This window comes from Nomascus leucogenys, chromosome 14 (assembly GCF_006542625.1).
Source record: "Nomascus leucogenys isolate Asia chromosome 14, Asia_NLE_v1, whole genome shotgun sequence".
NCBI classification, from domain to species: domain Eukaryota; kingdom Metazoa; phylum Chordata; class Mammalia; order Primates; family Hylobatidae; genus Nomascus; species Nomascus leucogenys.
The window spans coordinates 21,521,406-21,593,494 of record NC_044394.1 but is presented as its reverse complement, the minus strand read 5'-3'; the positions used below and the strand labels follow the sequence as shown (position 1 = coordinate 21,593,494).

The following is a 72,089-nucleotide window of genomic DNA, read 5'->3' as shown; positions in this document are numbered from 1 at the left end:
CCAACATAAATATTTTTTTCCTCTGCTTTTCTCAAAACATACTGGCTTTTCATGGGTAAATCCAGATATAAGTGATGCAAGAAGACTTAGATGTTTGGGTCAGGCACTGTACTGATGCATGTCAAGTTAAAGCTACAGAACCAATGCTGACGAGGAGAAAACTCTACTGACTGAATGTGGGAGGGCAGAAATTGTAACCAGTGCACCTGTGGCAACATTAGATAGCAGAAGTTATCCAAGCCAAATTTTAAATACATCTCAGGCTGTGTCTAAAATCATGAAGCAGAAAACTAGATATAAGCTGATAATGCAGGTAGTACAGGAAATGGAGGGGCAGCAAGAGTGTAGATCCACAAAAACCCAGGCAAAATTCTAACTTATGTGGTACCTGAAATGGCATTAATGTTAGCGTCTAGAAGATTATAAACAGTAAATTCAAGGTTCAGAGACCGAACTGATCAGCTTAATTCTTAGTCCTTGAAACCTTCTCTGTTTCACAGTCAGTGACTATAATGTTAACCCATTATTCATAATTAGACACAACTACTACTGGGTGAGAAAAAGGGAGTGTGGCACAGTTAAACTACCTTCAATTCCTAAATAAATAATTCAAAACAGTTTCTTTATTATGCTTAGGTCTAGAAAAAATTAAATGATATATTATTATGCAACCTCAAAATGAAAGAGAAATTATAATTTGCATTTTTACTTTTGTAATTTGTATAATTATTTTTTTCCAAATTGACAACTCCAATACAGATGTAAAGTTGAAGAAATATATATCCATAAGCATAATATTATACAGTTGACCCCTGAACAACACAGGAATTAATGGCACCAACCCCCAGTGCAGTAAAATAGCTACAAATAACTTTTGATTTCCCCAAAACTTAATTATTAATAGTCTATTGGTGACCAGAAGCCTTACCCACAACATAGTCAACACAATTTTGTATATTATATATATATATATGTACATATATATAAAACACTTCATTCTTACATTAAAGCAAGCTAGAGAAAAGAAAATTTTACTAAGAAAATTATAAGGAAGATAAAATATATTTACTATCCATTTCATGGAAATAGATCATTACAATGGTCTTATTCTTCATTGTCTTAACATTGAGGAGAAGGAAGAGGAGGGGTTGAATTTGTCATCTCAGGGATGGCAGAGGCAGAAGAATATCTGTGTATAAGTGGACCTGTGCAGTTCAAACCTATGTTGTTCAAGGGCCAATTGTATCATATACATAAAATTATAATATGTATAACATTGATGAGTTATTATGCTGACATTGCTGCTGGATTACATAGTCTGAGTGACCTTAGTAAATTGACTTTTAAATTATCTTAAGGACAAAACCCTGAAAATATATGTTAGTGAGAATTTTGCATTTCTTCTAGGTTTGGTATAAATTTTTTGCATTCAAAGTTATTTTAATAGAAACTTTATTTATCTACCTGATATACTGACAGTGGCTATATAGGGACTTGTTAATCATAAAAATAAATGCTATGGGGAGACACTACATATTCTCATTTTTTATCAACTGTGTTTAACTTTTGGTTTCTTGCTTATTTATTTAATAACAATTTTTGATATTTCTCCCTCAAACAATAAAATCATGTCTCCAATCAACGACCTGAAAAAATATATTTTATAAAAGAAATTAATTTCCTAGTTATAGAAATGCAAAAAAGGCATGCTGCATTCCCATATTCACTTTTATTATGTCCTGTCACTTAGAAATAGCTGAACAAATTCAAACTAAATTTGAATTAAAAATAAAGCACTCCCAAGCCGAATCCCTATGTGTTAGGTTTCTGCTTCAGAGTATGTTTTATAGCTGACTTATAAACTCTGAAGGAAATTTATAATGGAACCTGGGACAACCTCATTTTGTAATTGGGAGTTGTGGTCACCAGCAATGAGAGAATATATTGTGCTTAGATGTCAGCCTCTTTACTTTTCTAAAATGGTGGGTTTGAAGTTCAAAAATCAATATCCATATTTTTTGTTTCACACACCACTTAGTCATAACACAGTATCTTTCACTGTGGGAAAGATTCTAGTTTAGTAATAAAAAATATGTGGGCAGAAATTGTTAGGCAATTTATAGCTGTTCCTAAAAATAAATTGAATGCTATTACTTATAAAGTCCATAGAAAAGAGTAAGAGAAAGTAAAAAACCAATAGATTTGAGAATTATACAAATTCAAACACTTAAGAAATAAAAACTCCAAGGTTCTATATCTTTAAATAGTGCCAAATTATTAGGTAGAAGCATTTTGGTCAAATTCTGAAATCATATATAACAAATTATATTAGTACTTGTATTTATAAGAAATTATTTTTTCTTGAAAAACACAAAACTGTTATTCTATTGGCTTGGCAGGATTAATGTAGCTTTAACATTCGAAGATACAAATATTATAACATCTGTAATGTTCATTTCATTCATAAAAGTATTATTGACTACTTGCCAAAAGACAGACATCATTTTAAGTATTGGTTTACGAACGAATCTAGGCTGCATATTTTAATCTAAGTGATTTCTCTTATATTATAATATGACAAAATAATCACCTTATTTCTGATATAATGCTCAACTTCTTCTTAAAGGCCATTTTATATCTTCCTAGGATTCAGTTTGCTATTGGCATAGCTGTTACCTTGGCCTTTCTTATTTTCTATAATTCGGTAGACTGCAACACCTTTCTCCCCTTCCTAATGCTAATAATGGGAAATAAATAAAAAACTCTTCCCAGTATTTCACAAAACAGTATTTCATAAAAATGAATTTCTAAATCCCCAAGCAATCAAAACTAATGATGTTTGACATTCGTGATTGAAATTATGTCTAACAGGATAATAGCTGTTACATGTTCTCATTAGAGTTGCCATCTAATGTAATCAGATTTAAAATATGTCTTTAACTCGACCAGGCCATTGATTTTGCACTGGATAATGACTTTTTTTTGACATTAAATGTCATGGAAATAGATCATTACAATGGCTGTGTCTTACTTCATAAGTCACTTGAGCATTTGGTTGTGTACTGAAATAAGCTTCGATAGTATAGTGAAATGAATCCTTAACACAGAAGAGGAAAGCAGAAAAAAAGTACTATTTGTTTAAATCCCTTTTGGCTTCTGCTATCATAAAACTGAAATAGTCCACATGAATTAGCTTTTCAAATGCCCTACATATATTTATCTAATTTTTCCTCATTGGAGGGAGAGAATAGTGCTCAAAACTGTATTTCATGAAAACAGCCTTTTTTAAAAAAATAATGATTCACAGAGTGGATTATCTAAAGTTCATATTATGTGTCTCTCTAATACAGATTTACACATCTTTTATAAAAATATTTTCCTTAGCAAAATTTTAATATAATGGTAAGCCCTGACTGGAGTCCTCTATCAATGCACCTTAAATGACATAAATATTTCAGTCACTTCAGTCTTTGATGAAACCTGTGAAACAAAGACATGGATACCACTAACATTTTGAAAACAGTTGGATGTGGTAGAAACATTTTATTCCTATAACATATTTTATCTTCAAAAGTGAAAACCATTAATATAACTTTATAGATGAAGGCTAACATTAGGGTGCTTCATTATTTGGACAATTCTGATAATTTCCATTTTATTGTTTCATATTATAATTAGCATTTTTAAAATGTTAAATAATAGGGCACTTTTTAAAATATTTAACTGCCTATAATAAATTTTGTTTGAGTGCAGATATTACATTTTTGCATTTTATAAGTATGCTTAAAAATTTATAGTATCCAGCTATTTTTTGTTCTTTTGTTTAAATTAATTGAACTATTTAAGAAATACTTCGTGATCACTGGTTTGTACAAGGCACCATGAACATAATATACATGGCTTGTGCCTCATGAAATTTGCATTCTAATGGTAGGGAGGGACATCAATTAGAAGACACATATATAAACGTAGCAGTGAATAATTTGTTGTAGAAGAGTGCTCTGACACATACAATATGGAAACATGGTGTCATACATGGAAATGACTTAAACTTGAGAACTGAATGATGCACTAACTAGATGAAAGTAGAGGAAGATATCATAGGTAAAGTGTAATGGCATTTGCAAGGGTGTGGAAGCTAAAGGAAGCATAAAACTGTTTAGAAACTTTAAAATGTCACGGGCATCGTAAGATTTTTCTTGTCTTAAGAGCAATTTAAAGTCATTAGATATGATACAGTCATGGAGAAAAGATTAATGCTGAGTTGCTTGGCATTTTTTATATCAGGTAAATAAACCCCTTAAATGAATTCCCAGACTATTAACTAATTAATAGAAATCTCTGGGCATAAAATTGAGGAAGGAATTCTGAATAATTACTCATAATAAAGATGAGACTCAAAAAGCTGGGAATATCCAATAAAATCTTCTTGAACTTCAGCTACAGTAAATCAACCTCACGTACAGAGAATATGTTGTGCCTTTTCTACGGAGAATCTTGTCCCATTGGGAGTATCCTCCCTGGTCTTTGCTGACACCACAGGAATTAGCTTATGTCAAAGCTATCTCTTCTTTGATTTGCAGATAACTCTAAGTCTGCTATGAGAATAGATCTTACTTTCCTTATCCTCCCTAAGATGTACTGGTTCCTGCTAAAAGAGGGAGATTGTGAGGCCAACCCTAATATAATAGCAAAGTCCTCCCCACTTATTACCAACTCCCCTTTACGAGCCAAAAGATAAAGTGAAGGAGACTTAAAGGTAAGCCTGCTATTCTGAACTTGTACATGCATGGTTTTTATTTTAGGCACTAAGCAACAGTAAAAGAACCTAAGAATGGTCAAGAAACATATCTCAAACTTGAGTGACGGTATCTGAGCTAATAGCACGAGGTAGTTGGTAAACTATAAGAGACATATCATGATTATCAGATTAATGATAGCCATAGGGGTCAGTCAAACATCTATCAGGGCTAGCATTATATGTCACTGAGCAATATGATGCAACCTGGCCTGGGAATTTCTGACCCTGGCCTGGGGAATTTCAAGGAGACAAGACCACTTCAACACAAATGCTAAGGTGCAATTTCTGGTACAGAGTACAACAAAGCACTTATTATATATATTTTTAAAGAACTGGCAACTGATCATGACTGAGTAGAGACATAAAAACGGGGGGAAGAGTTTGCAAAACTCTGAGAATGGTCCCTGGATGAACACCCTTCTAGGGAGTCATCTGACATTCTTTTATTGTTATTATTAATATACTTTAGGTTTTAGGGTACATGTGCAGGTACAACGTGCAGGTTTGTTACGTATGTATACATGTGCCATGTTGGTGTGCTGCACCCATTAACTCGTCATTTACATTAGCTATATCTCCTAATTCTATCCCTCGCCCCTCCCCCCACCACACGACAGGCCCCGGTGTGTGATGTTCCCCTTCCTGTGTCCATGTGTTCTCATCGTTCTATTCCCACCTATGAGTGAGAACATGCGGGGTTTGATTTTTTGTCCTTGCAGTAATTTACTGAGAATGATGGTTTCCAGCTTCATCCACATCTCTATAAAGGATATGAACTCATCCTTTTTTATGGCTGCATAGTATTCCATGGTGGATATGTGCCACATTTTCTTAATCCAGTCTATCATTGTTGGACATTTGGGTTGGTTCCAAGTCTTTGCTGTTGTGAATAGTGCCACAATAAACATACATGTGCATGTGTCTTTATAGCAGCATGATTTATAATCCTTTGGGTATATACCCAGTAATGGGAAGGCTGGGTCAAATGGTATTTCTAGCTCTAGATCCTTGAGGAATCACCACACTGTCTTCCACAATGGTTGAACTAGTTTACAGTCCCACCAACAGTGTAAAAGTGTTCCTATTTTTCCACATCCTCTCCAGCACCTGTGGTTTCCTGACTTTTTAATGATTGCCATTCTAACTGGTGTGAGATGGTATCTCATTGTGGTTTTGATTTGCATTACTCTGATAGCCAGTGATGATGAGCATTTTTTCACATGTCTGTTGGCTGCATAAATGTCTTCTTTTAAGAAGTGTCTGTTCATATCTTTCGCCCACTTGTTGATGGGGTTGTTTTTTTCTTGTAAATTTGTTTGAGTTCTTTGTAGAATCTGGATATTAGCCCTTTGTCAGGTGAGTAGACTGTGAAAATTTTCTCCTGTTCTGTAGGTTGCCTGTTCACTCTGAAGGTAGTTTATTTTGCTGTGCAGAAGCTCTTTAGTTTAATTAGATCCCATTTGTCAATTTTGGCTTTTGTTGCCATTGCTTTTAGTGGTTTAGACATGAAGTCCTTGCTCATGCCTATGTCCTGAATGGTATTGCCTAGGTTTTCTTCTAGGGTTTTTATGGTTTTAAGTCTAACATTTAAGTCTCTAATCCATCTTGAATTAATTTTTGTATAAGGTGTAAGGAAGGGATCCAGTTTCAGCTTTCTACATATGGCTAGCCAGTTTCCCCCCCACCATTTATTAAATAGGGAATCCTTTCCCCATTTCTTGTTTTTGTCAGGTTTGTCAAAGATCAGATTGTTGTAGATGTGTGGTATTATTTCTGAGGGCTCTGTTCTGTTCCATTGATCTATATCTCTGTTTTGGTACCAGTACCATGCTGTTTTGGTTACGGTAGCCTTGTAGTATAGTAGTAGCCTTGTAATATAGTTTGAAGTCAGGTAGCATGATGCCTCCACCTTTGTTCTTTTGGCTTAGGATTGGCTTGGCAATGTGGGCTCTCTTTTGGTTCCATATGAACTTTAAAGTAGTTTTTTTCCAATTCTGTGAAGAAAGTCATTGGCAGCTTGATGGGGATGGCATTGAATCTATAAATTACCTTGGGCAGTATGGCCATTTTCACGATATTGATTCTTCCTATCCATGAGCATGGAATGTTCTTCCATTTGTTTGTGTCCTCTTTTATTTCATTGAGCAGTAGTTTGTAGTTCTCCTTGAAGAGGTCCTTCACATCCCTTGTAAGTTGGATTCCTAGGTATTTTATTCTCTTTGAAGCATTTGGAAAACACTCTGCAGGATATTATCCAGGAGAACTTCCCCAACCTAGCAAGGTAGGGGAACATTCAAATTCAGGAAATACAGTGAACGCCACAAAGATACTCCTCGAGAAGAGCAACTCCAAGACACATAATTGTCTGATTCACCAAAGTTAAAATGAAGGAAAAAATGTTAAGGGCAGCCAGAAAGGAAGGTTGGTTTACCAACAAAGGGAAGCCCATCAAACTAACAGCAGATCTCTTGCAGAAACTCTACAAGCCAGAAGAGAGTGGGGGCCAATGTTCAACATTCTTAAAGAAAAGAATTTTCAACCCAGAATTTCATATCCAGCCAAACTAAGCTTCATAAGTGAAGGAGAAATAAAATCCTTTACAAACAAGCAAATTCTGAGAGATTTTGTCACCACCAGGCCTGCCCTAAAAGAGCTCCTGAGGGAGGCACTAAACATGGAAAGGAACAACTGGTACCAGCCACTACAAAAACATGAAGGAGACAGAGACACAAAAAGACTCTTCAAAAAAATCAGTGAATCCAGGAGCTGGTTTTTTGAAAAGATCAACAAAATTGATAGACTGCTAGCAAGACTAATAAAGAAGAAAAGAAAGAATCAAACAGATGCAATGAAAAATGATAAAGGGGATATCACCACCGATCCCACAGAAACACAAACTACCATCAGAGAATACTATAAACACCTCTGTGCAAATAAACTAGAAAATCTAGAAGAAACGAATAAATTCCTGGACACATACACCCCCAAAAGACGAAGCCAGGAAGAAGTTGAATCCCTGAATAGACCAATAACAGGCTCTGAAATTGAGACAATAATAAATAGCCTACCATCCAAAAAAAGTCCAGGACCAGACGGATTCACAGCCGAATTCTACCAGAGGTACAAGGAGGAGCTGGTACCATTCCTTCTGAAACTATTCCAATCAATAGAAAGAGAAGGAATCCTTCCTAACTCATTTTACGAGGCCAGCATCATCCTGATACCAAAACCTGGCAGAGACACAACAAAAAAAAGGGAATTTTAGACCAATATCCCTGAGGAACATTGATGCAAAAATCCTCAATAAAATATTGGCAAACCGAATCCAGCAGCACATCAAAAAGCTTACCCACCATGATCAAGTGGGCTTCATCTCTGGGATGCAAGGCTGGTTCAACATACAAAAATCAATAAACATAATCCAGCATATAAACAGAACCAAAGACAAAAACCACATGATTATCTCAATAGTTGCAGAAAAGGCCTTCAACAAAATTCAACAGCCCTTCGTGCTAAAAACTCTCAATAAATTAGGTATTGATGGGACATATCTCAAAATAATAAGAGCTATTTGTAACAAACCCACAGCCAATATCATACTGAATGGGCAAAAACTGGAACCATTCCCTTTGAAAACTGGCACAAGACAGGGGTGCCCTCTCTCACCACTCCTATTCAATATAGTGTTGGAAGTTCTGGCCAGGGCAATCAGGCAGGAGAAAGAAATAAAGGGTATTCAATTAGGAAAAGAGGAAGTCAAATTGTCCCTGTTTGCAGATGACATGATTGTATATTTAGAAAACCCCATCGTCTCAGCTCAAAATCTGAAGCTGATAAGCAACTTCAGCAAAGTCTCAGGATACAAAATCAATGTGCAAAAATCATGAGCATTCTAATACACCAATAACAGACAGAGAGCCAAATCATGAATCATCTGATATTCTGACTGTATCTGGTGTGCTTCTGCTACCAATTTTGTAAGAGTGCTGCAGAAGAGACTGCTTGAAGTTCAGATAGTGCCTAAGATTCATCTTTGTTGAAAATCTAAGAGAAAAGGCTACTCCTGGGGAAACTGATTAATGAGGAACACCTGAAAACCCAGAATACCACACGTGATCAGATTTGCACCTTTTTTCATGCTTGAAAAATTTTTATTGATTACTACATCATTCTTCACAACAGACATTATAACCACATATTTATATAAGCTTTCTTGTGACTCTAAAGATTCAGCTGTTAAAAATGTTTCTGGGTAGAGTTATCCTTATAATTTTTAGTAATATACAATTGATCAAACAGTAACTGTATTACAAACGAATAATTATGATTAAACAAAAAAATAAAAGTGTACACACGGATTATATGGAACGGACTTTTTCTTCAAAAAATGTAATCCATCACATAAATAGAACCAGTGACAAAAACCATATGATTATCTCAATAGATGCAGAAAAGGCCTTTGATAAAATTCAATACCCCTTCATGCTAAAAACTCTCAATAAACTGGGTATTGATGGAACATATACCAAAATAATAAGAGCTATTTATGACAAACCCATAGCCAATATCATACTGAATGGGCAAAAGCTGAAAGCATTCCCTTTGAAAACCAGCATAAGACAAAGATGCCCTCTCTCACCACTCCTATTCAACATAGTATTGGAAGTTCTGGCCATGACAATCAGGCAAGAGAAATAAACAAAGCATATTCAAATAGGAAGAGAGAAGGTCAAATTGTCTCTGTTTGTAGATGACATGATTGTATATTTAGAAAACCCCATCGTCTCAGCCCCAAAACTCCTTAAGCCGATGAGCAACTTCAGCAAAGTTTCAGGATACAAAATCAATGAGCAAAAATCACAAGCATTCCTATACACCAATGATAGACAAGCAGAGAGGCAAATCATGAGTGAACTCTCATTCATAACTGCTACAAATAGAATAAAATACCTAGGAATACAAGTTACAAGGGACGTGAAAGGCCTCTTCAAGGAGAGTTCCATCTTTAAAAGATGGTTCAGACAGTAGAAAGTGAAAAAAATTGGAAGGCAGCACGAGTATATAGGCAGAGAGAATACTCTGAAGACATAACAGTTGTCTGACAGCTTTGATTAGAGAAGGAGAGTGGTGGGCAGGGACGGCAGATGTTTTATTTTGGGTATTTTTAGTTTGAAGTGGACTTAAGCATCTAGTTGACAATGCCAAATACACAGTTGCTTGTATGAAATTCAGAGGACATTTTTGGATCAAAAATGAAGTTACAGGTAATTAGTGTCCAAATGACCTCATCTTTTCAATATAATGGATTTATTCTCAATGCAAGTGTCACAATAAGCAATTTTCCATTTTATATGAGAAACCATTAGCATAAAAACATACACACAGAAACACACAAACTTAAAAGGGCTCAGACACTATAACTGATTTCTAAATCCCACTGAAATAGGCCTCCATTTGCCTTTGGTTGTGTGAAGAAGAAAAAGTGTTTGTTTTCATAATGTTAATAATTCTGGTAAGAAATTGAACCATACAGAAAATAATTGTGACTTTTAATTTAGAAATACTAAACATATTTGGTTCACTATTTAAGGCAAAGACAGTGTGGGAAATGCAGGCTTATTTGCATTTTTTTTAAAAACAGGCATTCATTCTACCTTTACCAAATGTTTGTCCGTGTCACATTCAGTTAATTGCTTGGAGAGCAATTTTTATACATATCGAACCAATGAGTTTAAAACATTCCGAAAATAATTTCTATGTAATTTTCTGTCCTCCATTATTCTTTCAGAATGAGTGATATACTCCCCCAATGCTGATTTTAAATAACATGTAAAACAAATAAAAATAAAATCTGATATTTAATGTTACCACTTTGACTTTAGATGAAGTAATTTAGGATCACTGTAGTTGTATGGTATGCAGAACATTATCTTTCAAGGTCTTTAAAAATACAAGACTGTAGGAATAGGTGATTAGCTTCTCTTCTTCTTAATCTTTATGCTCTCTAAAAATTACTGTCTGAAATCTATGCCACAAAAGTCACCAAAGTCATTGGCTTCTCTGGACCAATCATTTGCGTGTCATGATACATGGACTTATTTGCAAATATGGTTAGAGGCTTCTAACATTAGCTTCTCTCAGAAAATATTATGGGAACATTAGCTGCCTGGACTAAAGTTTATTGCAGGTGAAGATTATCTAAATAATGAAATAAATCACTGGTGTAATATTTTTGCATCCAACACAGAAAGCAGCTATTAACTGGAACACAAGCTTTAACTCTTTCCGTTAAGCTAGGAAACTGCAATTCTTTAGAAGATGATGATAATTGATCATAAATGGAAGCATTTATCAATTATTAAATAAAATAGATATTAAAACCCAACTTTGGAAAGACATGGCCAGATAACCACTGAATCTACTTAGGACAAAGTCACTTATCAAAAACATTGTGGAATGTATCAAATCTTATTTTTTTCTATATAAATAAAATACAACTTCAACTTATTTTGATCTTGACATCTGTATATCTGTCTTTTCACTATCACATTAAGCAAAATGATTGGCACATTTTTGGCAAAGGTGGAGAGCAGCTGGAATGGTTCCATTTTTCTCATGCAGTTACTTTAAATGTGCCATACACCAAGGTGTCTGGCAGCAGATGTGCATTTGGTCTTCCAAGGTGAAAAGCAAAATGGATTCATTAATGTTTTACACAATCACTGCTGGATAGCCCAGCAGGAATGTATATAGTTCTGTCTCTAAAGTATTCTCTTATGCAATGTGGACTGGCATAAAGGGGCTTCTTTAAATGCATTCTTGAGTCACACAGGTATAGCTAAAGAAATATATCAAGAGAAGAGTGATAGGGAGAGCAAAGTAGAAAACTGAAAAGTAAATTTTTTCAGAATATATATTCAGGACTGTCCAAAGCAGGGAGACTTGGCACCTGGGGATTTAACTCATTATTATTATTATTATTATTATTATTATTATTATTATACTTTAAGTTTTAGGGTACATGTGCACAACGTGACATTGAGTCTGGAAGATATCCTTCAAGACTGTCTACTTTCTTTTAATCTCACCTGCACTTATTATAACACTTTTATTTTACTAAACAAAAATTCCATTTTTTGGATCTAATTGAACCTACAATGTAACAACTCAGACATGTATTTGGCTACCATATATTGAGTAACTACTATATACCAGGAATTGCATTGAGTACTTATCTTCAGGAATACAAAAGACAGGCCCTATCCTGAAGAAATTGCAATCTAGCAATTAAAATAGACAAAGAATAACTGTAATATACCTTAGGTAGATATGTACCTATTGGGACCAGGGATCATAGAAGACTCCGCGAGCCACTTAGAAAGGCTCAATAATTTCCTGAGGTTAATTTTATAATTTAGCTACCCTTATATGATTGGGTACAGACATCTATACGAGAAACAAATAGTCTTTGATAGCAAAACGATTTGTTCCTGGACCAGATGCCATTAATTATTCACACTTAGACACTGATCCTGATTTACTATGAAGGATGTGAAATTGAAGGTCTTGTCCTTTTCTTTCTTGCCTATTGCTGCTAACAAATTGACCTCAAACATAGCCACTTATAACAACAAATATCTATTACCCCACAGGTTTTCAGGGTCAGGATTCTGAGAATGGCTCAAGTAGGTGATTCTGGGTCAGAATCTTTCATGAGTTTGTATTCAAGTTAATAGCTTGGATAGAGATCTTCTAGGACTGGAAGATCTGCTTCTAAAATCACTCATACAGCTACTGGAAGGAAATTTTTATTACTTTTCACATGGGCCTCTTCATAGGCTAGTCATGACATGGTAGTTCACAGCCTTCATGGTGAGCTATCTAAGGGGGAAACCAGGTAACTTGCTCAAGAAGGAAGCCACGATGCTCTACTAACCTAATCTCAGAAGTGGCATACCATCACTTCTACTGTATCTTTTGGTCACACAGATCCAACCTGGTACAATGTGAAGATGGGGTGATACAAATCTGTGAATATTGGGAGGTATGGAATATTGGGCACCATCTTGAAAGCTGATTAACCTATTAGTTGAATCAGATCTTTTAATATTGCAAAGCTTAAAAGTCCAATTTAAATATTCTGTAATATGAAGATATATAAAAGGTATTTTTCTAATTTTTAAAGTGAAAAAGACTTTGAATACGATCTAGTTATCATCAGATTCAGAGGGAAAATGAGAATAAAATAGGAGGGGCAGAGCAAGATGCTGAATAAATGCCTACACTGTTTATCACCCCGGCTGGAACACCAAATTTTAACAACTTTCTATACACAGAAAAGCATTCCACATGAACCCAAAATCAGGTGAGCAATTACAGTATCCAGTTTTAACTTCATATCATGAAAAGAGTCATTGAGGAAGTCTGGAGAGGCAGCCTTGAGTCACTGATGCTACCCCTCCCACTGATGCTCCATTTATTCTGAGCAAAGAATAAAGAGGACTTTGTCTTGCATCTTGAATACTAGCTCAGGCACAGTAGACTAGAGTACCAGGCATTGTTGTTAAGGACCCCATTCCAGGCCCTAGCTCCCTGACAACATTTCTTAGACATATTCTTGTTCAAAAGGGCCTTTAAGGGAAGGACCCAGTCATGGCAAGATTCATCACCTGCTGAATAAAGAACCCTTGGGCCCTGAATAACCACAAGCAATACCCAGGGACTATACCATGGACCTTTGGCTCTGAGACATGCTGGCATCAGAGGAGACCCCGCACATTCTCAGCTGTGATCGCTATGAAGAAAAACTTCTTTTGTTTGAAAAAAATCAGAGGAAAAAATAAAGGAAATTTTGTCTTGCACCCTAAGCTCCAGCTCAGCCACAGTGTGGTAGACCAACAAGCAGGCTTCTGGGGTCCCTGATTCCAGGCCTAGGCTCTTAGACAGCATTTCTGGAACTGTCCCAGGCCAGAGGGGAGCCCACTGCCCTGAAAGTGAGTCCCAGGCCTGGTAGCAGTCACCAAAAGCTGATGGAAGATCCCTTGGGTTTTAAGTGAATATCAGTAGTGGCCTGGCAGAACCACCACAGACTGGTGGTGGTGGTGTCCACAGGGAGAGGCTCCTGTGGCTGCAGAAAGGGGAGGGAAGAGTGAGAAGGAATTTGTGTTGTGCTTTGAGTGCCAGCTTAGCTGCAGTAGAATAAACATCAGGTAAATTGGAAAGGTTTTGACTCTAATCCCTGGCTCCCAAACAGCATCTCTGGATATGTCAGGGGCCTGGGGGAACTTGTCACCCAAAAAGAATAGGCCTTGGGCAAGGGCCAGTGCTGTGCTGGCTTCCAGTCTGATCCAGCACAGTCTAAGCTGTGGTGACCACAAGCGTGCTTGCATCACCACACTCCCAGTTCCCGGTGGCTCAGCAAAGACTGAGAGACTCTATATGTTTGGGAGAACGTAAGGGAAAGGAACAAGAGTCTCTGCATGGTAATCCAGATAATTCCTCTGGATCTTATCCAAGACTACCAAGCCGGTACCTCTATGAGTCTGGAAAAAACAAACAACCAACCAAAAACCATGTTATTGGGGCTTGGGGCCCAAGTCCCTTTGAATATCTGGAAAGCCTTCCCAAGAAGGACAAACAAAAAACAAGCCCAGAATGTGAACAGTACAATAAATACCTAACTATTCAACACCCAGACACTGAAGAACAGCTACAAGCATCAACACCATCCAGGAAAACATTACCAGCCAAATGAACTAAATAAGGTGCCAGGGACCAATTCTCGAGAAACAGATATTTTACCTTTCAGACAGAGAATACAAAATAATCGTTTTGAGGAAACTCAAAGAAATTCAAGGTAACACAGAGAAGGAATTCAGAATTCTATCAGATATTTTAATAAAGAGATTAAAATAATTAAAAAGAATCAAGCAGAATTTCTAGAGTGGAAAAAATGCAATTGACATACTGAGGAATGCACAGTCTCTTTATAGCAGAATTGATCAACCAGAAGGAAGATTCATGAGCTTAAAGACAGGCTACTATAAAGTACATAGTAAAAGGACAAAAAACAAAAGAAGAATAAAAAATAATAAAGCATGCTCACAAGTTTTAAAAAATAGCCTCAAAGGGCAAAACTAAGAGTTATTGACTTCAATGAGGAGTTAAGAGTAAGAGATAGGGGTAGAAAGTTTGTTCAAAGGGATAGTATTAGAGAACTTTCCAAACATAGAGAAAGATACCAATATCCAAATATGACTACTTCAAGGAATTTAATAAATTCCCAAAGATCAAGGAAAAAGACAGGATCCTAAAAGCAGTGAAGAAAAAGAAACAATTAGCATACAATGGAGCCCAGATACATCTGGCAGCAGATTTTTTAGTGGAAAATTTACAGGCCTGGAGAGAGTAGCATGAGATATTTAAAGTGAGAAAAAAATTTACTCTAAAATAGTATGTCTGGTGAAAATATCCTTTAAGCATAAAGGAGAAACAAAGACCTTCTCGGACAAACAAAAGCTGGGGCATTTCATCAACACTAGACCTGTCCTACAAAAAATGCTAAAGGGAATTCTTCCATCTGAAAGAAAAAGATGATAATGAACATGAAGGAATCATCTGAAAGTATGCAACTCACTGGTAATTGTAAGCACACAGAGAAATACAGAATAGTAGGTTGCAGTAACTGGTTTGTAAAGTTCTCTTGACTTAAGTAGGAAGACTAAATAGTGAAAAAATCAAAAATGATTACCACAACCACTTTCCAAGACATAAAGAGAAACAACGAGTTAAAAACTAGGGGGCAATGTTAAAGTGTAGATTTCTATTAGTTTCTTTTTGCGTGTTTGCTTATTTGTTTAGGCAACCTGTGTTCAGTTTCCATCAGTTTAGAATAATGAGTTATAAGATAGTATTTGCAAGCCTAATGTCAGAAAACAAACAAGGGACACACAAAGAAAAAAGCAAAAAATTAAAGCATACAATCAGAGAAAATCACCTTCACTAAAACTAAGACAGGAGGGAGGAAAGAAGAGACCACCACAAAATAACCAGAAAACAAATAGCAAACGGTATTAGTAAGTCCCTATTTATCAATAAAAGTACTGAATGTAAATGGACATTCAATATTATTATTTTTACACTCTGTGAAGAAAGACACAGAGTGGCTGAATGGATCAGAAACAAGAGCCAATGATCTGTTTCCTACAAGAAACAGTGTCACCTATAAAATAGAGGGATGGAAAAAGATATTCCATGCCAAAGGGAACCAAAAAGGAGGAGTAGTTATACTTGAATTAGACAAAATAGATTTCAAGACAAACATGGTAAGAAGAGACAAAGAAAGTCATTAATGATGATAAAAGGGTCAATTTAGCAAGAGGATGTAATTATTCTAAATATATATGCACTCAACACAGGAGCACCCAGATATATAAAGGAAATATTATTAGAGCTAAGGAGAGCTAGACCCCAATATAATAATAGCTGGATATTTCAACACCCCACTTTCAACAATGGACAGATCTCCCTGACAGGAAATCAACAAAGAAACATCACATTTAATCTGCATTATAGACCAAATAGACCTAATAGATATTTAAAGAACATTTCATCCAACATCTACAGAATAAACATTTTTTTTCCTCAGCACATGAATCATTCTCAAGTCCATATGTTAGGTCACAAACAAGTCTTAAAACATTTTTTAAAAATGGAAACAATATCAAGCATCTTCTATGAACACAATGAAATAAAATTATATAAATGATGAGGAATTTTGGAAACTATACAAAAACTTGGAAATTAAACAATATGCTCCCAAATGACCAGTGAGCAAATAAATAAATTAAGAAAGAAATTGAAAAATTTCTTGAAACAAGTGATAATGGAAACACAACATACCAAAACCTCTGAGATAGCATGAAAACAGTACTGAGAGAAATGTATAGCTATAAGTGTCTACATCGAAAAACACTTTAAATAAAAACCTAATGATGCATCTTAAAGAAGAAGAAAAGCACGAGCAAACCAAACCCATAATCTAGGGAAGAAAAGAAATGATAAAGATCAGAACATAAATAAATTTAAAATAAATAAAGCAACACAAAAGATCAATAAAACAAAAAGTTGTTTTTTTAAAATTCAAACAAAATTGACAAACCTTTAGGCAAAGTAAGAAAACAAGAGAGAAGATCTAAATAAGCAAAATGAGAGATGAAAAAGGAGACATCACAACTGATACTGTAGAAATTAAAGGCTCATTAGTGGCTACTGTGAGCAACTACCTGCCAATACATTAGAAAATCTAGAAGAAATTGATTAATTCCTGGACACATACAAGGTAACAAGATTAAACCATGAAGAAATCCAACACCTGAACAGACCAATAAAAGTAACAAGATCAAAGTCATAATAAAAAGGCTCCCAGTAAAGAAAAGAAAAGTCCGGGACCCGATGTCTTCACTGCTGAATTCTCCAAACATTTTTTTTTTTTTTGACAGTCTCGCTTTATCACCCAGGATGGAGTGTACTGGCACCATCTCAGCTCACTGCAACCTCTGTCTCCCAGGTTCAAGCTATTCTCATGCCTCAGCCTCTCAAGTAGCTGCAAATACAGGCACATACCACCATGCCCAGCTATTTTTGTTTTTGTTGTTGTATTTTTGGTAGAGACGGTGTTTCACTATGTTGGCCAGGCTGGTCCCAAACTCCTGATCTCAAGTGATCCCCCCACCTCGGCCTCCCAAAGTGCTGATTACAGGCATGTGCCATCGCACCCAGCCCTGATTTCTATCAAACATTTAAAGAAAATACCAATTCTACTCAAACTTTTCCAAAAACTAGAAGAGGGAACACTGCCAAACTCATTCAATGATGCTAGTATTACCCTGATACCAAAATCACACAGAAGCACACCAAAATAGAAAACTACAGGCCAATATATCTGATGAATACTGATGCAAAAACCCTCAACAAAACACTAGTGAACTGAATTCATCTATGCATTAAAAAGATTACTCATCGTGACCAAGTGGGATTTACCCAGGGAAGCAAGGATGGTTAAACATATGCAAGTCAATCAATGTGATACATCACATCAACAGAATGAAAGACAAAACCATATGACTATTTCAGTTGGTGCTGAAAAACCATTTGTTAAAACATAACATTCCTTTATAAAAAGCTTCAAAAACTGGGTATAGAAGGAACATACCTCAACATAATGGAAGCTCCATATACAACAGACTCATAGCTAGTATCATGCTGAATGGGTAAAAAGTGAAAACTTTTTTAAGATCTGGAACATGACAAGGATGCCTAACTTCACTACTGTTATTCAACATAGTACTGGAAGTCTGAGCTAGAGCAATCAGACCAAGAAAGATATAAAGGACATGCAGATTGGAAAGCAAGAAGTCAAATTATCCTTGTTTGCAGATGACATTTTATATTTGGAAAGAAAAAACAAAATACTCCACAAAAATACTATTAGAATTGATCAACAAATTCAGTAAAGTTGTAAGATACAAAATTAATATACAAAAATCAGTGACATTTTTAACCCAACAGTGAACGATCTGAAAAAGGAACCAAAAAATTAATCTCATATACACTAGCCACACATAAAATTAAATACCTAAGAATAAAATTAAGCAAGGAATTGAAAGAAGTCTCCGATGAAAACTATAAAACACTAATGAAATAAATTGAAGAGGACACCAAAAGTGGAAACATATTCCATGCTGATGTATTGAAAGGATAAATATTGCTAAAAAGTCCTTACCAAAGAAATCTACAAATTCTGTGTAATTCCTATCAAACTACCAATGACATTCTTCACAGAAATAGATGAAACAATCCTAAACTGTATATAGAATCACACAAGACCCAGAATAGCTAAAGCTATCCTGAGCAAAATGATCTAAACTGGAAGAATAACATTACCTGATTTCAAACTATACTACAGAGATATAGTAACCAATACAGCATAGCATTGGCATCAAAACAGTCACATAAACCAGTTCAACAAACAGAGAACACAGAAACAAATTCATACACTTATAATGAACTCATTTTTCACAAAGATTCCAAAAACATACACCTGAAAGAACAGTCTTGTCAGTGAATAGTGCTGGGAAAGCTGCATAACCATATGCAGAAGAATGTAACTTGATCCCTATCTCTCTCACCTTATATAAAAGTCAAATCATAATAGATTAAAGGTTTAAATGTAAAACCTTAAACTGTGAAACTACTACAAGAAAACATTGGAGAAACTCTCCAGGACATTGGTCTTGGCAAAAATTTCTAGAATAATACCTCAACGGCACTGGCAACCAAAGCAAAAATGGACAAATTGGATCAAGTCAAAATACTTCTGCATAAAAGGGAAACAAGCAACAAAATTAAGGGACAACCCACAGAATGGGAGAAAATATTTGCAAACTACCCAACTGACAAGGTATTCATAATCAGAATATATAAGGAGCTCAAACAACTCTACAGGAAAAAATCTAATAATCCAATTGAGAATAGTCAAAAGATTTGAATAGCTATTTCTAAAAAGAAGAAAAAAATGGCAAACAGGCATATGAAAAAGTGCTCAACATCATTGATCATCAGATAAATACAAATCAAAACTACAACGAGATATCATCTTGTTTCAGTAGTAATTTAAAATATGCTGAGCCATTAATATGTGTCAGGCACTGCTTTAATGATTTGTGTGAATTGATCTACTTAATTTTCATATCAGTTCTATATTAGAAAGAAGAAAACAGAGGCACTGAGAATGTTGATAGCTCACCTGGTCATTCATGGTGAACCTGGGTTTTAAATTCAGGAAGATTGACCCTACGCTCCATGCTCCTACCATTTTACCATACAACAGTGCAATAACAGACACGAATTTTGGTTATATGGCTTGAAAAATCAGAAAAAATGCTACCTAAGGGGTAAAATGCAATGGATATTAAATGGAAGACTGCAGACTTTTGTCCTAATTTCCTGCCACCAAGTGTACTATAATATTTTCCCCTGGCTCATAAGGAGTTCTTCTTCAGGGTTAGAATACACAGGATCAACAAACTACAATGCAGTGTAATCAATGATATAAGGAGTATGTCTAAGGCACCACTAAATTTTAGGGAAAGAAGAGTACCTCTTGCTCAAAGTCAGGGGTATGTGGCCAAGCCTTACCTACAGAGCCAATCACAAGTTCAAGGAAATTAGACATCTGATTAAACAGGGGACAAATTGAAGGACTTTTAAAAACTTCCATGACTGACAACTTTCACACTGTTCTACTTTGGTGCTTCAGATTACCTTATACAATCACACTTGATGACCTCTTACTTGTCTGTGTAGCTTAAATAACTACTGTTCATAACAGTTAACAACAGAATCCATAAAATACAAGTATGGCATATTTCCTGGGGATAAGTGTTGTTAAGAACTTGCATTTAATAATAATAATAATAGCTAACATTATTAAGTACTTAGTATGTACTAGGTATTATTCTCTATACGTTTTAGGCATTTTATTTTCCTAAATACAACAATTTGTAGGTTAGCTACCATAATTATATCATTTTACAGATGAATAAACCAATTTTCTTAGAGCACAGTTGCCCAAATTGCTCTAGGCTCCTTTCAGAAAGACTAGGGATGAGTTCACTGTGTTTATCTGTGATGTCAAATGGGGTCACCCTACCCAAGATAGGTAATCCTGTCTACGTTCAAGGCCCTTGGGTTGATAAACTGACTCAAGTTTAAAATATGGCTGCGGATCCATGATTCTCAGGTTGCTCTCTGTTCTTTTGTCTGCCACGTCTGGAGTGTTTTGCTTTTGTAAATCAGGTAAGACCTTGGAGAAACATTTATTTTATTCCTAAGAACCCTATAATAATTAACCATAGGTAGAGATCTTTATTGGTGTAAGGGAGTTCTAATACTCACCTATTCTGCTGCCTATTATAACAGTCACATACACTTTTATCATTTCTTGGCTCAACCACCTGTGATCCTCCCAATTGCACTGAGATGAAATTTTAAATCCTTTCTAACTCATTCTTAGTGGAAAGAGAGCAACCAATAATACATGTTTTCTTATTTTTTCCTCCTTTTAAATAATACTATACTTTCCTTAATTAACCTATCCCTAAAACTTTTTGAAAAGAACAACTTCTGAAATTTCTTGAGGGATATAATGAAGAAATAAGTGAGATATACCCAGCTGATATATAAATCCAGCAATCTTATATTAAGATTTACATGAAGACATAATGGCCAAAGTCTCTAATTAGTTCACCATTATGAGAAAATTCAGCCTGAGCTAAAGTTTTGTTCCTCACTTCCATATTTCTGCAAACTCAAAATCCATTTCTACAAATACTCATCAGGTTTTGAGTGATAAAATTAGCAAATCCCTGCAATCTTTCTATTTGTTTTTTCTTCTCAGGTAGCATTTCAACCTCTAGAACATGATGAATTTGGGATCTGCATATTGGCCTAATATGAGGATTGAGGCAAGAAGAAATGGCATTGTTTTCTGCAAGTGTGAAAAAACCTCACCAAGGGTTTCTGGGGGTTTATGAGTTTGAGGTAATACAAATCCATGAATCTTTCTATAACCCCTGTCATATTACTGTAATTTGCTTCTTTGTTAATTAATGTATGAACTTTCACATTAGGTCTGACAAATTCACATGATTTTTTAACCCAGCATCCCAGAGAATTATTTTCTTTGGTGGTGGCAGTAGTGCTGGTATATTAATTTGTTTTTGTTGTTGTTTACTGATCTTAGCCCAGGGTCATAAGGTCTAAGAAATTATTTTAGTATTTTCAAATATATCCTCAAAAGGCTGGGAATTTCATTTTGGACCTTGAGAAAATAATGTATGTTTTTAGTTTTTCTTCTCTCGTTATATATTATTCTATGCCATCAGAAGCAATCTTCTTTTTTTTCATCCCAGCTCATGCATTTCATCTTATCCCAGCCAGGAATAAATTCAGCATTTTCCTGAAGATCTCTTACCTCATAACCAATTTTTGTATTAATTAGGGTTTTTGTTTGCAAGACACAAGCAATAACACTGTCTAAAATAAGACAGAAATTATTGTTTAATAAAGTATGAGGTAGTTAATAGAATAACAGTGGATAAAATGAAGACCATTCATCAGAAAAGAACAGCTGCTGGATCCAGGTAGCAAAAATGAAAAAACAGAGTAAACAGACAACCTACAGAATGGAAGAAAATATTTTCAACAAAAATTAATCAGAGTGCTATTCACAATAGCAGCATCGTGAATTTAACCTATATACCCATCAAAGGTAGACTGGATAAAGAAAATGTGACATATACACACACACACATATATATATATATATATATATATATACACACACACACACACAGTTTATGTGTATATATATAAAATGTATACGTGTGTGTGTTTGTGTGTGTATATATATATATATATATATATATGCCATAGAACACTACACAGCCATAAGAGTGAATGAGATCAAGTCCTTTGCAGCAACACTGATAGAGCTAGAGGCCATAATCTCAACCAAACTAATGCGGGAACAGAAAAGCAAATACGACATGTTCTCACTTATCTGTGGGAACTAAACATTAAGTACACATGGACACAAAGAAGGGAACAACGGACACTAGGGCCTTCTTGAGGGACGAGGATGTGAGAAGGGAGAGGATCAGAAAACTGCTTACTGGTTACTATGCTTATTACATTGGTGACAAAATAATCTGTCCATCTAATCTGTGTGACACACAATTTACCTGTATAAAAAACCTGCACATGTATCCTTAAACCTAAAAGTTAAAAAAAGGAAACTTAACAAGCAAAAACAAATAACTCCATTAAAATGTGGGCACAAGACATGAACATACACTTCTCAAAAGAAGACACACAGGGGCCCACTAACATTAAAAAATGCTTCCAATCACTAATCTTCATAAAAATACAGATCAAAACCACCATAAGATACCATCTCACACCAGTCAGAATGGCTATTAAAAAGTCAAAAATAACAAATGCTGGCAAGGTGGCAGAAGAAAGGAAACACATACACTATTGGTGGGAAAGTATATTTGGCCCTCTAGAGAATAGTTTGGAGATTTCTCAAAGAACTAAAAATAGAATTATCACTGATCCAGCAATCTTACTACTGGTTATATTCCCAAAGGAAAATAAATTGTCCTACCAAAAAAAAAAAACAAAAACAAAACAAAACAAAACCACCAGCACTTGTATGACGATTACAGCACTATTTACAATAGCAAAGATGTGGAATCAACCCAGGTACCCATCAATGGTGTACTGGATAAAGAAAATGCAGCCCTTTCACTGATGGAAGAGCCTAGTGTGGCAGTGGGAGAGATATCAATGGGAGCAGAGCTGCTGCCAAGTCCTGGGGCTGACCTGTCTGACTTCCCATTCGTGCCGAGCCCACTTGAACTACAGCCACATCTGGGGACAAGATGATTTTTGATCCTACTATGAGAAGGAAGAAAAAGAAGAAGCCATTTATGTTAGATGATGGTGAGGATACCTAAACAGAGGAAAGCTAGCCCTCAGAAATAAAAGAAATAGAGCCAGAGCCAACTGAAGACAAAGATTTGGAAGCTGATGAAGAGGACAACAGGAAAAGAGATGCTTATGATGATCCAGATGACTTGATCTTCTTTAATCAAAAGAAAAATAAGAGATAAACAGGAAAGATATTTCATATTGATGGAGGTGAAGAAGATGTAAAGGTTCCTAAGATTGAAAGTGATATTTAAGAACCAGCTGAACCAGGGGATGACCTTGACATTATGTTTGTCAATAAAAAGAGGGAAAAGAGGAATTTCAAGTTCACAGGTGAGAATAAAATATTAGAGAAAGATGAAGCCTAAAAGATAAAAGACAGCAAGAAAAGACGATGTTATCTCATTCAGTAATCAGACAGGCTCTACTTTGGCAAGCTCAAAAAGAGACTACACATATGAGAAGCTACTGAATAGAGTGTTCCACATCATGTAGGGACAATGCAGTTATGGTTTCTGGAGAGAAAAGGAAATTTGTCACAAAACCTCCTTATGTTGTCTGAGTAGGAACCAAGAAGACTTCTTTCTCAACTTTACAGATATCTATAAACAAATGTATTGTCTCCCCAAACACCTCCCCGCATTTTTGTTGGCTGAACTGGGTACAAATGGTTCTCTAGGTGGTAATAACCAACTTGTAATCAAAGGAAGATTACAAAAGAAACAGAGATTGTCTTAGAAGACACATCAATGAATACATCACTTGTCACACATGCCGAACATGGAACACAATCCTGTAGAAGCACATCCAACTCTATTTTTTACAGAGAGAAATGTGTCATTCTAGAGATTCTATTGCCAGCATCAAAATCAGCTTCCAGGTTGTCATGGGCAAGTGAACACAGCTCTGCGCCAAAGCTAATTTGCTAATCACTGATTTTGCAAAGCATGCTGTGGAGATTTGCCTGGACAGGATTGCCATCAGAGTGAATATACCCTTGCACTAAAAACAAGATTTAAAAGGTGCCAAGTTCTTTGGTGAGTGGTTGGTTGGTCTGATACCCTTGCAAGATGCTGTTGTTCAAGCTGTTGACACACTTATTGCCTACTTGACAGCTGTCAGAAGAATGTAATACGGGATACGGAGGTGCTTTTTAAAAATCGTTCATAGATTTCTGTAAAACACAAGATAAATTATTGTAACAGTGAAAAGAAAGAAAATGTGGTAGGTATACACCATGGAACACTACGCAACCATAAGAAACAACAAAGTCACGTTCTTTGCAGCAATATGGATGCAGCTGGAAGCCATTATCCTAAGTGAGTTAATGCAGAAACAGAAAACCAAATACTACATGTTCTTACTAAGTTGAAGTTAAACATTGAGTACACACAGGCACAAAGATGGGAACAATAAACACTGGGATTCCAAAGGCGGGGAAGTAGAGAGAAGGAAAAGAGTTGAAAAGCTACTTATTGGATACCATGTTCATTACATGGGCAACAGAAACATGAGGAGCCCAAACTTTGGCATCATGCAATATATGTATATAACAAATCTGCACATGTATCCCCTGAATCTAAAATTATAAATAAAAAGAAAAAATTTAAAAATTACCCAAAAATTTATTTATATAAAATTTATTTATATTTAGGTAAAAATATTGCTAATTATTTTGAACTGCCTATGTGCCATAGTCTATACTAGTGATATTCATTAAAGGACAGTTTTATCCTCTGGGAAATTTTAATAATTTGGAGACTTTTTTAATTGTCATAACAGGGTGAGGTGTTACTGGCATTTAGTGCATAGAGGTCAGGATGCTGCTAAACCCAGGACAGCACCCCACAACAAAGGATTATACAAACCAAAATACCAATAGTGCCAATACTGAGAAACCCTACTCTATACTAAGAAATTTGTATGCATTAGATCATTTCTAAAGTCTTCCAGAATATAATGAGCTAAGGTTAATTTGTTATTTTGGTCAACCACAAGCCCTATTCTAAGAACGTATCTGCACTACATTGCTGCATATAGTAGGCAAGTGAGAATCTAGAATTCAGATGAATGGGTCATTTATGGTTAATCCTAATCTTTGTCTCAGCACACAAAAGATCTGTCAAACTCAATGTGGGGATGGGACGCTCATTAGAAATTCTCCAAGAAATAAAATTGATACCAAAGGCAAGAATACTCAAGGTCTGGGATCAATTATAAATAAAAAAGTCTGTTCTGGATTTCCACATATGAAAGGTTAGTTGAGAAGGAGAACCATGTACACTGAGTTACCATATCCAAAACGATGTCAACAAAACTAGGTAGCAGTGGCTTCAGACACAAAAGCACAAATCATGGCACAAAGCAAGAGGCAGATAGGTAATGAGAGAGGCCAGCAAATTTAGGCAGGATTAGGGGCTGGTTTATGGAAGTTTCTGACCCTAAAAGCCAGTAGCCACTGTGCCTTTTTCTCCACAGCCTATAAAAATGCAAATTAACAATTGAAATGTGAGAAAACCTAGAGACAAAACCCCTGAGTAACTGGAACACAGAAAGTACAAATAACATTGCAGTTGGAAAGAGGAGGCTGTGATGTTAAGCAGGTTAATTCATCTCTGTAGCCCTCAGTCTCTTCCTCCATAAAATGAGATAAGAGCAACCGAATTTATGAAGCCTTTCCACTAATTCTTCCTTTCCACTAACCTGTGATTTCTTCTTTCTGGGTTTGACAGTATCTTGGGTACAGAAGAGACATCAAAGATAAAAGGAGCGATGCTTAGAGAAATGATTCTGTGAAATCCCCTCTACCTTTTTATTCTCTTGCTTTATACTGTTAAAACACTTTATAGCGATTTTATTTATTTATTTACTTTTGTCACAATCACTTCTTTTTATGCAACTATAACTATTTGCACAGAAGGCTTTCATTCATGCCTTGTTCCTTTTATAAGTACAATCAGTGTTTGCCCTTAGAACACAGTGTGTTCTTTTCTTGCCTTGGGACGCCACACAGACACTGTCCTTCTGAATATATGTCTCTCTTACCAACCCTTCTAAATTCATAACCAGCCAGGGCACTTGCCCACTAGATTCAAACTCTGTGATTTTTAACCAAGCAAGTCAGTGAAAAAAATCTAATCTTTACATTCAGCAACTCAGAAAATCTGAACGAAAAATAGACACTTGATTTTAGTACATTGAATCTACTCGTCATCCATGTCTCTTGTTTTTATTAGTTTTTCTTTTTGTAATATACAATCCCCTTTCCTTGCATTCTCCAAGATATGTTCAGTGGCGGAGACATGGAACCATCGTAGGGGCACCTTGCAGTTTCAGAATAATTTCGTAAGCAAGTATTTCCAAGAACTCAGACTCACCAGCCAGAGAAACCTGAGGTTACCTTTTCTGTCCTAAGGCGGTTATCCAACTGTTGTGTGCCTTGAGTATCCATGTGCCAAGCATTTGTTGTCTTTTTTCCTAACATCTAATACATTTTTAAGGTCCATATGATGATATTTTGTGCTTGTTTCTTTAATTAAATCTTAGTTTTAAGAATCTTTCATCTGTCCTGAACCCCTTCGCTAGGAATCACCGCATAGCTCTTATTTTTCTCCTCCGTAAGTCTTGATTCTGTTTTCACCTTAGGCCAAAGTCCAATCCCAAACCACTTTGGCCACCTAAAAGAATAGATTTCACTGTATTACTGTGGTGGTTCTGACATCACCACAGTATAATATGTTGTTTGTGCTGTGTCTTAAGTCCCCACTACCCACAAAACCTCCTTAGGATATCAGTAGCTTGTTCCCTTTGGAGTCTGATTTGGATTGCTGGTCATACAACAAAGAACCAAGTCCCTCACCAACTATACAAGGTGCTTTATTGGATATCTATTCAGTGTTTTACTCTGAGAACTGCCCTTCTTCCACAAAGAGACACAACTGATCTATGAAATCCAAAGGCAAGGATTGACATACTTTTTCTGTAAAGGGCCAGCTACTGAATCTTTTAGTCTGTGTGGGTGATATCATCTCTGTCATAACTCCTCAACTCTGTCATGGTAGTGTATAGTAGCCAGGGAAAATGTGTAAATATGTGCGGTTGTTTTCCAACAGAGTGTTATTTATAAAAGGCAGCAGAAAGCTGGGTTTGGCCTGTGTGCAGTGCTTTGCTAGGCCGTCTCCCAAGCCTTCAATTAGTAGTAGACATGTGACCTAAGTTTGAATTCTTCCAAGTATTTTGAACTGGGATTCAGAGAAAAGATGAATTGCTCTTTGTCATCTGAACTCAAATGATACGGAAATGTGATTCCTAGGAAACACTTATCTAACATCTCCACAGAAAGATTTGTTTTGCAGAAGTGATAACAAAAGCTTAGATCACACCTGCCCTCAGTAATGACCCGCTTAGCAAGGCTGACTCACACCACATTCTTACCTGCTACGTTGCATACAGGACATCTGTAGAAGGACTATGTGTTACTAAAACCTATGCTTGTCAATCACAAAGTAGAATAAAAATGAATTCTACAATATAGAACTCAGATATATATATATTTTTTTTTCAGAGATACCTCATTCAGTATATATTAATTATTATTTTACTTTTTTATTTTGACTTTTCATTAATTTCCCCAAAACATGTATTATTTGCCTATCAAGTTGTAGGCAACTAGAGGCAGGGATAAAGTGGTGAACAAACCGTAAGGTTCTGATTCATAAGGAGTTCACAGTCTAGGTAAAAAGCAGCTTTTTAGAAAAGCAATTTTATAACAACTACAATAACCGTTTCCAGACTTACAAAGTAAATCACATATGGTCTAATATTTTCCTTCATACAACATTTATGTATTTGAGAAGTCTTTAAACATTTTTTTGGAAACATTCTTTTTGGACGTTTAAGAGGTTTTCCATGTGACACACTACAAACAAGGTTGCGTTTATATGATTCAATGACATTCTGATAGGTCGACAGTTAATTCTGCTAAGAACAGCATGTTAGAGATTCAAAAGAAAAACACTTGTTATATTTGCCAAATAAGCTGTTTTACTTGCTATATGAACATCCAGTCAATATTGGATGAATCAGAACTTCTTATCCATGCATATGTAAGTCTCTATATTTTTCTTCATGGATATTTAAAATATAATTCTGATGAAGGATGTGCCTTTAGGTATTGACACTGGAATGATACTTTATTCCTCATCATTTTCATCAACTTTGGCTTCAGTTTTAGAAAGTATACACTTATCACAAGAAAAGAGCTCTGGAGTTAACATACTATGCAAAGATAGTCCACCTGCCCAACAGAGAAAAATCAGTCAAACTTTTGTTGATACTGAAAAAAAAGTAGTTTTCCACAGAGGCACTTTCCAAGGTACCTCTCAAAGACATGCCTTATAACAATGCTACTCTGTTAGAAGTAAGATTTCAGGAAGAAAGTGTTTTCCTCTGGGACTGTGGTGCTTTCACCATCTACTTAATAAGTGAATTTTGCTTCTTCACAAACTATCTCAAATTCAGTTAAGAAAAAGTACATTGAAACTACTAATAAAAATGAGAAATAAAATATTTTTATATGTAATAACTTCTCATGAAATATCAAGACCTAAGCTAAATGCTGTTTTTGTTGTTATTTCATTTTGTTATTAAGCTATTTTTCTTGTGTATATTTAAGACATACAACATGTTTTTTATTTTAACTTTTATGTTAGGTTCAGGGGTACATGTGCAGGTTGTTAGCTAGGTAAACTATTGTCATGGAGGTTTGATGTACAGATTGCTTCATCAGCAGGTTCCTAAGCCTAGTACCCAATAATTAGTTTTTCTGCTCTTCTCTATGCTCCCACCCTCAACCCTCTGGTAGGCCATGATGTCTGTTCTCCTCTTTGTATCCATGTGTTCTGATCACTTAGCTCCCACGTATGAGTGAGAACATTAGTATTTTAGTTTTCTGTTCTCGTATTAGTTTGCTAAGAATAATGACTTCTAGCTCCATCCATGTTCCTGCAAAGAACATGATCTTGTTCTTTTTTATAGCTTCATAGTATTCCATGGTGTATATGTACCATATTTTCTTTACAAGCCTTCTATTGATAGGCATTTAGAGTGATTATATGTCTTTGCTATTGTGAACAGTGCTGCTATGAATATATGCAGGTATATGTCTTTATAACAGAATGACTTATATTCTGCTGGGTATATACCCAAGAATGGGATTGCTGAGTGGGATGGTAGTTCTGTTTTTAGCTCTTTGAGGAATCACCACACAGCTTTTCACAACAGTTGAACTAATTTACACTCCCACCAACAGTGTATACACACTCTTTTCTCTGCAACCTCACCAGCATCTGTTATTTTTTTTATTTTTTCATAATAGCCATTCTGACTGGTGTGAGATGATATCTCACTGTGGTTTTATTTCCATTTCACTAATGATCAGTGATACTGAACTTTTTTCATATGCTTGTTGGCTGCATCTGTGTCTTCTTTTGACAATTTTCTGTTTATGTCTGTGTCCACTTCTCAATGGGGTTGTTTAGTTTTTTCTTGTAAAATTGTTTAAGTTACTTATAAATGCTAGATATTACAACTTTGTCAAATTCATAGTTTGCAAATATTTTCTCCCATTTCTGTAGGATGTTTACTCTTTTGATAGTTTATTTTGATATGCAGAAGCTATTAGTTTAATTAGTTTATATTTGTCAATTTTTGCTTTTGTTCCAATTGTTTTCGGTGTCTTAGTCATGAAATCTTTGCCAGGGCCTATGTCCAAAAAGGTATTGCCTAGGATGTCTTCCAGGTTTTTTTTTTTTTTAATATGGTTTTGGTTTTACATTTAAGTATTTAATCCATCATGAGTTGATTTTTATATATGGTGAAAGGAAGGGGTCCAGTTTCCGCTTTCTGTATATGGCTAGTCAGTTATCACAGCACCATTTAGTGAAAAGGGAGTCCTGTCCCCACTGCTTGTTTGTGTCAGCTTTGTCAAAGATCAGATGGTTGTAGGTATGCAGGCTTATTTCCAGGCTGCCTATTCTGTTCCATTTGTCTATGTGTCTGTTTCTGTACCAGTACCATGCTGTTTTGGTTACTATAGCCCTGTAGTGCAATTTGAAGTTGGGCAGCATGATGCTTTCTGCCTTGTTCTTCTTACTTAGGACTGCCTGGACTATTCGGGCTCTTTGTTGGTTCCATATGAATATTAAAATAGTTTCTTCTAGTTCCATGAGGAATGTCAAAGAGGACTATTATGAACAATAGTATGCCAAAAACTTGGATAACCTGAAAGATAGGGATAACATTCTAGAAATATACATTCTGAAGACTTAATCAAGAAGAAATAGAAAGCCCAAAAGATAAATAACAAATAAAGAGATTGAAGTGGGAATCAAAAACCTGCCAACAAGGAAAGCTCAGGGCCATATGACTTCATGACTGAATTATATCAAACAACAAAATAAAAATTAATACCCATCTATCTTAAAATGTTCCGAAAAATAGAAGTAGAGGGAATATTTCCAAACTTATTATATGAGGTGAGCATCACCCTTTCATCAAAATCAGACAAAGACATCACAAGAAAAAAAAAAACCTACAAGGCCAGTATATGTATATACTTTCAAAAATAATTAAATACTAGCAAGTTGAATTCAACAATACATCAAAAAAAATTATAGGCCATTTTGTTCCCAAAATGATGACATATAAGGCAGTTGGCTTTACTCCTCCATGCACAGAATATCAGAAACAAATATACAGTGCTGAGATTATCAGCAATATCTCAGAACTCAAAGAACTTCAAGCAGATGGTAATGAATAGGACTTCCATATCCACAATGTTCCACCTCTCAATCTGCCCAGCATTAAGTGTGCAGAAAATTTATCTCTGATTCATGGTGTCTATACTGAAAACAGCAAGAGTGATGTGGACAACCAGCCTTCCCATCATCTGGGATTTCCTGGCAAGAAAACAGTTCCTCCCTCAACCTACAGGAAACATCAGAAGAACCTCAAGACAGAAATGTTCTAAAGAACAGCCAGAGACAAAGGGGAGGGGGAAGACTACCATCCCCAGCCCTGGAAACTCTTCTCTACAACTTAGACAAAGGAGATATCAAATCAGAAAAGCTGTTCAGTAGTACTACACTATAGAAGGTATGTTCCACAGATCCTCTTCATATGAATCCCTAACCAGCCTTCACACAATATTTGGATATCCACAAAAGGACCTCTCTCATTCATGACAAGCAGTACTCTGATCATTTACTAGAGTTGAGACAAACCTGGGCTTAAGGCAGCATCGAGTGCCAAAAAGAAGGTGACAACCTGGCAGAAAAATAAAAACAAATTCAAAAGGTAAATTACAAAGACTCTCTAAGCAAATATATTTGATAAAAACCTAAACAATCTGGACAGAGAACGCCTGTAATCCAAGCACTTTGGGAGGTCAAGGCGGGCAGATCATGAGGTCAGGAGATCGAGACCATCCTGGCTAACACAGTGAAACCCCGTCTCTACTAAAAATACGAAACATTAGCCAGGCATGGTGGCAGGCGCCTGTGGTCCCAGCTACTTGGGAGGCCGAGGCAGGAGAATGGCGTGAACCCGGGAGGCGGAGCTGGCAGTAAGCTGAGATTGAGCCACTGCACTCTAGCCTGGGCAACACGGCGAGACTCTGTCTCAAAAAAAAAAAAAGAAATCTGGACAGAGAAGACTGGAATAAATAACTCATCATTCAATGCAATGATATAAACATATGTTCACAAGAAACAACAGCAAATAGGGAAGCACAACTTCCCCAGAGAGACAAATAGAAAACCAATGTCTGGCCTTGAGATAGTGATAGGTGAGCTCTCTGATGAATATTTTAAAATAGCAGTTTTAAGAAAACTCAGTGATATACAAGATAACACAGAAAACCAATTCAGAAATTTATTGGAGGAACTTAATGAAGAGACTGAAATGATTTAAAAAATCAAACAGAAATCTTGGACCTAAGAAATATATATGCTGTTGGCCAGACACGGTGGCTCATGCCTGTAATCCCAGCACTTTGGGAGGCTGAGGCAGGTGGAATCATCTGAGGTTAGGAGTTCGAGACCAGCCTGGCCAACATGGCGAAACCCCCGTCTCTACTAAAAATACAAAAATTAGACAGGCGTGGTGGCACATGCCTGTAATCCCAGACACTAGGGGGTGCTGAGGCAGGAGGATCACTTGAACCTGGGAGGCAGAGGTGCAGTGAGCTGAGATTGTGCCACTGCTGTAAAGCCTGGGCAACAGTGCAAGACTCTGTCTCAAAAAAAAAAAAAAAAGAAATGTATTTGCTAAACTAAAAAAAGTGTTAATTGTTCTCCACAGCAGAAAGCATGAAGCAGAATAAACCAGAGAAATTAGAGACAATTTGAAAATACACTGTGTCAGAGGAGGAAAAAAAATACAAAAAAAAGAAGGTACAAGATCATCTACAAGATATAGAAAATTAACGCCAAAGACCACACCTAAGAATTATTGGGGTTCAAGAGGGTGTTGAGCAAGAACAAGAGGTAGAAAGTTTATTCAAAGAAATAATAACAGAAACATGCCAAAACTTTAGAGATAAATACTTAGGTGCAGGAAGGTCAGAGAACACTGAACAGATTTGACCCAGATAAAACTGCCCAATAATCAAAATTTCAAAGGTCAAGGACCAAGAGAGGATTCTGAAAGCAACAAGAAAAAAGAAGCAAATAATATAAAAGAACTCTAATTCATCTGGCAACAGACTTCTCAATGGAAAAATACAGGCCAGGAAGGAGTGAGATGACATATTCAAAGTGCTGAAAGAAATAAACTGTCATCCAAGAACACCGTAACTAGAAAAGCTATTCTTTAAATATGAAGGATACATAAAGTCTTTCCCAGACAAATAAAAGCTGAGAAAATTCACTGCCATCGGACTTTCTTACAAGAACATTAAATAGAGTTCTTTAATCTGAAAGAAGAGAAAGTCCCCCTAATGTGTAAAAAAGAAAACACTTGAAGGTATAAAACCCACTGGTAAAAGTAAATACACAGACAAACCTGGAATATTCTAACATAGCAACTGTGGTATGAAATCCCCTTATAACTCCAGTATGAGGTGTACAAGACAAAGCCATAAAAAACAGTAAAAGCTACAGAAAACTGTCAAGAGATAGGTAATTTAAAGATATATAAATTGAGATAACAAAAAGTCAAAATGCAGGAAGAACGAAGTTAAAGTGTAGATGATTTTTTCTCATTTTTTCTTTGTTTATATTATTTTATTTTTAATTTATGGTAAGTGATCATCACTTATAAATAACTTGTAATATCTGTAAGATGTTTTGACTCATTGTAACCACAATGCAAAAATCTATACTAGATTCACTAAAAATAAAAAAGCAATAAATGAAAACATACTACCAGAGAAAATCACAAAGAAATATAATTTTAAAAAAAAAGGAAGAAAGGAAGAGAAGAGTTAAAAAACAACAAGAAAATAAGCAATATAATGGCATTACTCAGTCCTTACTAATCAATTACAATAAATGTAAATAGACTGAATTTGGTAATAAAAAGACTGGAAGGATGAATGGACAAAAATAATACCCTGTTGTATTCTGCCTACAAGAAACTGACTTCACCTATAAAAACACATAGACTGAAATGGAGGAAGAAAGAGATTTCATGCAACCGGCAACTGAAAAAGAGCAACAGTAGCTATAATTGTATTAGACCATAAAAGGAGACAAAGGAAGGTTACTACATAATGATAAAGGGGTAAATTCAGCAAGAGGACTTAACAATGATAAATATATATGCACCCCACACCAGGCCACCCAAGTATTTACAGCAAAATTAACCGATCTAAAGGGAGAGAAAGACTGCAATACAATCATACTAGGGACTTCAACACCCTGCTGTCAGTAGTGGACAGATCATTCCGATGATCAACACAGAAACATCCAAGTTAAACTATTAATACACACTAATAACATCCAAGTTAAACTATTAATACACACCAATAAGGCCTAACTGATATTTACAGAACATTTCACCCAACTGTTGCAGAATACACATCATTTTCATCAGTACATGGAACATTCTCCAATATAGACCATACGTTAAACCATAAAACGAGTCTTAAAAAATTCAAAAAGTAGAAATTATATCAAACGTCTTATCTTACCACAATGGAATAAAATTAGAAATAAAACTAGAAAGAAGAACCTTAGAAACTATGCAAACACATGGAAATTACACAAAATTCTCCTGAATGACAAATGGGTCAATGAAGAAATTAAGAAGGAAATTTAAAAATTTCTTAAATGAAAATGGAAATGAAACATATTAAAATTTATGCAATACAACCAAAGCAACAGGAAGAGAGAAGTTTGTAGCAATAAATTTCCACATTAAAAAATTGAAATATATTAATTAAACAACCTAATAACGCACCTCAATAAATGAGGTCAGCAAAAACTGAAGAAACCAAAAATTAGTAGAAGAAAAAATACATTATATTAAAGATCAGAACAGAAGTAAATAAAATTGAGACCAAAAATCTATACAGAAGAGCAACATAATTACAAGTTGGTTTTTAAAATGATAAACAAAATTGACAAGTCATTAGCTATACTAAGAAAAAGAGAGAGAGGACCCAAATAAAATCAGAAACGAAAAATGTGACATAACAAATGAGACCATAGAAACACACAAAATCTGGGCTGGGTGCGGTGGCTCACGCCTGTAATCCCAGCACTTTGGGAGGCCAAGACGGGTGGATAACAAGGTCAGGAGATTGAGATCATCCTAGCCAACATGGTGAAACCCCATCTCTACTAAAAATACAAAAATTAGCTGGGTGTGGTGGCACACGCCTGTAATCCCAGCTACTAGGGAGGCTGAGGCAGAAGAATGGCTTGAGCCTGGGAGGCAGAGATTGCAGTGAGCCGAGATCATACCACTGCACTCCAGCCTGGCAACAGAGCGAGACTCCATCTCAAAAAAAAAAAAAAAAAAAAAAAAAAAAAAGAAATCTTTAGAGACTATTATGAACAGCTATATGCCAACAAATTGGAAAATCTAGAAGAAACTGATAAATTCACAGACACATAAAAACTACCTACATTGAACTATGAGGAAATAGATAATCTAGACAAACCAATAATGAGTAATGAAACTGAAAATGTAATAAATATTTTCTCTACTTCTGTAGGTTGTCTGTTTTGCTCTGTTGATAGTTCTTCCTGTGCAGAAGCTCTTTCATTTAATTAGGTACCACTTGTCTTTTTTTTTTTCTTTTTGCAGTTGCATTTAAGAACTTGGTCATAAACTCTTTGCCAAGGCTGATATCTGGAAGAGTATTTGGTAGGTTTTCTTCTGTGACTTTATAGGTTGAGGAGAAAATATTTGCAAATTATGCACTAAACAAAGGTCTGATATAGAGATTCTATAAGGAATTCTAAAAAATCAACAAGCAAAGGTCAAATAAGTCCATGAAAATGAGAGCAAAGAAAATGGGCAGAGGCTTCTCAAAAGAAGACATATAAGTGGTCAAAAACATTTGAAAAATTATTCACATCACTGATTATCAGAGAAATGCAAATCACAACCACAATAAGATATTATCTCACACCAGTCAGAATAGCTGTTACCAAAAAGTCAGGAAATAGATGTTGGTGAGGCAGTAGAGAAAGGGAATATGTCTACATTGTTGGTGGGAATGTAAACTAATTCAGCTACTGTGGAAAGCAGTTTGGAGATTTCACAAAAAAAACTAATAGAATTACCATTCAACTCAGCAATCCCATTAATGCATATACACCCAAAGGAAAATAAATCATTCTACCAAAACTACACATGCATTGATTTATTCATTGCAGCACTATTCACAATAGCAAAGACACAGAATCAACCTAAGTACCCATTAATGGTGAATTGAATAATGAATACACGGTACATCATGATAGGGAGGCAACAGAGGAATGACCCCTGCTGGCTGATGACTGCAAATTTGGCAAGGCCCATCTGAATCCATGCATCCCCTGAGACACCTTTTTGTCCCAAACTCAATTCCAAACTTTGGGTTGCAGACCTAGGAAGGAAAACCATATCTGAGAGATCCAAAGCCATCATCCTCTAGGTGGCTTTAGCATTTGTTAACTGTTAGATTTGGACCGAACAGGGCTATCTTGCATGTGAGAGCAGGGCAGTCTGTTTTGAGGGTCCCCCTGTCTGTTGGCCTCTTCCAGGGTCCTTGCCTTGCCACACCCACCTGCAGCACAGGCTTAGATGCCCAGCTGGAGAGCTTCCCAGTGTACATCACCATAGTTCTTTTACCAGCAAATCCCACCTAACTGTTAGAGAGCTTTTGCAGATGAGACTCCATCAATTTGCAGCCACCCAAAGCCTCCTCGCACCACTTTGCTAGCATGTACTCAACCACAGTCTCCTCCAACCACTTTGTAAGTGTGAACAAACCCTGATGTCCCACCACCACCCTATTGCCACTGGAACATATGCATGAGTACAGAACCTGCTGACACTGCCCCAGTGAAGTGCTTTTGTCAGCACCCCAATCAAAGTGTTGCCAGCAGACCAGGAACACCTTGGTCCCTACAGCACAGCAGTGCTTGAGGTAAAGGGGCTGGAGAAGAAAGTCATAGGCCTAATCTCAGGCACCCAGCATTAGAGGAAGCAACACAGGAGTGCTGAGCTGAGCCTTGGCCCCCTGAAATCATTCAGAAAGGAAGCCAATTGACTATATCCAACTTATACCACAGTGAAAACCTCAGGACCATCAAACAATATAAAAGCAAAGAGCCCTATAAAAAGTACAGAAACTTTAAAGATTAAAGGAAAATATCTTTTTTTTTTTTCAGCCTATACAGAAGAGAAAGAACTACTGCAAGTACCCTGGCAACTCTAAAAGCCAAAGTGTCTTTCTGCCTCCAAGTGACTGCAGTCACTTTCCAGAATGATTCTTAATCAGGCTTAAATGGCTAAAATGACAGACATTGTACTCAGAATCTAGATGGCAACAAAGACTGAGATTCAGGAGAACATTAAAAACCCAATCCAAGGAATCTAAAGAATCCAGTAAAACAATTCAAGAGCTGAGAGATTCAATAGTCACATTAAGACTATGAACATCATTTATGTTCAGAGGTAATATTGATTAGTATGGATTTGATCCTGACAGCATGTTGTTAATTGGTTGTTATGCAGATTTGACTGTGAGGTTGCTTTAGTGTCAGTGGTCTATGTACTTAAGTGTGTTTTTGTGGTGGCTGGTAACAACCTTTCATTTCCACTTTTGGCGTGCCCTTGAAGACCTCCTGTAAGGCTGGTCTGGTGGTTATAAATTCCCTTAGTATTTGCTTCTAAATGCCCCCTTTAAAAGGTGCAGCATGGCAAATTGGATAAACATGCAACTCCCAACTCTATGCTGTCATCAAGAAACCCGTCTCACGTGCAATGTCATCCACAGGCTCAAAGTAAAGGAATGGAGAAACAGCTATCAAGCAAACAGAAAACAAAAAAGAGTAGAGGTTGCTATTCTTATTTCAGACAAAACAGCCTTTAAAGCAACGATCAAAAAGGACAAAAAAGGCAATACATACTGATAAATGTATCAGTTCAAGAAGCAGATTGCAACAAAAACAAAAATTAATAGGACCCGATTAAATGAAAAAGTTTCTTTACAGCAAAATAAGTTATCAACAGATTAAACACAAAACCTACAGAATGGGAGAAAATATTTGTAAACTCTGCATTCAATGAGTTCTAATATTCATAATCTATGGGAAACAAATTAACAAGCAAAAAAACAAACAGCCTCACTAAAAAATGAGCAAAGGACATGAACAGACACTTCTCAAAAGAAGACATACAAACGGCCAAAAAGCATAAGAAAAAATGCTAAACATCACTAATCATTAAACCTCAAAATCCATAATTTAAGCAAGGAGCTAAAAGTGTTTGTTGCTATGTCTTCAGCAGCTTAATATAGAGCTGGCACTTAGTATCATTTGAATGGGATTAAATTAAATATAATAAATTGATTTATTAAAATGCTTAAGTGTAATTAGCCCCTTAATGGGTCACTTCACATATAATTTTATACCTTGAAGGGCCCACTACAACTCCTGTAGCTCTGCAGGAGTTGAAGAAGGTGACTTTGCCCAAAACCTGATACTAAATTTCAAAGGAATGTATGCAGCAAAGTCTGCAAGTGGCATGGGCAAATCGTATAACTGGAAACTCTCCAAATGACCTTTAATGTATAACAAAATGTTTATTAAAGGATGGCATTAAAGGATAACAAATATGCAAATTTGACAAAAATATGTGTGTGTATGTATGTGTGTGTACATGTGTGCCTATACATACACAACAGCTAAAATTGTTTAGAATTGAGGACCAAAACATTTTTTGGAGGAAAGAATATCTTATTCTTACCAAGAGAAATGCAAATCAAAACTACAATGAGATACCATCTCATGCCAGTTAGAATGGCGATCATTAAAAAGTCAGGAAACGGCAGATGCTGGAGAGGATGTGGAGAAATAGGAACACTTTTACACTGCTGGTGGGAGTGTAAATTAGTTCAACCATTGTGGAAGACAGTGTGGTGATTCCTCAAGGATCTAGAACTAGAAATACCACTTGACCCAGCAATCCCATTACTGGGTATATACCCAAAGGATTATAAATCATTCTACTATAAAGGCACATGCACACGTATGTTTATTCCAGCATTGTTCACAATAGCAAAGACTTGGAACTAACCAAAATGCCCATCAATGATAGACTGGATAAAGAAAATGTGGCACATATACACTATGGAATACTGTGCAGCCATAAGAAAGGATGAGTTAATGTCCTTTGCAGGTACATGGGTGAAGCTGGAAACCATCATTCTAAGCAAACTAACACAAAAACAGAAAACCAAACACTGCATGTTCTCATTCATAAGTGGGAGTTGAAAAATGAGAACACATGGACACAGAGAGGGGAACATTACACACCGTGGCCTGTTGGGGGATGGGGGACATGGAGCGGGACAGCATTAGGAGAAATACCTAATATAGATGATGGGTTGATGGGTACAGCAAAACACCAGGGCACATGTATACCTATGTAACAGACCTGCACATTCTGCACATGTACCCCAGAACTTAAAGTATATATAAAAAAGATAGGCTTACAGTGACGGAAAACTGACCGATCTTCATCAGTTTAATTGTTATTGTCTTCACATTTGAATTATTGCCTGCACCCTGGAAGGGTCACTCCTACTGCCCTGACCTTGGATCGCTACAAGTCTAAGCCTTTCTGTACATACTATTTTTCTACCTAGCAATATTACTGGTGAGTTATTGAGGACCTGAATACAACACTTTAAGTGACATTTGGGAAATAATTGTACTCATTTCTCTCTGATACGTTTACAAAACTGATATATCCCAAAGTTATCTGTGACATCATTTCAGAGCTGAGGACAGATGTGCAAATCTGTAGCTTAAGAATGGAATCATGTATGCTTGTATCGAAATATCACAAGTAACCTAAAAAATGTATAACTATTATGTATCCACAACAATTAAAATAATACAATTGAATCTACATAACTGTATGTGGAACAATAGGAAAGCAGGTGAGTAAACATAAAAACCCCTACGTAAATAGAAAGTGATGTAAAACAACAGCAATTTGTTGAAAAGACGTCAGAATGAGAAAGCAGGCAGTTAGAAAGAATTTCGTTATCAATCTAACAAATCACCATATCATAGAACTCTAGGTAAAATAAAGAATAATAATTGAATGGTTAAATCATGGGCAAAGACATAATTCTGTATTTTTGTCTATTGTTACTGAATAACAGCAGTAGTACTAAATTTTTAAAATAGTATCCATGTCTAAGAAAATAGCATTTCTTTGAAACTTTTCTTTGTAGTGTCTAGAATACTGTTTGGGATGTCCTTGGTGTTTAAAAATTTATGGACTGATAAAAATAACACTGAAAATATGCTTGCTTGGCTGCAAGAGTGATTTCGCATGGAAAAACAAAGCTAGCCATAAGTTAAGTGAAATGGCACTAGCAGAAAATAGACAGGTATCACTCATTTTGTGAAACAGAATGCTTCTTGAAATTCTCTGTATAAAAACAAATATATAAGCAAATGTTTTGGCTTCTCAGTTTAATTTTGACATTCACATTCATTGTAGAGATGATTTGCTTTATCTTAATTTCTTATTACTGTTGATTGCCAGACACGCTTTAGTATTTACACAATGGAAAATTTCTTCACTGCCTTCTCTTAGAGTTTCTTATTAGTTAATAATTAATGTCATTAAAATTTCTATTTTAAAAAATTATTAATCTGATTTATGTAAGAGTTTCTCAGAGGTGTGTATGAAATATATAATTACATTTCTTATCACAATTTCTATCAATTGGTATGTGTTTAGACTCCATTTCTAGGAAAGCATATGTTCTTAATAATCATTCTTACATATTTGTATTCTTTCACACCAGTCAGAATAGCTATTACTAAAAAGTAAAAAAAAACAACAGACGTTGGTGAGGCTGCAAGGAAGAGGGAAATGCTTATACATTGTTGCTGGAATGTAAATTAGTTCAGTCACTGTGGAAAGAAGTTCGTAGATTTCTCAAAGAATTTACAGATTTATCACCGGACCCAGAAATCCCATTACTGTGTATCTCTCTGTGTGTGTGTGTGTGTGTGTGTGTGTGTGTGTGTGTGTGTGTGTGTGTGTATGTGTGTGTGTCTTCTTGTGAATAATTGTAGAACTTCAATACACATGCACATGTGTGTGTATATAGATAGATAGATAGACTGATAGATAATGCTGCATGTCCATTGCAGCATTATTCACAACAGCAAAGACATGGAATCAAACTAGGTGCCTAGGTGCCCATCAGTGGTGGATTGTATAGAGCAAATGTTGTACATGTACACCATGAAATACTATGGCTCTATAAAATAAAAAAATCATGCCATTTGCAGCAACACAGATGCAGCTGAAGGTCATTTTCATAAATGAATTAACTCATGAACCGAAACCAAATAGCAGAATCTCACTTATAAGTGAGAGCTGAACTTTGAGTATGCATAAACATAAAGATGGCAATAGACCTTGGGGACTACTAGAGGAGGGGTATAGGGGAGTAGGTGTTAGAAAGTTGACCTTTGGGTACTCTGATTGGCACTTGTGTGATGGGATCATTCATAGTGCCAACTTCAGCATCACACAATATATCCAGATAACAAAACTGCACATATATACCCTGAATCTAAAATAAAAGTTGAAGAAAGAATATATTTTTAAAAAGAAAGCATGAAAGTTGGGTCTAATTTGGTTATTCACCAGTTCATTTCGGATCACGAGGTCAGGAGATCGAGACCACGGTGAAACCCCTTCTCTACTAAAAAAATACAAAAAATTAGCCGGGCGTGGTGGCGGGCGCCTGTAGTCCCAGCTACTCAGAGAGGCTGAGGCAGGAGAATGGCGTGAACCCGGGAGGCAGAGCTTGCAGTGAGCCGAGATTGCGCCACTGCACTCCTGCCTGGGCGACAGAGTGAGACTCCGTCACAAAAAAAAAAAAAGACACCACTATCCTCATTTTTGTTCTGAAAACAACAATTGAGAATTGACTGTGATGTGCTGTTGACAGATACTGCACTTGTCCTTAAAAGCTCCAGCTGATCCATGGCAGAAAAGGTAACCTTTTAGTACAATTCATCTTGGCTTTATGTCAATGAATGCCACACACCACCATCTACCAGAAACTCCCCCTCCGAAGTCCCAGTGTTGAAAATTACCTGTAGTGTGTCGTTGAAGGTAATTTTTAAATAAATAAATAAAATTTTTATTATTTTTTAAAGGGAAGTAGAGTATTGATTCAAAATTAAGATGTTAGTGAATAGTATTTTTAAAAGCACTTTGAAAATCTTTTGAGTGATCTCCGCATGTATGCTTTATGCTTCATCTTTATTAGCTAAAATACTTCTGATTTTGTGTAGATTATATGGTAATTTCCTGAGAGTATGTTTTGACTTGAAAATATACATACTATCATAGCTAAAATTTAATTTAAAATTTCATAATTATTTGGAATTTCAATAATGTGGTAAATAACTGTACATTTTAAAACATAATTGAACACAGGCATTATGAATTACGTTTGAAGCCATACATTAAGGAATCTGAGAGAAAATTATGAAAGGACAGGTGCAGAGGGACAATGTTGACAGAGTAAATCAATTAAGAAAATATATATTTTTGTGATTCGTAAGTATAATGATGGAGTTTTCATATTCATGTGTGAGATGTGCCCCCCTCAAACCTCTTTATGATGTCAGCACATTGCTCATCTGACATAAAAAAATTACAAAGAAAATATAGAAAATAAATAATATAGAAGAATACATCACTTTAACGGTTTTATATGGAGCCATAGTCACAAGATAAGTTAGTCAAATCAACAAAAAATCTATTAAGGTAGTGCACAGTAATAATTGTTATATCTATTTTTATAAATACCTTATTTTTAGAGCAGTTTCAGGTTCACATCAATATTGAGCAAATGGTCCAGAGATTTCTCATATACCCCCTTTCCCCAAATATGTGCAGCCTCCCCCATTATTGACATCTCCCATCAGATTGATACATTTGTTACACTTGAAGAACCAACACTGAAACATCATAATAACCTGAAGTCCATAGTTTACATTAGAGTTCACTCTTGGTTTCGCACATTCTATGAATTTGGATAAGTGAATAATTAGATGTATCCACCATCAGAGTATCATATAGAGTAGTTTCACTGCCCTAAAAGTCCTGTGTTCTTTGCCTATTCATCCTCCTCCTCCCAGTCCTAATCTTCACTGTCTCCATAGTTTTATCTTTTACAAAATTTTATATAGTTGAAATTATAACATATGCAGCCTTTTCAGAATGGCTTGTTTCACTTAGTAATAAGCATTTAAATTTTCTCCATTTATTTCCATGGCTTAATAACTCATTCTTTTTTTTTTTTTTTGAGACAGAGTCTTGCTTTGTCACCCAGGCTGGAGTGCAGTGGCACAATCTCAGCTCACTGCACCCTCTGCCTCCTGAGTTCAAGCCATTCTCCTGCCTCAGCCTCCCAAGTAGCTGGGATTACAGACACACGCCACCACACCCAGCTAATTTTTGTATTTTTAGTAGATACAAGGTTTCACCACGTTGGCCAGGCTGTTCTTGAACTTCTGACCTTGTGATCCACCCACCGTGGCCTCTCAAAGTGCTGGGATTACAGGAATGAGCCACTGCGCCCGGCCTAATAACTCATTCTTTTAAGCACAGAGTAATATCCCATTCTCTGGATGTACCACAGTTTATTTATTCATTTACCTACTGAAGGAAATCTCGGTTGCTTCCAAGTCCTGACAATTATGAATAAAGCTGCTATAAACATCTGAGTGCAGGTTTTTGCACTGATGTAAGTTTTAAATCATTTGAGTAAGTATTAAGAAGCATGACTACTGGATCATTTGGTAAGAGTATGTTTATTCTGGAAAGAAACTGCCAAACTGCCTTCCAAAGTGACTGTGCAATTTTGCAGTCCCAACAGAAATTAATGAGAGTTCCTCTTATTCCACATCCTCATCAGCTTCAGGTATTGACAGTGTTCTGGATTTTGCCCATTCTAGTAGGTATGTAGTGGGATCTTGTCACATTGCTATAAAGAAATAGCTGAAACCGGGTAATTTTCAAATAAAAGAGGTTTAATTGGCTCATGGTTCTGCAGGCTGTACAGGAAGCATAGTGGCTTCTGGGGAGGCCTCAGGAACTTTCAATTATGGCAGAAGGATAAAGGGGAACCAGGCATGTCTTACAAGACAGAAGCAGGAGGAAGAGAGAGGGGAGTGCCACAAACTTTTAAACAATCAGATCTCATGAGAACTCTACCATGAGGACAGTAGCAGGAGGGTGGTACTAAACCATTAGAAACCATCCCCATGACCCAATCACCTCTTCCCAGGCCCCACCTCAAACACTGAGGATTACAATTGAACATAAGATTTGGGTGGGGACACATATCCAAAACATATCATGTCCCCAACCCTCGGCCCCTTTAAATCTCATATCCTTCTCACATTGCAAATTACAATCATGTCGTCCCAATAGTACCTCAAAGTCTTAGCTCATTCCAGCATTAACTCAAAAATCCAAAGTTTAAATTCTCATCTGACTTTGAACTTTGATGAGACTTTGGTTCTCATGAAAACAAGTTTGTTATTTCCAAGATACAATGGAGGTATAAGCATTGCATAAATACTCCTGTTGCAAAAGGGAGAAACTGGCCAAAAGAAAGGGGCTACAGCCCCACCACAAGTCTGAAACCAAGCAGGGCAGTTGTTAAATCTTCAAGCTCCAAAGTAACCTCTTTTGACTTCATGCCTCATATCCAGGGAACATTGATGCAAGAGGTAGCCTCCAAAGGCTTTGGACAGCTCTGCCTCTGAGGATTTGCAAGGCACAAGGCCTGCACCTGCTTTCACAGGCTAGTGTGGAGCACCTCTGACTTTTCCAGGTGTGGATTGAAAGCTGTTGATGGACCTACCGTTCTGGGGTCTGTAAGATAGTGACTCTCTTCTCACAGCTCCACTAGGCAGTGCTCCAGTGGGGACCCTGTGTGGAGGCTCCAACCCCACATTTCCCCTTCATACTTCTTGAATAGAGGTCCTTCATGAGGGCTTCACCCCTGTAATAGGCTTCTGCCTGGACATTCAGGTTTTTCCTTAGATACTCTGAAATCTAGGTGGAGGCTCCCAAGCCTCAACCCTTGCACTCTGTACACTCACAGTCTTAACACCACATGGAAGCAGCCAAGGCTTATGACTTGCACCCTCAGAAGTGGAGGCACGAGCTGTTTCTGGGGCCATTTTAGCCATGGCTGGAGATAGAGCATCTAGGACTAAGATGCAGGGAGCAGTGTCCCCAGGTTGTGCAGGGTGGTGGGGCCCTAGGCCTGGCCCACAGAACCATTCTTTCCTTCTAGGCTTCTGGGCTTGTGATGGGAGTGGCTGCAGCAGAGGTCTCTGAAATGCTTTTGAGGCCTTTTTCCTGGTTTTGACTATCAGAATTTGCCTTCCTTTTAGTTATGCAAATTTCTGCAGCCCACTTGAAGTCCTCCCCCAAAAAAGGGCTTTTCTTTTGTACCACATAACTAGGCTGCAAATTTTCTAAACATTTGTGCTGCGCTTTCCTTTTAAAAATAAATTCCAATTTCAAGTTATTTCTTTTTCATGCATATGAGCATAGGCTTTCAAAAGCACACAGGTGAACTCCTGAACACTTTGCCACTCAGAAATTTCTTCCACCAGTTACCCTAAATCATTACTTACAAGTTCAAAGTTCCACATATTCCTACAGCAGGGACACAATGCAGTCAGTCTCTTTGCTAACACATAACAAAAGTGACCTTTACTCTGGCTTCCAATAAGGTCCTTATTTCCCCATCTGAGACCTAATCAGTCTGTACTTTATTGTCCATATCACAATCAGCATTTTAGTGAGAACTATTTAAGCAGTCTAAGGAGTTCCAAAGTTTTCTCATCCTCCTGTCTTATTCTGAGTGCTCCATACTCTTTTAATCTTTTCCCATTCCACATTCCTAAATTGCTTCTGCATTTTCAAGTATGTTTACAGCAATGTCCCGCTCTTCAGTACCAATTTTCTGTATTAGTCCATTCTTGCATTGCTACAAAGAAATACCTGAGACTGAGTAATTTATAAAAAATAAAATGTTTAATTGGCTCACAGTTCTGCAGGCTATGCAGGAAGCATAGCAGCTTCTGGGGGTCATCAGTAAACTCTGAAGTATGGTAGAAGACAAATGGGAAGCACCCATGTCTTACATGACTGGAGCAGGAGGAAGAGTTGGGAGGAGCTGCCACACACTTAAATAATCATATCTCATGAGAACTGTACTATGAGAACAGCACTAGGAGAATGATACTAGACTATTAGAAGCCACCCCTATGATCCCATCACCTTCCACCAGGCCCCACCTCCAACTCTGAACATGAAATTTGGTTGGAGACACAGATCAAAACCATATTATATCTCATTGTTTTAATTTACATTTTGCTGATGACATAGGTTCACTTTTCATATGCCTATATGTCATCTGTATGTTTTCTTAATGAAGTGTATGTTAAGGTTTTAGGTCGAATTTTCATTAGGATTTTTGTTTTCATATTGTTGAGGTGGTACTAGTTTTGGTACTTTTTGGATAAGTTTTTTATCAGATGTATCCTTTGGAAATATTTTCTCCCATTCTGTGGCTTGTCTTTTTATTCTCTTAGCATTGTTTACCATAGAGCATGAGTTTGCTTTTAAAATCTTAGTAAAGTTCAGGTTTTCTATTATTTCTTTCATGGATCATGCCCTTGGTGTTATATCTAAAATGTCATCGCTATATCCAAGGTTATCTAGATTTTCTCCAATTATTTTCTTAGAGTGGTACAACTTGTGGTTTATACTTAGGCCTATGATCCATTTTGAATTAAGTTTTGTGGAAGATATAAAGTCTGCGTCTAGATTTTTTTTTTTGGCATGTGGATTTCCAATTGTTTTAGAACCATGTCTTGAAAAGTTTATCTTTATTTCATTGTATTAATTTTGTTTCTTTGTCAAATATCAGTGACTGTATTTATGTAGGTTTTTCTCTGGGCTCTCTATTCTCCTCCATTTTTTTCCCATTCTTCACCAATATCACACCGTCTCAACTACTGTAGCTTCATCATATGTCTTGAAATTTGGTAGTCTTAGTCCTTCAACTTTTTCTTCAATAATGTGTTCACTATTCCAGGTCTTTCGTTTCTCCATATAACCTGTAAAATCAATTTGTTGATATCTACAAAATTACTTCCTGGTATTTTGAGTGGGATTGCACTGAATCTACAGATCAAGTTGTGAAGAATTGACATCTTATCAATATTGAGTCTTCCTATTCATGAATATAAAATACTTCTCCATTTATTTAGTTTTTTAATTTATTTCATCAGTTTTATAGTTTTTTATATATAATTTGTACATATTTTGCTAGATTTATACCTAATTACTTCATGTTTGTGGTGCTAATATAAATGATATTGTATTTTTAATTTCAATTCCTATTTGTTCATCTGGTTGTGGTGGTCAATTATATGTGTCAATCTTACGAGGTCAAAAGATGCTCAGATAGCTGCTAAAAAAGGTGTTTCTGTAATGGTGTTTTCAGAATAAATTAGCACTTGTGTCAGTAACTACATTATGAAGATCCACCCTCACCAATGTGGGCAGGTATCACATGATCTGTTGAAGGCCTGGATATAACAAAAAAGGAGAGGAAGAGTGAAATCTCTTTCTCATTCCCTTTGAGCTGAGACATTCATCTTCTCCTGTGCCTGGGCAATAACACTCTTCATTCTCAGACATTTGCACACCAGGGCTTACACAAGTGCCCCTCTGGTTCTCAGGCCTTTGGTCTTGGACTGGGAATTACACCACTGGGCTCCCCTAGATCTCAGGCCTTTTGATTCAGAAAGAATTACAACATTGGCTTTCCTGGCTAGCCAGTTTACCAATGGTATATTGTAGGATTTCTCAGTCTTCATAATCATGCAAGCTAATTCCCATTATAAGTCTCCTTTTCACCTCTTCATGTATATTTATATCTATCTATCTCCCTCTCTCTGTATGTGTGTGTGTGTGTGTGTGTGTGTGTGTGTGTGTGTGTGTATCTTCTGTTGCATCTGTTTCTCTGGAGGACTCTTACAATGATATAAAGTGATTAAATTTTGTATATTAACTTTATATTCTTCAACCTTGCTATAATCACTCAAGAGTTTTTTGCTGATGTTCATGCTTTTGGATTTCCTACATATATAATCATGGCACTATGAACAGTTTTATTTATTCTTTCCATATATATATATATATATATATATATATACACACACACATAAATAATATATATATAAAAGAGATATATATATATCTCTTTTATTGCCCTTTCTTGTCTTACTACATTAGATAGGAATATAACTTAATTTTTATTCTCAAATTATTAACATCAAATACCTAAATTGACTGAGACACAATATTCCAGGACATAAAAGTCTAGTTATTATGATATATGCATAAAAATAAGCAAAATCGATGCAAATTATTTAGAGTCCATATTTGAGGATTCTATATTTGCAAATTCGCCTTTGTTAAATTTATTGGTAATTCCCAAATCAATATTCCTGACAAACTTTTGCAGCTATTCGGGAACTTGCACAGGGCTGTGAAAAATTTTGAGTTATCTAATGATCACCTTCCCAGCTGAAGTCCAAGAAGGCAATATTCGTCAACTTTCATACAAACATGGTAGAGGATGGAGATCACAGGGGACAATGCAGTGTCATGCAAGAAGTTCCAGCTCTGGAGCCACTTAGAATTTATTTATCTATTTAGTTAGTTAATTTTTTTTTAACTGACAGACAACGATTGTATATATTCATGGGGTATAAAGTCATATTTCAATACATGTATACAGTGTACACTGATCAAATAAGAGTAATTAGCATATTTATCACCTCATTTCTTTTGTGGTGAGAACATTTAAAATCCTTTCTTTTTGCTATTTTGAAATATACAATACATTGCTATTAAGTATAGTCATCTGGCTGTGCAATAAAACACCAGAACTTACCCCTCCTGTCTGTGACTTTGTACCCTGTTCACCACCCCTCCGATCCTCTAGTAACTACCATTCTACTCTCTACTTCTATCAGCCTGACTTTTTAAAATTCCACATGTAAGTGAGATTATGTGGTATTATTCTCTGTGCCTGACTTATTTCACTTAACATAATGTCCTCTAAATTTATCCATGATATTGCAAATGACAGAATTTTTTTTTTGTTGTTATGCTGCATAGTGTTCTATTGTGTATATATAGCACAATTTTCAAACAATTTATCTGTTGATAGACAATTAGGTTGTTTTTACATCTTGGCTATCATAAATCATGCTGCCAAGATCATGAGAGTACATATGTACATACAGCATACTGATTTCATTTCCTTTGGGCATATACCCAATGGTGGGATTGCGGAATCATATGGTCATACTATTTTTAGATTTTTGAAAAATTTCCATACTGTTTTCCAAACTGACAGTAATTATTCACGTTATCACCACCATATACAAGAGGTCTCCTTTCTCCACATCCTTGCCAATATTTGTTACCTTTCACATTTTTTATAGTAGCGATTATAACATGGTGAGGGCATATCTCATTAGTTTTAATATAAATTTCCCGGATGACTAGAGATAGTGAGCATTTTTTCATATATTTGTTGGCCATTGATATATCTTCTTTTCAGAAATTTTTATTCAAGTCCTTTGCCCATTTTCAATAGGGTTATTGATTTTCTTGTTATAGAGTAGTTTGAGTTCTTTGTATATTTTGGACATAGCCCCTTATCCAATGTAAGACTTGCGAATATTTCGTCCCAATTCATGGGTTTTCTCTTCATCCTATTTTTTTTGTGGTGTAAATGTTTTCTCGTTTGATGTAATCCCATTAGTCTATTTTAGCTTTCAATGTGTGTTCTTTTTGAGTCATTTCCAAGAAATCTCTACTCAAACTAATGTCACAGAGCTTTTTCCTTATCTCTTCTTCTAGTAGTTTTATAGTTTGAGGTTTCACATTCAAGTCTTTAATTCATTTTGAATTGATTCTTATACAAGGGTTGGGATAAGGGCTCATTTTCATTCTTCTGTATGTGAATATCTAGTTTTCCCAGCTCCATTCATTGAAAAGGATGTCCTTTCCCCAATGTGTGTTCTTGTCACCTTTGTCAAAAATCAATTAATTGTAACAATGTAGGTTGATTTCTAGACTTTATATTCTTTTCGATTCGATTGGTCAATGTGACTGTTTTTAATGCCAGTTTCATACTGTTTTGTTTGTCATAGTTTTGTAATAGATTTTGAAATCCGGTAGTGTGATGCCTCCAGCTTTGTTCTTTTTGGTCAAATTGTTTTGGCTATTCAGGGTCTTTTACGGTTCCTTACAAATTTTAGGATTTTGTATTACTTTTCTTTAAAGAAGGACATTGGAATTTTGATAGGAATTTCTTTAAATTTTTATATAGCTTTGGATAAATTGACATTTTTGCAATATTAATTCTTCAGTCCACAAACACTGAATATTTTTCCATTTATTTGTGTAATTTCTTCTCTCATCAATGTTCTATCAGTTTCAGTATAGACATCTATCAATTCATTGGTCAAATTTACTCCTAAGTATTTTATATTTTATATTTTATATGCTATTGCAATGGAATTGTTTTCTTAGTTTCACTTAGACAGTTCACTTTTAGTGTCCAGAATTGCTAGTAATTCTGTGAGCTGATTTTGCATCCTATAACTTTAACAAATTCCTTTATTAGTTCAAATTTTACTGGTGAAGGCTTCAGGGTTCATATCATATCATCAACAAACAGATAACTTCACCTCATTTTTTTCCTATTTGAGTGCCTTTTATTTTTTCCTCATGCTTAATTGCTGTAGTTAGAACTTCCAGTACTATGTTTAACAGAAGTGTTAAAAGTGGGCATCCTTGTCTTGTTTATGATCTTGAGAAATAGTTTTCAAATTTAAATATTGAGTATGATGTTAGCTGTGGATTTTTCACGTATGGCCTCTATTGTGCTGAGGCACACACCTTCTGTATCTAAGTTTTGAGAATTTTATTTTTGAGGGGATGTTACATTTTGTCAAATACTTTTTCTGCATCTATTGAAATTATCATGTGGTTTTTATTCTTCTTTCTGTTAATATGGTGAACCACACTTACTGATTTACATATTTTAAACCATCCTTACATCCCAGGAATAAATCTTACTTGATCATTTACTGCTAAAAATTTTTCTCTTGGAATTGCTTTTGCTACATCCTGTAAGTTTTAGTATGTTGTGTTCCCATTTTCATTTGTCTGAAGAGGGTTTTTTAAATTTATATTTTAATTTCTTCTTTGACTCAATAGTCGTTTAGCAGCATCTTGTTGAATTTATACATATTTGTTACTTTTTCATTTTTCATAATGTTGATTTTTTATGACGCTTTCTGTTATTGATTTCTAGTTTCTACCATTGTGGTTGGAAAGATATTTGATGTGATTTTGATCTTAAATTTTTTAAGACTTGTTTTGTGGGCTAACATATGATCTATCCTGGAAAATATTCCATGTTTACTTGAGAAGAATGTGTATTCTGTTGCTGTTGGGTGGTATGTTCTATATACATATATATATAACATTGGTTATATATATATGTTTTATACATATATAATATTGGTTTATATATATATATATAAAACATACCATCCAATGACAACAGAATACATATATATATATACACAGATACCATATATATACACAGATGTATACACACACACACCATATATATATATATACACACATACATATATATACACACACACCATATATATATGCCATATATACATGGCATACACATAACATATATATATACACACATATACGGTATATATACCATAAAATATATACCACCCAATGGCAACAAAATACACATTGTATAATTTTCCCACTTAGTATGAAAGTAAAGCTGTTTCCCAGTTTTTGGTTTGATCTACCTGGACCAGTCTGACTTGTTTGAACCTGATGACGCTGTCAAACTCAAATGTTCATTGACCCTATACGTGCCCTGAAGTTTTTCATCGGCCACCCAGCTTTTAGAGGGCAAGACTTGTCTTACTAAAATAAAAATCTATCATGTCACTCTCATTTACAAGATATTCCATTAGCTGAAATTTAAAGAGCTGACTACATAATGTGATATGAAATCTCATTTCCTGCCATACCCTCAATTTATGTTATATTCATTGATATTAAACTGTTTTTCTCTACTTGTAGTGGCCAACACCTCTAGTCTCCTAATAAACAGCTTATCTTTCAGAATCAACTTCAGCTCTATTTCTTCTATCTGATCCTATCCCTGCCAGATATCAGGTGCTCATTTAATAATTTGAGTGCATCCCTTGTACTAAACAGATGAGTTATTACACACAAATGCTTTCTATTATTTTTATTTCGTTTCTCCTCTGCAATTTACAAGCTTCAAATCTTCAGTTCTTGTGTATCCCCTGGTATATAGTAGGTATTACATAAACCTTTGCTGCCTCTAACATAAAACATTTCCAAAAAATAGATGTTGTATGCATATCTGTTAGCTTAATAACTAGAAGCAGAAGTTCTTAGAGAGAGAACATCTTATTATGAAAAGACAGGTTATAAAATAACTGAAACAGAAGAAGGAATCCTTGAAGGATGTGATAATCAGTTATTTCTAATCATTTTAGAAACAAACACAAATCCTCTAGAGGGTCTAAGGGAGAATATACTAAAAGCCTAGGAGAATATATCAAAAGCCTAGACAGAAGTGGACACGTTAACACAGAGACATATTCATAAGCCTCTCTCCTATTCCATTGACCCTGCTTGGAGCTGGCCCAGTTGTTAGGCTACACATATAGAAAACTAATTCTTCTTTATGCCCATGTGATTCACTTTCCATCTTTGCTGCGCACATACATGTGGGGATGGGGTATGTGTTTAAGTGTGTTGGGGGTGGGTTGCCTATTAGTTTGTTTTTAATGATTAGATAGAGGAAATATGTTTATAATACAACCTCCAAGCTGCCTCTGAAAGTCCTGGGGAGAAGCACTAATTGAAAATTACAATCTTTATGTCAGAAAATGCTTTCCTTCTCAGCAGAGATGTATTTTTTACAAGGAATAGTTGGAGATCAGTGCTGCTAAATAGCTTTGTTCATTTAACACCAGATTCTACACTTCATTTGTAATTTCTTAGGTAATTTTGGTACATTTCTGCTCTCTTCAATTAATAAAAAAATTACAAAAAAACAGGTTTTATTTATCTTATTTTTCCCTGTAGGACTTAGATCACTCATAGTTATTTAATTAAATTCATCTAACATGACTCAGTTTATTTAGATATGAAGTCAGGTTTAATTCTATGGTTTTACTTTAATAATGCTTCCAAAACTCAGTAAAAAATAACTAATGATATATTTGAAATAGAAGAAACACTATGTTAATTGATTAATTACCTAAAATGCAATATGGGATAACAAGAAGTATAAATAAGGAGCTTATAATTTAATTAGAAGTAAGCTACTCTGTTGGATGAATATATGAAACTTCAGAGCATGTCATACTGATCTGCAGTGCTGCTCATACTCACCAAGTGAATCCACAAGATTGCTGCATATAGTTATGGGAAGCATGCAGCTAAAATGACTTATATTCATATTTTAAATAGCAACTAATAATTAATATAAATTTGTTGCTAAAATAAACTATACATATATATATATATTTCTTTTCAGCTTCCAACATTGGCATAAACATGAAAACTAAGATGAGAAAAATGCATTACTGACATAATACTTTAATTCCTGCCCAGAATCTTTAATTCTCTAAGGCCTGTATAACTCTGTACTGACATGGAATTAAGGTTTATTTTTGTAGCCAATACATGGCAGCAAAAAAAAAAAAAAGAAAGCTTGTAATTGATAACATATTAGGTTTTGTTTTATGGTAATCCTGGAGAAGACAATTTTCTGTGAGGTAAAGACAAGGAAGAGGTTTCACTATAAGAGAGAATAATCTAATTTTAAAAGCAAAGCAGGCTGGCCACGGTGGCTCATGCCTGTGATCCCAGCACTTTGGGTGGCCGAGGCAGGCTGATCACCTGAGGTCTGGAGTTCGAGACCAGCCTAACAAATATGATGAAACCCCCATCTCTACTAAAAATAAAAAAATTAGCCATGCATTGTGGCGCATGCCTGTAATTCCAGATACTTAGGAGGTTGAGGCAGGAGAATCCCTTAAACCTGGGAGGCGGAGATTGCAGTGAGCCGAGACCGTGCCATTGCACTCCAGCCTGGGCAACAAGAGCGAAACTCTATCTCAAAAGAAAAAAACAAAGACAAAAGCAAAACAAACAGAAAACAAAGCAAACAAACAGCTTCTTCATTCTTCACTCACTTTTTGATTGTTATTATCCTGACAATTAGCTCAATACATCAGCCTCTATTTGGCAAAGATATATTTTAGGTAGTAAATGAACAGTGCTTGAGCTTCATGATTGGGCATGAATCATTACCTTTACAATAGCTAAATCTGTGAAGACAGCTGTTGAGACAGTTTCAACTAATGATAATTAAAAAATCATAAACAGCAATTTACAATGTGTCTCAAAGAGATAATTGAACTACTTATTATTTTCAGTAACTTTCCCTTTAGGAGAGGAAGAAACAATTCTTTCTAGTGAAAGTTATGGTGAATACTTTCTTTTATAAATCATTAAAAAAATCATGTGCTGTTATTCTTTTTATCCTCTTAAATATTGTGTATAAAGCTCATTAGGGTCACTCTTCCTGGAGATTATCATCAATGGTACACGAGTTTTGGCAAATAACTGCCATTTAATATTATTTTTCAGCCGGGCGTGGTGGCTCACGCCTGTAATCCCAGCACTTTGGGAGGCCGAGGCGGGCGGATCACGAGGTCAGGAGATAGAGACCATCCTGGCTAACACGGTGAAACCCCATCTCTACTAAAAATACAAAAAATTAGCCAGGCGTGGCGGTGGGTGCCTGTAGTCCCAGCTACTCGGGAGGCTGAGGCAGGAGAATGGCGTGAACCCGGGAGGCTAAGCTTGCAGTGAGCCAAGATCGCGCCACTGCACTCCAGCCTGGGAGACAGCGAGACTCCATCTCAAAAAAAATATATATATATATATATTTTTCACTCAGTCATCTACATATTTTATTAGAAAGCAAAACAGTTAAAATATAAACGTTTTCATTAAAAATATTCCTTGTCTCTCAGCTAATCATTAGGAGAGGCAAAATGGTTGTTTGGAAGTTTATATTCTACTTGATTTTGATGGTTGTGAACTTTTGTTTCCTTACTGGATGGATGATTTACAGTGAGGAGGAACTGGATAGACTAACAGAGAAAATAAAATCCAGTGGAAAATAAGGTTACTACATCTCTTACTGGGGAAAAAATTCCCCATACAATGAAAGAAATCCAAAGGAATCATGCATTAAGTATCATTTTCCAGGCTGTGATTTTAAGTTTTTCTTAAGAATATAGTCAGTATGCATCTTTCCTCATTACTCTGTATATTTAAGACAATCTAAATTACCTAAGGCTTTCCGCTGCTCAGTTTTATATGAGTATACAAAAATTATAACTTTTTGGAGAATAATTTGTTCTTTTAGTAAAAATAAATATTTGATTCAACTTATGCAGCCTAACAAATACTTAGATTTGGAGCAGAGACATAAAAAAATTGTTTTGTAATTATTACTTAGGTACCAAATGTTGGGAACTTAAAAGGATTTTTATATAGAAATGGTTGAAAACTATAATAGAGTATTAAACTGTAATATGCAGTATATATTAGACTCATAGTCATTCAAATGTCATTCAAATCCAACAAGAAATTCTTGGCATTAAAACCTAATGTATTTCCTGCATTTAGTAAGTTTGCTTAGGAAAAGAATCAAATCAAAAAGGCATCAGTAGAGATGTGACAAGTAATCTGCACACACACACATTCACATTAAACCAAACACAGCATGTTCTCACTCATAGGTGGGAATTGAACAATGAGAACTCATGGACACAGGAAGGGGAACATCACACTCCAGGGACTGTTGTGGGGTGGGGGGAGGGGGGAGGGACAACATTAGGAGATATACGTAATGCTAAATGACGAGTTAATGGGTGCAGCACACCAACATGGCACATGGATACATATGTAACAAACTTGCACATTGTGCACATGTACCCTAAAACTTAAAGTATAATAATAATTAAAAAAAGATGTATAAAAAAATAACTTTTCAAGACATAGACACTACAGTAAGATATAAATAGAAACAACAAAATGTGAAGTTAACGTGTACAGTTTTCATTAATTTTCTTTTTCCTCGTTTGTTTAGGTAAATAGTGTTAAGTTGTTATCAGGTTAAAATAAGGAATTATGAGACAGTATTTGGAAGCCTCATGTTAACCTCAAACCAAAAAAAAAAAAAAGGAAAATACAAAACATACTATGCATACACACACAAAAAAAGTAAGAGAATAATCATATCACCAGATAAAAATCACCTTCACTAGAGGAAGACAGGAAGAAAAGAAAGAAGGAAGACCAGAAAACAAATAACAAAATGATAGGAGTCAGTCTTTACTTATGAATAATAACACTGAATGAAAATGAAATAGACTCTCCAATGAAAAGATATAGAGAGGCTGACTGGAAGAAAAAACAAGATCGATTGATCTGTTGTCTACAAGAAACACACTTCACCTATAAAGACACACATAGGCTAAAAATAAAGGGATGAAAAAGACATTCTATGCCAATGGAAACCAAACTAGAGCAGGAGTTGCTATACTTAAAGAAAATAGATTTCAAGACAAAGACTTTAAGAAGAGACAAAGAAGGTCACTATATAGTTATAACAGGGTCAATTCAGTAAGAGGGTTTAACAATTTTAAATGTATAGGCATCAAAACCCGGATCATCCCAATACAATAATAGCTGGAGACATCAACACACCACATTTAGCACTGGGCAGATCTTCCAGTCAGAAAACCAACAAAGAAACATGAGACTTAATCTGCACAATGGACTGAATAATCTAATAGATATTTATAGAACATTTCATCCAAGAGCTGCAGAATATACATTCTTTTCCTCAGCACATGGGTCATCTCAAGAATAGGCCATATTTGGGCTAAAATACATGTCTTAAAATGTTAAAAAATTTAAATAATATCAAGTATCTTTTCTGACCACAATGGAATATAACTAGAAATTAATAATAAGAGGAATTTTTGAAACTATAAAATACATGAAATTAAGTAATATGCTCCTGAGTGACCTGTGGATCAATGAAGAAATTAAGAAGAAAAGTGAAAAAATTCTTAAAACAAATGATAATGGAAAGATGACATACTAAAACCTACATGATAAAGCAAAAGCAATAGTAAGAGGGAAGTTTATAGCTATAAGTGCCTATGTCAAAAATGAATAAAAACTTCAAATGAACAATCTAATAATGCATCTTGCAGAACTAGAAGAGCAAGTGTGAACCAAACCCAAAATCAGTAGAAGAAAAGAAATAATAAAGATCAGAGCAAAAATCAATGAAACTGAAATGAATAAAAGATCAATGAAACAAAAGTTTATTTAAAAGTTGAACAAAATTGACAAACCTTTAGCCAGATGAACTAAGAAAAAAAAAAGAAAGTAAAATCAGAAATGAAAAAGGAGACATTACAACTGATACTGCCAAAATTCAAAGGATAATTTATGGCTACTATGAGCAATTACATACCAATAAATTAGAAAATCTAGAAAAAATGGACAAAATCCTAGATACATACAACCCACCGAATTTGAACCAGGAGAAATCCAAAACCTGAAGAGACCAATAACAAAGAATGAGATTGAAGCTATCATATGAAGATTCTCAGTAAAGAAAACCCAGGACCTGATGACTTTACTGCTGGATTATACCAAACATTTAAACAAGAACTAATACCAATCCTGTCAAACTATTCCAAGAAATAAAAGATAAGAGAATACTTTCAAACTCATTCTATGAGTTTAATATTACCCTCAAAGACACATCAAAAAAAGAAAACTAAGACCAATGTCTCTGATAAATATTGATGTAAAAATCCTCAACAAAATACTAGCAAACCAAATTCAACAATGCATTAGAAAGATTATCCATTTTGACCAAGTGGTATTTATCTCTGAGATGCAAGGATGGTTCAACATATATAAATTAACCACTGTGATACATTGTCTCAACAGAATTAAGGATAAAAGCCACATGATCATTTCAATTAATGCTGAAAAGGCATTTGATAAAATTCAACATCTCTTCATGACAAAAACCCTAAAAAAACTGGAGATAGACGAAATATATCACAACATAATAAAAGCCATATACAACAGACCCACGGCTAGTATCAAAATGAATGGGGAAAAACAGAAAGCCTTTCCTTTAAGATCTGGAACACCAGGGGCATGCCGACTGTCACCACTGTTACTCAACATTAGTACTAGATGTCCTAGCTAGAGCAACAAACAAGAGAAAGATATAAAGGGTATTAAAATTAAAAACAAAGGAATCAAACTATCCTTGTTTGCAGATGTTATGATTTTTATTTGGAAAAGCCACAAGACTCCACATAAAACTATTAGAACTGATACACAAATTCACTAAAGGTGCAGGATACAAAATTAACATACAAAAATCAGTAGCATTTCTATATGCCAACAGTGAACAATGTGAAAAAGAAATTTAAAAAATAATTCCATTTGCAATAGCCACACATGAAATTAAATATGTAGGAATTAACTTAATCCAGGAAGTGAAAGATCCCTATAATAAAAACTATAAAACACTGATGGTAGAAATTGAGGAGAACACAAAACATTTAAAAAATTCCATGTTAGTGGATCAGAAGAATCAATATTGTTAAAGTGTTCATACTACCCAAAGCAGTCTACAGATTCAATGCAATCCCTACCAAAATACAAATGACATTCTTCACAGAAACAGAAAAAACAATCCTAAAGCTTATATGGAACTATAGAAGACCCAAAATATCCAAAGCTATCCTAAGCAAAAAGAACAAAATTAGAGAAATCACATTACCTGACTTCAAGTTATACTATAAGCTACAGTAACCAAAATAGCATGGCACTGGCATAAAAACAGACATATAGACCAATGGAACAGAAGAGAGAACCCACAAATAAATCCACATGCCTATAGTGAACCCATTTTTGACAAAGATGCCAAGAACACACAGTGGAAAAGACAGTCTCTTCAATAAATGTTGCAGGGAAAACTGGATATTCATATACGGAAGAATGAAACTAGATCCTTATGTCTCACCATATACAAAAATTAAATCAGAATGCATGAAAGACTTAAATCTAAGTTTTCAAACTATGAAACTAGAAAACATTGGGGAAAACCTCCAGGACATTGGTCTGGGCAAACATTTTTTTAGTAATACCCCACAAGCACAGACAACCAAAACAATAATGGACAAATGGGATCACATCAAGTTAATAAGCTTCTGCAAAGCAAAGGATACAATCCACAAAGTGAAATGACAACCCATAAAATGGCAGAAAATATTTGCAAACTACCAATCTGACAAGGGATTAATAGCCAGACTATGTAAGGAGTTCAAACAACTGTGAAGGAAAAAAAAAAACTAATAATCTGATCAAAAATTAGATAAAAGATTTAGATAGATGTTGCTCAAAAGAAGACATACAAATGGCAAACAGGCACATGAAAAGGTGCTCAACATCATTGATCATCAGAGAAATGCAAATCAAAACTACAATGAGGTATCATCTGACCCCAGTTAAAATGGCTTATATCCAAAAGACAGACAAGAACAAATGCTGATGAGGATGTGGAAAAAAAGAAACCCTTGTACATTACTGGTGGGAATTGCATGCCTGTATTAAAACACACTGCGTGCCTGTATCGAAATATCTCATGTACCCCATAAATATGTATACCTATTATATACCCACAAATGTTTTTAAAGAGAAACTTGGGAGAAAAATTTAGATAAAAATATGATAAGTGGGATTGAGTTGATAAAATCTAAAATCTACTGTTTCTTGATCTTTATTTTACAGTATTAGCATCTCAGGTTTCAAAGGAAGACAAGTGGTAGGCAATATGTCTAAAAGAAAATACATTGAGTAGTAATATAAGAAGTTACAAGCAAAAGTTATGTATCTTTCTATTTCTTTGGTCTATGGATATCTTTCCAAATTTGAAGAATAAAACTTAAACAGCTTCTTATGTTCTTTCTAAATATATTTACACAGCTTTTGCTTCTTTTGGCTTTCTTCTCTCTATCCTTACTATTACTTATATTTTTGACATTTGAAAAGTATTGAAATTAATTTTAAGTTAGACTTTTCAGAATAATGCCTTGAGGTGTTTGAGGGTAACACAGTTTTCAAATCACCTACTGTTGAAAATGTGGGAAAAGTTTCATTTTTTTCTGCATGTCACCCTTCAAAGATAATAGCTATCTAGTTTCTCCTTGAAAAATTAGAAAAGCTCAGTGAAACTGGCCTACCACAGAAAACTGCATATCCTATGATTCCTGATACATCATGGTACCTGAAATTAATATCATCACTTATCCTTATAGTATAGGAAGTTGAGAGTTACTTAAAAAATACTGTCAAAGTAAAATGTGCACCAAACAAAGTTAAACAGGCAAGGAAGGATATCGAGCCTATTGTGATAGTGAAAAAAGACTGAAATCAACTTTGCTGAAATAAAATGTATTGAGTACATTAAGTTATTGCTGAGTTTGCAAACCATTTTTCTCTTTGATTAGGCCATATGTGTTGATAATTAGTGCCCATCTAACTAGGCTCCTAGCTATCCACAGAGGCTGGGAAATGGGATGCTATCTTCCTTAATTAGGAATTAATTTCACAAGAATAATTCCCAGGTCCTCCAGAGAGCCATTTTCTGGGTTATAAAACTGACGAGGCTGGAAGAAGATTTACATGCATTTCAAATGGGCAGAAGAATAGTTTACAATTGCAGATTTTCTAAATAAGTGCTCTAAGAAAAGATAAGTCAGGGGCCTATAGTCAGGAAGAAAACAGTCTAAAGTTTAGCCAACCTGAGGGAAAGATTAAGGCACTCTTGATACATTCAAATAAAATCTCTCTAAAAGATAAAGTGAAACATTATTGTCTAGAAGGGTGCAAGTAAGACATGTCATTACTGCTACCACACAGATATCTCCCACCCCAATCCCTACTCACTGGAAGAGGCTCACTGGAGCTCAGGGAAGAACTCAAAGAGTAATTGGAATTACCTGAAAGCTGTAGAGGTCTACCTGACTTAGGTGGAACTTTCTAGCAGAGGTCAGCCTTCCCTAATATGATAACATAGGTATGTTACAAATAAATTCAAAGTAAAACATGAATCATGCAGCACATGGACCAAACCAAAATTGCTATAATTGCCTGTTTTGCTGAGGAGAAGCTGGTGATACAAGCTCTTTGAGGAAGCCATGGCCATCCCTGCATCGTTGATCTCTTCTAATACTCTTAAAGAGGTACAGAGTAAGCACAGGATGAGACACAATGCATTTAGGAGAAAAGCACTATGATGGCTAATTTTGTATGTCAACTTGGCTAGACTACAGTGCCTGGATATTTGATCAAATATTATTCTGGATATTTCTGTCCAAGCATTTTGGGAAAGATTGATATTTAAATCAATAGACTTTGAGTAAAGCAAACTGCCCTCCATAATGTATGTGGGTCTCGTTCAATCACTTGAAGACATGATAAGAACAAAAGACTTTTCTACCCTGAGCAAGAAGGAATCTGCAGCAGATGGTCTCTGGACTTGAACTGCAGCCTCAGCTCTTTCCAGGGTCTCCAGCCTGCCAACCTGCTCTGCAGATTTTGGACTTGTCCGCCTCCATAATCATGTGAGCCAATTCCTAAAATAATCTGTTTCTCTCTATATGCACATTCTCTTGGTTCTGTTTGGAGAATCCTGAGAAACACAGCACTCTATGCAACCTAGTCTCAGTGTTAAGGCCCTGTATGCAGTTTTTTAATATAGGAGGCAGTTAACCTTCTTCATGGGACTACAGAGAAGACCAGAACAAAAGAAAAGATTGGAGATCATTCAGATTGCTCCGGAGTTGGTGAAAACAGAAAAGGCATCTAGCCTCCTTTATTTAAAAAAGGAAAAAAAAGAGAAAGCCTTTCCTTTTGTGAAAGGAAAATAAAATATCAGGACCACATTTCACTATGCCAAAAGGAAAAAAAAAATAAGCTGAAAGCTGAGTAATACAAGAAACAAAACTCTTTCCTTGTGTTCCTAAGCAGATGGCCACAGCTAAAAAGTCCAGGTCTCCCACAGGTAACTATTCCATGTTCACTTTATCTTATGTAAAGTGATGATTTACAGAGCACGAGACAAATACACAATTTACTATTCCTCTACCTGCTTCTTTCTCTTGCAACGTGTGGATTCAGTAATGTGACCATATAATATTCTCTCTTTTTCCCCTCCAGCTCATTTTCCCCCTGAAATATTAAAGCCTTCAAAATCATCTTGGAAAAAGGCATAGATCACAGACTGTTTCTGTGATTTTGTGTTCCTTTTACCCGGACATGTCCTTAGCCTTGGCAAAATAAATCTCTAAATTGATTGAGACCTGTCTCAGATTTTTTTTGGTTTATACTATCATGATAGTACTTTCTATTCTGCACTTAAAAGATGAGAAATAATTAATGATGAATAATAAACATTCCATTGAGGTACCCCTAATGGTAACCAGGATTGAGAAATTCAGGGTTTCTCAAACCCAAACTATTGACAATTTGCTTAAAATAATTCTTTGTTGTGGATGTCTTTCAGGTACATTGCAGACTTACCAGCATACCCCGGCTTCTACTCACTTGATTCTAGTAGCACTCTAGTATTTTGTGATAACCCAAAATGTTTTCAGATATGGCCAAATGTCCTCAGTGAACAAAATCACCCATGGCTGAGAACAACTGGACTAGACTAAAGCAGCACTCTGAAAATTACAAATTATTCGAAATCTCATATTTCATGCCAAATTTTTATTTGAATTCTTATTATGTCAAAGTTTTTATTTAATATAAAAATCCTGAGACTCCTTTGAGAAAAAACTTTAAAGAAAGTTAATGTTAAAAAAAAGATTCACCAGGTTTACCTATGACTCCTTTCACCTAACTCCAGGAGAAGGAGTATTCTAGTTCAAGCATCACAGGCATAAGGAGACCAATATAGTTCGCATGTGTGTTCTTGCCCAAATCTCGTATTGAAATGCAATCCCCAATGTTGGAGGTGGGGCCTGGTAGGAAGCAATTGGCTCAGTGGGGTGGATTTCTCATGAATGGTTATCACCATCACTCTTGGTACTGTCCTTGTGATAGTGAGTGAGTTCTTCTGAGATATGTTCATTTAAAAGTGTGTAGTACCTCCCTGCCCCCTCTCTTGCTTTTGTTTTCACCATGTAACGTGCCTGCTCCTTCTCTGCCTTTCAACATGATTGGAAGCTTCTGGAAGCCTCCCCAGGAGCAGACACTGCTATGCTTCCTGTACAGCCAGCAGAACTGTGAGCCAATTAAATCTCTTTTCTTACGAATTACTCAGACTCAGGTATTTCTTTATAGCAATGTAAGAACAGACTAATACAGAGACTGAACCAAAGATAAGTATCTTATGGTGATTTCTTTTTTTTTTTTTTTTTTACTATTCTCATCTCTAGAATTAGGATTTTATAGAACTGTGTTTTCAAGAGAAAAACAGATAATTTCCAAAATTTCTTCCATTTTATAAAAATCTATGCATCTGTGAATCTTTAGAAAGAAGTTGAAGATATTTGAAATAATTTGTTATTTTTTAAAAATCAAAAAGACTATGAATGACTTAGGTAGTATGTGGCTTAAAAATGAAACACTATCAAGTAAATAAGAGCTTACCTTTTTCTGCATCCTTCTGGGAAGCCAAATTAGGACAAATGGGTTCAGGTTATAGAGAAGAAAGGACTACAGATTTCAACTCAATATAAGAAAAAAATTCTAACACTCCAAGCTGCTAAAGTAAAATGGGTTGTCTGATGAGGCAATGAGTTCCAATAACTTAAAGGACTTGAGCTAATCAATCATGTTAGTGGGTATTATAAAGGGATTTATGCATTAGAAAAAGACTAGATTGCTTTTGAGGTTTCATTCAGCCTTAAAATTATATGATTCTAGATAGATCCCTTTACAAATAATGTGAAAATACTATAGTGCATTTTTTTCTAATTTGCTACACACAAAAAAAGATAAATAAAACACTGTGTCAGGTATGGCTATTATTTCTGCCTAAAACAATGTCCTTGACAAAGGAAGATTTTCTCTCTGTGGTATACTTGCAGGGAAGTGAGGTCAGTCTTTTGGGGTCATATGTTGGAACCTCTCAGATGACCAGAAGCTGTGATTGGGAGCTTTTGTATCCTCCTCTCCTAGCACTGAACACGTGCATGTTCTAGGCCTACAGAGAAGAGAGCTGCAATTACAGTGATGGCACAAAAGGTGACGCAAACAACATCAAGTCTGACTTGCTGTTTCACAAATAAACAATCACAAAAGTTTTAATCAGATCCATTTGATCCCTAGGCAAGCTGCCCATATGCACACGCTACAACAAACACCTTCACTTTCTCATCTATTTACCAATTGCACCATTTCTAAGTTTCTACATACTTTGCAGACACCCTTGGTTTGCTTTGAATGTGGAAAGATTTTTCTAAAATAAAGGAGGCTAGATACCTTTTCTGTTTTCACCAACTCTGTAGCAATCAGTTTTAAAACTGATTAAAGATACATGAGGAATTCCTCGGTTGGTCTCACATCAAGATTTTTTAATGTTCTGATATCTTGATAAATTATCAATATCAAATGAAGGCAAAGTATCTTCTTTCCTTTTGGGGGAAAAACAGAATGCAGCGGCTGAAATGAAGTAGGATTTCAAATTAATTTGGAAGCCAAAGGCAAAGTCAGAATCCTTAGAAGGACTGGCTAGGCACTATCCTACAACAGGGCAGCCTTATTTTAACATTTTCTGTTCACCCTTTCATATTTATTAAAAAATAGTATCTATGGACTATATAGACTATATATAATGCACTACTCCTCCCAGTATTCAGAATCTTCCTTTTAAAATTTTCCTGCTCCTTTACTTTTCTCCATAATAAGTATCTTATAATTGCCCTGAAACTCTGATGCTTAGGGAAGTAATTGTATAACAAGGATTAGCATGGCCATTTGCAGGATATATTTTTAAAGACACTTCCAAGAGAAACTAAAGGACCAAGTATCTATGAACAAATTTTAGTTGGTGCCACCTGGACTGGGAGATTGTTTTAGGCAGAGAGTGTATAAGTGTCCTTTCACTACCATGCAAATAATGCAACAGGATTATGTTGTGTTCTGCATAAGTAGGGTTAGTACAATTATTTCCAAACTGCTTAAAGCAAAAATATTTCAATGAATTTTTGTGAAAAGAATGACTAAAGAAAAACAAAAATATTGCTACTTGAGCAACAACTTTTTTCAATCATTTTTAATAACACCATTGCCTATGTCATCTCCCCAGTCATGCCCAAAATGTTATAGGAGTGATTGCCTGGCTGTTCCTCCAAGTATTCTCTAAATCGAAGTACAAAATTACTAGAGCTCTCCAAATACTGGGCATTTGCATGCAGGTAAGAATAAGAATACAACAAAGAGAGACTATGAATCTGACAAGGAAGTCTGTAGGGAGGAAGAGTAACTTACTTTCAAGGGAATTCAGTTGCAATATTGTATTTTGGAGTACTTGAAGAGCAGATGGTGAAGGATAAATTTAAGTCTGCAGAAAAAGCAAGTGCATCTATCAAGGGAAACCAGCTACCAGCATGTAAAATGTGTTGCCCTTTTATTTTTAGTGTGAATTATAATGTAATTCCCTGAAATAGCAGTGCTGCTATCATAAATATCCTTGTAATTATGGGGTTTTCTCAGTGTGTGACCAAAGCAATCTGCATGATTGCTGCAGGAACTAGATAGCTAGAAATAATCAAGGAATTCTAGTTGCTTTTGAAGGTCTTCTGTCATTAAAATGAAAGAAAAAAAGAAAAAAATCTGTTCAGAAGCTAAAGTCAAATGGTACTAAAACCATGTATTACGGAAGGTGTGGCTTATATTCAAACAAAACTTGAGAAAACGAACGCACGAAGATTGCAAGGCCTAAAAGGATGGGAGAAACATTAGCTAAAAGATTCCACTTTGAAACAGTAAAAGGCAGCAGACATCTCCTTTATCACTGACTGAAAATGAGAAGCATTTCCAGGTCCTTCAATAATAATTCTTTGCATGTGATTTCACTGAATCTCTTGTTACTTTAAATGTCCTTGGTGGTTGTTACACATATGCCTAGTGAGAATTGAAGTGTAAATTATTACCATACTAAAATGAACTATGATACATGACTTATATTACTTTTACTAGTATTATAGGTTGCAACAATAAGTGCTACCTACTTTAATCCAGATATAAATTCCATTTAAGAAGGATTTACTAGATTTTTAGGCAATGAAAATCTTGAAATATATGCCTTTAGAAAAATAAATTAGGCAACAGATTTACTGAATTCTATGTAGATTCTACAAACAAGTAGAAGACACACTCTTGATCTCAAACAGAATACAGTCTGCCCTAAATGAGCTTTAACAAATCCTAGCATTCCAAGAATGTCGATATTTACTATAGTAGAACGGCAGAGGGAATGCGCTGTTGTTTTTCTGTATGTTATTTTCCAACAAATAGTGAAATACATAGAGAGCTAGAATTCTTGGCATGCTGATACTGAACAGAAGCCTTTTCCAATTTACTAAATGAACAGTTTATATATCTTAAATATGTTGCTTCAAACTCATAGAAAAATGATTTTAAAATAAAACATCTTCATGAGTTATTTCATCAGATCTTGTGTTCATAACGTTCTTGTGCTTTTAATGTTTAATATCTGTATGAGTATATTAAAAAATAATGTCTTTTAGCATATTAAGGAAAAAAATGTTTTGGTATTAAGCTGAAATGTCACAAAATGACTTCAACATTTTATGTCTTACTCTGAAATAATCTCATAAAAATTTTTAAAAATTGAGAAAAAGCCAGTTTTGACTATAATTTTTGGACATTTTAAATGGGTTTCAGAATAGAAATAATAATAACAATTAGAGCTTTTATCTGGGGGAAGAAAGGAAGAGTGGCTACTGAGAAAACAAACACACAATAAATCTACAAGGCTATAAGAAGAGGGCATCTAACCTACACATTTTCATTGAATAAACCACCATAAAGAAACTGAGTGCTCATTATGTTTCTGGAATGTCCCCAAGCAATCAATTTCAATATATTTAATCTCTTACAGTTAGTTTAAATGGGAGAAGGGAGAGTTTTCTTCCTGAGCTTTCCTTTTTCCCAAATGGCTAATTTGAAAATGGTCATTCCTTCGACAAATTTTTTAGTTTGTCTTCTCTAATGCCAGTCACATTCTCGGAAATAGGAAAAGAGGGATCAGGAGAGAAAAATTCCTGATGCTTATGGAGCTTACATTCAATCTGGAAATTCAAGCAATAAACACCGACGTAAAGAAATTAATATAACATTAGATATCACTAATACATGTAATGAAGAATATAAAACAGTAATCGGTAGGGGGTAGGATACAGTATAAGTGGAGGTTATTAAACATGTGGTTAGGAAAGGCTTCTAAAAAAAGGTGACATGTCAGCACAGACCTGAATGAAGAGAAGGAGCCCTTTATTCAAAAATCCAGAAAAAGAGCTGAACAAGTAGAGAAAGTAGGAAGAAATCCTAAGACGGAAAATATCTTGTTTGTAAAATAGACAAAAGGCTGGTGAAACTGGAGCTCTGTAAGCAAGGAAGGTGAAAGGTATTTTTATCGGAAGCTACCAGAACCAGTTCATGTAGGGATGTGGGGCATGGGATGATATAAATACATTATTTTAAGTTCCATAGATAGTATTAGAGAAGTTTAATACATCACTCTGACTACTGTGAAGAAGAGAATATTTAAAGGTATTTAATTTAGCAGGTCAAATGGGTTTCTGTCCTTTAATTATCTTGGAGAAAAAGGCTTTACATTTGTGATGGAATCACTTTTTGTTCTATTTCCATAGAAACTGTTCTTGCTGTACCAGGTTGTAGATATTATTTTTCATTTTGTCAATTTTTTTAAGCAAATTGTGACACTCCCCTGTGCTTTTTTCCTATCTAACCATAACTTCTTGATATACTTCTGCCAATGTCAATTAAATGTCTTAATTTATTTCACTCCAGGAACCAAATGAGACTTTCAACCTGGTTTTGATGTTATCAATACACTTAATATGCATTATGTCTATTGAGTTATTAAAGCTTTTGATTAAAAAATCATAACAATTTTAAAAATAACATTTAGACAGCAACACTCAATACTACTCTTACCCCATACGTTCTACACCCCCTTCTCCACCAAAAACCAAATGTCTACATTTGTTACAATAACAAATTTACAAATAGCATGCAAACTTACAAAGAGTTTGCTGAAGAATGAATAGGAATTTGAGGAAATAGAAATAGTGTTGAGGGACCAAGTCAATTAATATTTGCAACTAATCAAAGAGACAGCTGGAACATTGATAGACTATACATTTTTCCATAAAGTACAAGTGGGGGTGAGAGTGGGAGGGTATTATGAAAAGACAAAACTGGAAAGGTTTATGATACTGTTTGGATATTTGCCCCCACCTGAATCTCATGTTGAAATGTAATACCCAATGTTGGGGGTGGGACATAGTAGGAGGTGATTGGGCCATGGGGGCAGTATCCCTCATGGCTTTGTGCTGTTCTTGCAATAATAAGTGAGTGCCCCTGAGATCTGGTTGTTGTGTGTGTGTGTGTGTGTGGCACCTCCCTCCCACACTCTCTTGCTCCAATTCTCACCGTATGATGTTCCTGCTCCCTCTTTGCTTTTTGCCATGAGTAAAAGGTCCCTGAGGCCTCATCAGAAGCTGAGCACATGATGGCACCATGCTTCATAGTGAAGAACTTTGAGCCAATTAAACTTCTTTTCTTTATAAATTACCCAATCTCTGGTATTTCTTTATAGCAATGCAAGAATGGCCTAATAGAGTAAGTAAGCAATAAAGGACAAAAATATATATTGTGCACCATGCAAAGATTAAGAGAGTGACATGTATTTAAGCTCTCTGGAAGTCGCAGGTATGCTAATTTTATACTTTACAAATGTTTAAATGAAATTTCCCTTTTTAGTTGTATTTTCTATTCTCCTGAAACTTATATTACCCACTTTGGAGTCTGGTTGCATCTGCTAACTTGGTAAGAAGTAGGAAAAAACTATTAATAAATATCGATTTTTTTTTCTTCCCAGAGAAATATGTTTGGGATTCTCATTTCAAAAATGTTGCTCATTTTGAAACATTTGTGTAGATAAGGAATAACATAGGCTAAAAATCAAATTAAACTCTTAACAACTGCTATACTCTACTTTATTAAATTATGCCAAAAAACAAAACATAGAGATAAAAAAATTCATGGCAAATATGTTTAGAGTGTATTATAAGTTATAGCTATCTATGAAATGTTTAACATAGTACATAACAGAATTGCCAGCATAACATAAGGAAAATTTACTACATGTGTTTTATATTTTATATATAAGATATCTCAGGCCACAGAAGCGTCAGATTAAAACATCTATGGCTTGCCTTCTTCCGTCTCACATAGGCCACTGAAAAAATTGCTATTATGTTCCTCTTCCTCCCAGACAGCAAAGAGAAGGTGGGTAGGTAAGTCAAGATCTCCTGTATGAAGTTCTAAAAGCCATCAGTTACCAGAACCAGCACCAAATTGCCTGAGCTCTTATCAGGCTATAGTTTCCTCTGCTGTTAACTCCTCAACATAATTTCTGTTTTTGTGCTGCCATCTCTAGCTCAAGCACCTCTGTGATGACTTTGGGTTCCAGCCACTTCTCCTTCCACAGTCCAGATCTAACTAAGTGTTGCACGTGATTTGATCTCTGTATCAAGGCTATCAAGCTCAAATGCTTCCAGGGACAAGGCAAGGTGTATAAATGCATGAAGTAGGCTTGGCAATATTGGGAATGGTGAGCACTAAGGAAAACTAGGGAGTTCACAGCCAGCCAAAAAGTATTTGCATTCAGTTAAAAATTAAGTAGTATGCCAGCCAAACAGAACAGTCCTATTTCAAACTACAAAATATAAGATAAATGGGTATACATCTTTACCTCAGTATTCACATTTTGTTTTATCAAGATATATCTAAACTCTTCTTCAACCAACATGGAACAAAGTTTATTTATATTGTAAGTGTCACATTTGAAAATATAACATTCCAATGGTGCAGAAGGAGAAGTGGAAATTTCTGGTTGTGCTTATGTCTGTAAAAATATCTATTTTCTGTCAAGATAGCTAAAAAGCTGATCCATATTAAATCTATAATGTCAAATCATCTTTTTTTTTCTTTCTAGCAATTTATAGTACAGGCATATCTCATTTTATTTTGCTTCACTTTACATTGCTTTTCAGATGTTGTGTTTTTTACAAACTAAAGGATTGTGGCAACCCTGAATCAAGCAAGTCTATCAGTGTCATTTTTTTTTTTTTTTTGAGACAAGGTCTCACTCTGTCACCAAGGCTGGAGTGCAGTGGAGCCATCTCAACTCACTGCAACCTCTGTCTCCCAGGCTCAAACAATTCTTGTGCCTCAGCCTCCTGAATAGCTTGGACCACAAGTGTGTGCCACAACACCTGGCTATTAATGTTTTTGTATTTTTAGCAGAGAAAGTATTTCATCATGTTGCCCAGGCTGGTCTCGAATCCCTGGCCTCAAAAATCCACCCACCTCAGCCTCCCATTGTTCTGGGATTACAGGCATGAGCCACTGTGCCTGGCCTTAATTGGTGCCATTTTCCCAACAGGATGTTCTCACTCCTTGTCTCTATGTCACATTTTGCTAATCTACCAATATTTCAAACTTTACCACTATTATACCTGTTATAGTGATCCATGATAAGTGATCTTTGATGTTGTTATTTTAATTGTTTTTGATGCCACAGACCTCATTTATATAAGACAGAGAACTTAGTCAATAAACATTGTGCCTGTTTTGACTGCCTCACTCACCACCCATTGCCCCATTTCTCTCCCTCCCCACAGACCTCTGTTACCTGAGACACAACAATACCAAAAGTAGGCCAATTAATAACCTTACAATAACCTTTAAATTTTCAAATGAAAGGTAGAATCCTACATCTCTCACTGTAAAAGCTAAAAATGATTAAGCTTAATGAAAAAGATATGTCAAAAGCTGAGATAGGCCAAAATGTAGTCCTCTTGCACCAAACAGTTGGCCAAGCTGTGGATACAATAGAAAAGTTTTTGAATGAAAATAAAAGTGCTACCCTGGTGAGTATATATGTGATAAGAAAGCAGAACAGCTTTGTATTAGTCTGTTCTCATAATGCTGTAAAGACATACCTGAAACTGGGTAATTTATAAAGAAAAGAGGGTTAATCAGCTCATGGTTCTGTGGGCTATGCAGGCTTCTTTCTCTGGGGAGGCTTTAGGAAAGTTACAATCATGGTGGAAGGCAAAGGGGAGGCAGGCATGTATTCATATGTCCAGCAGGAGAGAGAGAGAGTTGGTGGGGAGGTGCTACACATTTTCAAACAACCAGATCTCATGAAAACTCTATCATGAGAACAGCAAGGGGGAAGTCCACTCCCACCAGGCCTCTCCTCTAACACTCGAAATTACAATTCGACATGAGATTTGGGTGGGGACACAGAGTCAGACCATGTCCATTCTTACTGATTATTGGAGAATGT

At 35.6% G+C, this 72,089-nt stretch overlaps 1 non-coding gene and 1 pseudogene across 1 annotated transcript; both read left to right on the top strand.

Annotated features, from left to right (window-relative positions):
- The first annotated feature begins 23,259 nt into the window (after positions 1-23,259).
- LOC100599345 lies at positions 23,260-24,362 on the top strand (annotated as a pseudogene).
- Positions 24,363-42,664: 18,302 nt separating this feature from the next.
- On the top strand, positions 42,665-42,768 carry LOC115838485. The gene has a single exon (XR_004033510.1). It is a non-coding gene; the product is annotated as a small nucleolar RNA U13 (small nucleolar RNA).
- Positions 42,769-72,089: the final 29,321 nt, after the last annotated feature.